At 36.8% G+C, this 72,089-nt stretch overlaps 2 protein-coding genes across 5 annotated transcripts; one reads left to right on the forward strand and one right to left on the reverse strand.

Annotated features, from left to right (window-relative positions):
- Positions 1-19,744: 19,744 nt before the first annotated feature.
- On the reverse strand, positions 19,745-24,383 carry LOC149842997 (uncharacterized). Its single transcript, XM_090000803.1, has 4 exons — positions 24,234-24,383; positions 20,438-20,605; positions 20,041-20,190; positions 19,745-19,941 (listed from the first exon to the last, which is right to left on the reverse strand). Exons 1-4 carry the CDS (start codon positions 24,381-24,383, stop codon positions 19,885-19,887), a joined length of 525 nt encoding a protein of 174 aa, XP_089856929.1. The 3' UTR covers positions 19,745-19,884.
- Positions 24,384-41,156: 16,773 nt separating this feature from the next.
- On the forward strand, positions 41,157-56,117 carry FTA (farnesyltransferase A). 4 transcript variants are annotated; one of them, XM_090001664.1, is made up of 7 exons: positions 41,157-41,315; positions 43,333-43,568; positions 51,007-51,116; positions 51,317-51,437; positions 51,659-51,754; positions 55,456-55,546; positions 55,723-56,117. In XM_090001664.1, the coding sequence occupies exons 2-7, from the start codon at positions 43,338-43,340 to the stop codon at positions 55,869-55,871; spliced, it is 798 nt and encodes a 265-aa protein (XP_089857790.1). In that variant the 5' UTR covers positions 41,157-41,315; positions 43,333-43,337; the 3' UTR covers positions 55,872-56,117. The 4 variants fall into 4 exon arrangements, with proteins under 4 accessions (XP_089857790.1, XP_089857789.1, XP_089857787.1 ...); XM_090001663.1 differs by having other exon boundaries at positions 43,261-43,568; positions 55,456-56,117; XM_090001661.1 differs by having other exon boundaries at positions 43,320-43,568; positions 55,456-56,117.
- The last annotated feature ends 15,972 nt before the right edge of the window (positions 56,118-72,089 follow it).

A 72,089-nucleotide genomic window follows, 5' to 3' on the forward strand; every position in this document is an offset into this window, starting at 1 on the left:
CCGGCCTGGGTCGACCCCCTGCCTTGTCCGGCCAGGGGTCAACCCCCTACCTTGTCCGGCTGGGGGTCAACTCCCTGCCGTGTCCGGCAGGGGGTCAACCCCTTTTGATGTCCGGCAGGGGGTCGACCCCCTGCCGTGTCCGGCCGGGGGTCAACCCCCTGCCTTGTCCGAGGGTCAATAAAGTGTTTCAAAATGGTGCATTCTCTCTGAAATGTTTTAACAATTTGCCAAAATCCTCTTATTCTCGACTTTTTAAAGATATTTTTGTTCTGCAATTAAATATAGTATGATTATCGTAAATTATTTTTGTGAACATTACACAAAATATGTAAACCTTCTTTAATTAAGCACTCTTGACGTATGCTCGAAAATATGGTATGACCTTCCCAAATAGTTTTTTGCATCACCCAAAATGTGTTAACATATACTCCAAAACGTATGTCCACCAATATGGTATGATCGTCGCAAATCATTTTTGTGAATGTCGTTCAAAATGTGAACCTTTTTTAAATAAACACTCTTGAGGTACGACTGTAAATATGGTACGATTGTCGCAAATCATGTTTGTGAATGTCATCAAAAATCTGCAAACCTCTTTTAACTATATTTCTCATCGTATGTATGCAAATATGATATGATTGTCGCAAATCATTTTTGCAAATTTCACCTAAAATATGTGAATCTCTTTTAACTAGTTTTTTCAACGTACGTTCGCAAATATAATACGACAGTCGCAAATCATGTTTATGAATGTTTTCAAAATCTATGAACCTCCTGTAACTAAATAGTTACCTTTATAAATCATTTGTTTAGAGTGAGATACCATTTTTTTCATGGTATTTGATTCACCTCCTGTAACTAAATAGTTACCTTTATAAATCATTTGTTTAGAGTGAGTTTTTTTTCATGGTGACTTCATTTTAAAACATCATTTTTTTTGTGCAGATTTCTCAACGGAACTCGCTTGTGCCCCGCCACCCGTGGTAAGTAAGTGACAAAAACAATGCAAATTGGGTAAATACCCGTGGTGAGTAAGTGATGCAAGCGCATCACATGTTATTTAATTTATTGAATGTAACACTTTATTGTTCACACACTCACTTAGTTGTTGATATCTAGGACTGCTTTGTTGGAGTTCGGAGATCATGCTGAGCATGATTTTAATGTATGAATATGGAAGTGTTCTTATTTTTGGAGTACGGAGTCCATGCTAGGCATGGTAGTAGTTAGTGGGATATTGAAGTGTGTTTGTTGCAGGTACATGTTTGAGATTTGTTTGATATGAATTATTTCGATGTATTGTAATGTTTGATGTGATTGTATCCATGCTTACATGTAGTTACTTTCAATTTGATTATGTCTACCATGTGAAATTGTATACTGAAAGCATGCTTCAAATGAATGTATCGTGTCATGAATAGTTTGCACATGAAAATATTAAGTTATCAATGCATGCATCATAATTCTTGTGATTGTATGACATCATATATTGCATGATAAATTTGATATTTTCTTCATCATAGCATTCTGATGGTTCTCTTTTAACTAGTTAGGATACTATTCGCAACATCATACGACAAAATGACTGCAAACCGTGAATGGATGTACCGTAGGATAGTGGACAATGAGTTATCGCATGAATATATGGATGGTGTTGACAGTTTTATTGAATTTGCAATGGCAAGTGTCAGTACAGTAGATCCCACAGGTCGGATTAGGTGTCCCTGCAAGATTTGTAAGAATAATCGATTTGTAGAACCTCATGGCGTTAGACATCACCTATACAGGAAGGGTTTTGTGAGTGATTATCAGAACTGGATGTTTCATGGAGAAGAATTTAAAAACGATTTTGATGCACGGGTGAATGTGGTGCACGATAATCCATATACGAATTTGATATTTGATGCCGCAGGAACAGAACTGGGTTCTGCTATGAGTTCTAGTGATGTAAGAACTGCCATAGATGAAGAATCACCAAACGATGCAGCTAGTAGATTTTATGATTTACTTAGAGATGCTGATGAGCCACTTTGGAACGGTTGTGAGAGTCACACTATCTTGTCTGCAGTTCTTCAACTAATGAATTTGAAGTCCGAGTATAATTTGAGTCAATCATGTTTTGATTGTTTGTGCATGATTGTGAAGAGTATGTTGCCTAAAGATGAGAAATTGCCACAAAATTTCTATCGTGCGAAAGTTATGGTCAACGCTCTAGGTATGGGTTACAAAAAGATTGATGTTTGTCCAAATCACTGCATGTTGTATTTCAAGGACCAGGAAAACGACATATCATGCCTGTCATGTGGGCATCCTCGGTTCAAGCCAAAGACAAGAGGCAATGGTAGCACAAGATCAAAGGAAGTTTCATACAAGTCGCTCCGCTACTTTCCTATCACTCCTAGATTGCAGCGATTGTATATGTCTTCAAGGACAGCTAAACACATGAGATGGCATGCAAATAAAGTTCGACACGATGAAAACAAGATCACGCATCCTGTTGACGCTGAAGCTTGGAAGCACTTTGATCGTACTCATCAGAACTTCGCAATGGAAGTGCGAAATGTTAGACTCGGTCTATGTACAGATGGATTTAATCCATTTGGGGGTAGATCAACCCCATACTCATGCTGGCCAGTATTTGTAACTCCATACAACCTTCCACCAAGCTTGTGTATGAAACGTCCAAATCTTTTCTTGTCTTTATTGATCCCTGGTCCGACCTCACCTGGCCAAAATCTTGATGTATATCTAAGGTCATTGATTGATGAATTAAAAGTACTGTGGGATGACGGTGTTACCACGTATGATGCCCACAAAAAACAAAATTTCAACATGAAGGCCGCTATTCTATGGACAATCAGTGACTTCCCTGCATATGGTATGTTATCTGGTTGGAGCACACATGCGTGGTTGGCTTGTTTGTACTGCATGGAGGATTCTAAAGCTTTTAGATTGAGGCATGGAAGGAAGCCTTGCTGGTTTGAGTGCCATCGTCGATTTCTACCCAGCGATCATCCGTTCCGACGTCAAAAGAATGCATTTAAAGCAGGCACAACTGAAACGAAAGGTCCATCCTCAAGATTGTCCAGCATAGAGATTCTAAGAAGATTGCGATACTTTCCAGATGTATTAACAGATGCCCGCAGTCCTACACCCTTCCGTGGATTTGGGAAGGATCACAATTGGACGAAAAAATCTATTTTTTGGGAACTACCGTATTGGCCGACCCTATTGATACGACATAATTTGGATGTGATGCATGTAGAGAAAAATGTGTTTGATAATGTGTTCAATACAGTAATGAATATTAAAGGAAAAACGAAGGATAATCCGAAGGCCCGTATAGATTTAAAATTAATATGTAAAAGACCAGAATTGGAACTCAAAGAGTATAATGGCAAAGTACTGAAACCAAAGGCGAAGTACGTGCTCGGACCTGATCAAATAAAACATGTATGTCAATGGTTGAGACAACTGAGATTTCCAGATGGATATGTCTCTAACATTGCTCGGGCTGTGAAGATTGATGATGGACAGTTATATGGGTTGAAGAGCCATGATTGTCATATCTTTATGCAACGATTGATACCCCTAGCATTCCATGATATGTTAGACAAACCTATATGGGGGGTATTGTCTGAGTTGAGCGGATTTTTCAGAACATTGTGCGCATCGGAGGTCGTTGTATCAGATGTAAAGAATCTTGAGGACTCTGTCATCACCACTGTTTGTCTGTTAGAAAAGATATTTCCGCCAGCATTTTTCGATGTTATGGAATATTTGATCATACATCTGCCATATGAACTAAGGGTTGGTGGCCCTGTGCAATATCGATGGATGTACCCATTTGAAAGGTATATGTTTTTTTATATTTGTCTCTTTAATGACAGATATTTAAAATTTGAAATGTATATTCTTGTCAGATGCATGTTCGACCTAAAAAAAAAGGTTCGTAATAAAGCAAGAGTAGAAGGCTCTATTTGTGAGGCGTACACTTTAGAAGAGATTTCAAATTTCTCATCTATGTACTTCGAACCTCATATTCCAACACGTTACACATGCCCACCCTGTAACGATGATGGAGAACAAGTAACTGTAGCTGACAAGCTGTCGATATTTCAACCACTTGGGCATGCATTTGGTAGTTGTCGATCAAGGCTATTGACAGATCGAGAGCAAGATGCAGCACACATCTATATTCTTTTTAATTGCTCAGCGATCGACCCATACATCGAGTAAGTATATGTATATGCTACTCAATTATAAATCCTTTTATGTTCTATATGTGGATACATGGCTCGGTAATATAAGTATTTGTGGTTTGCAGACGATTTGATCTGGAGTTGCAAAGCGAAGTTTCACATCTCACTGATGCAGAAGTACAAAAAGAACGTGAAACTAATTTTGTGGAGTGGTTGAAACAGTTGGTAAAGAAGCTAACATAAATTTTGTACTTATAAACAACACTAAGTTACTTAATTGATTGTGATCACAATCATTGTTTATGTCTGTGCGTAGGTTCGTCATGGTGATGTTAAAGATCAAGGAATATGTGATTTAGAAAATGGTCCGACCAAAGTTGTGCAATGCTACAACGGGTATATCGTAAATGGTTATTGATTCCATACAAAAGACTATGGTATAAACAAATCAACGATAAATAGTGGCGTGTGTGTCAAGGGTAGCAGCTATGGTGAAAATGAACATGATTACTACGGTGTTATAGAGGAAATAATGGAGTTGACTTACTTAGGCATGAATAACAGGGTTACGATATTCAAGTGTTATTGGTTTGATCCAACTGCAACAAGACTCGACAAAGCTTTAGGCATTGTGGAAGTGAATCATAAATCCAGGTTTGGAACATATGAACCATTCATATTAGCCTCGCAAGCTCAACAAGTTTATTATACTTCATATCCGAGTATAAAAAAGTCAGATAAAAATGAATGGTGGGTAGTTTGCAAGGTGAAATCCAAACTATACCCCGAGTATGATCAGTTACAGAAAGATGAGTTAGCTGAAGACAGTGATTACTATCAATCAGATGATGTCTATGACTTCGCTTATGGTCACGATGTTGCGCATGATATGCATGTCATATCTCCATTGGCCGATGAAACATTCATAGAGGAATGTGATCCAAATGATGTACCAAGTGGATGGGCAAACATTGAAGAAGAAGAAAGTCAAACTAGTGACGAGGAAGAATTCTCAAACTAGTGAGCAAAATCTTATACTACAAACCTCTATTTAAATGCATTATAATACTTGATGTGAGTTGTATTGCAATACTTGGTGTGAATGATTAAAAAATTTATTTGAATATATTGTAATACTTGATACGAATGATTCGAATGCATTGTAATACTTGATGTGAATGATTTCAATTATCTGAATGTATTATAATTTATGCAACGAATGATTTGAATTAGTGCAATACTTGATGTGAATGATTTGAATTATTTGAATGCATTGCAATGCTTGATGTGAATGACTTGAATGCATTGTAATACTTGATGTGAATTATTTGAATGTATTATATGACATATGTTATTTGTTAGAATATGGTTCATGGAGGTTATAGTGGTCGCTCATCCAGTAGTAGCCAGGCTCAGCCTTCATCTTCACGGGCTCCTGTGATAGGTATATCATATAACTAATTGGATGCTTGATTAGTTCAAATGCGCATTCTGAGAATTTCTAATGTATTTTTTTACAGATGATGTTGCGCCTGTACACGACCCACCTACACCAGTTGATCACACAAGTCAAGAGCCAACACAAGAAACAGGGTCTTCTCAGGCTGGCACAAGAAGACTCATTTGAATAGTGTATATCGATAATCGACCGTAAGTATTTTGTTTTCAATTATTGCATATCTTTTAAATATTTTATATTGATATTTACTATGTAACAATTCATGTGCAGCACAAGGTTTGAGCCACAAGAAGTAGTACGAGAGATTAGGAATTCACTTCTTCAACATCTACCAGGACCAGTTGCTCAATGAAAAGAGTACCCAAAGGAGGTGTTAGACAGATTGTGCTCCTCATTCATGGTATACAGTTGTTCCTCATAGTTAATGTGTTTCATAGTTAATGTGTTTCATAGTTAATTTATTTAAGCAATGTCTACAGAATGACTGAAAATATTTGTAGGCTTCAAATCGCTTCGCAACTACGGTGGAAGAAAATGATGCAAGGAAGGTGTGGCAGAACGTGGCTGCCAATCGATTTGCAGACATGCTGCACACTATGAAGACTGCAGCAAAAAAAGCATCTGGCGTAGTAGATGATCCATTACTGTGGAAGGGCCATGGTCCTATTACTATCAGGAGAGATTACTGGGATGAAATGTGCGATAAGTGGGCGGGAGATGCATTTAGAAATCGCTCTGCGAAGGCTGCACAAAATCGATCGAAGATGCCCGAAGCCCATCTACACACAGGTGGATCTAAGACATTTGGGAGCCACTTAAAGAAAATGGTAACTCATCAATATATAATATTAATTTTATAAGTATTGTTGCAAACTTGTGTACTAAATCTTTTGTCATTTAACTTCGCAGGAAGCAGAAAAAGGAGGCAGTGTACCATATAAAGATGTGTTTGTAGAAACACATAAACAGAAGACCACGGGAGTCTTCGTATCAGAGAAGGCGAGAACGACAACGGTATGTATTAATTCTATTAATAATCATTACAATATATATATGCAAGTTATCATAATGTTATCATTAATTATTAATGAATACTTTAAACATTATTTTGTAGGAGGCATATGAGCAACAGATGGTAGAGTGATATGGCGATGACGCTACTCAACATCCATCATTTGATCCTACAGCATGGGTGACTGCAGCAGGTGAACCCAAAAAAGGTCGCGTGTTCGGGTTTGGGAGTAATATGAACACTTCACCAGTTATTGGTTCTTCCAGTTACGGCTCACCAACTTCTTGCGCCGACATAAGCTCCAAGCAGCCGACTATTCTTTCCAGTGATGATGTACGCGAGATCATTAATGAATCACTGAATAACTACTTCCAATACACCGTCGCCCCCTTTCTCCGAAATGAGATCAAGGCCGTTGTTCAGGATAGGGGATCTTCGATTCCAGGTCCCTCTCAGGTATAATCACATATTCAGTTTTTTGTCTGTCTTAAAACACATATGAGCATAATTGAATCACATATATAACTTTTTGCCTGCCTAAAAACACATATGAGCATGTTATAATCACATATTCATTTTTTTGACTGTCTTAGAGCACATATGAGCATGCTATAATAACATATAGAGTTTTTTTATTGCATTAGAGCACATATGAGCATGCTATAATCACATATAAAGTTTTTTTGCCTGCCTAAGAACACATATGAGCATGATAGAATCACATATAAAGTTTTTTTGACTGCATTAGAACACATATGAGCATGCTATAATCACATATTCAGTTTTTTGACTGCCTAAGAACACATATGAGCATATTATAATCACATATTCAGTTTTTTGATTGTCTTAGCACACATATGAGCATGCTATAATAACATATAGAGTTTTTTTACTGCCTTAGAACACATATGAACATGTTATATATCATTTATGATAGAATCACATATAAATTTTTTTGCTTTGCCTGCCTTAGAGCACATATGAGCATGCTATATTCACATATTCAATTTTTTTACTGCCTTAGCACACATACGAGCATGATCGAATCACATATATAGTTTTTTGCCTGCCTTAAAGCACATCTGAGCATGGTAGAATCACATATAGAGTTTTTCTAGATGCCTTAGAACACATATGAACATGCTATAATCATATATTCAATTTTTTGACTGCCTTAGCACACATATGAGCATGATAGAATCATATATATATATATATATATATATATATATATATATATATATATATATATATATATATATATATATAACTTTTTGTCTGCCTTAGAGCACATATGAGCATGATAGAATCACATATAGAGTTTTTTTATTGCCTTAGATCACACATGAGCACATGATAGAATCACATATAGTGTGTAATTTATTTCATTATATTTTGTTTATCAATACTGACTGTTCTTTTCTTGTGTAGGCTGCTAGCGATAATCAGCGTAGTGGAGCTGAAGGAACAGATAAAGACAATGAACAAGAAGACGCACAAAATCTTGACGATGATTAGAGGACTGTGTTGAAGAAGTTCTATTTTTTTTATGTTTCATAATTGTAATTGTTGAATTGTAAATAATTAAACTTCTTAATTTTAAGGTGGAACGATTAATTGTTGTAGATTCTTGTTATATGAAATTTTTTGTGTGGTTTGTTTTTTATTTACAGGAAATATAAATTGTACAGGAAATAGAAATTGCTCGGTATTTAATTTTCAAATAAATTTTTTTTATTTTTTTTCGTGTTTGCGACGGATTAGCGACGGAACCATCCGTCGCTATTTATATTAATCTAGCGACGGCATAGCGACGGAAGTAAATCCGTCGCCATGCCGTGGTCGCCGTTTAGTACCGGCGGATTGGCGACGGAATATAGCGCTCGTTATTCCGTCGCAATTAGCGACGGACCTGGCGACGGAATAATTCCGTCGCCAGTTAGCGTCGAAATATTCGCGATGTAAGCATATTGTCGCCTCGTTGTCGCTAATCCGTCGCTAACCATGTTAGCGACGGATTAGCGACGGAATGTGGTCGTCGCTAATCTACTGCTTTGTTGTAGTGTTTTTTTACTGGATAATGGGCTACCCGGGGGCAGATAAACATTTTCAGCCCTCACTCCTATGTAAGGAGTGAGTAACTTTTGATAGGTAATTGAACTGAAAATATCAGGAAAAAAAAAACTGAAGAAAGTCGTAAAAGCTCTAACCCCCTTCTCTCGCTGCATCTACAGGGATGAAATTTCAAGGCTCTACACATCCATCACCCCACTGAAGGAAATAGCAGCATGGTTCGAGATCGATCTGGCTCCATACACGCACATAGATCATGGTGTTCATGCAAAAAACACAGGAGATAGCAAAAATCTATTCAACTTATGCTTGGTGGTGAGCACTTACTGGACCAAGTGAAGACATTCCCAGGCAAAGGAACATTAGTCAATTCCCATTTATCTCCACATACCCTTGTTATTGGCAATGACATTGTTGGCATCTTCCAAATTCAAGATAGCATTGAAGACCCCACCATGATAAATAGACAACCTCCGCTAATGAGCCTAACTCATTTCCAAAACGTCTCCTTAAACAGGTGGTGACAGGCCCATAAACCCATGTCACACAAAAAAGGTGAGGAGATCGAAGGGTCATTGACGCATATAGTAATAGAAGATTGACCCAGTATGATATTTTTTTTTTTTTTGAAAGGCAAGCTGGACCCCTACCAGTTACACACTATACCATTGGGCTTTGAACCTGCAACGCCCCAGCACAAGGTAACGTGCAGTAATTGCTCCTACCAGACAAGCGAAGCCCCTGTTAGTCCCAGTATTGATATTTAATCCGGCCATAGCACCATCAGTCCTCGAGACAGCAAGAAAAGAATAAGCATCTTTCTAAATCCCATTGTCCAAATTGAGATTAATTAGCTCCAACTTGGTGTCGGAGATGCAAAATATATGAAACTTCTCCTGTCTAATATAATTTGCTGTAACCATAGGCGGGGAGTGCGTCACCTTGTGTTGGGACGTTGCAAGTTTGAATCTCTCAATGGTATGGTTGTATACAGTAGCGGATCCACGATGTTGCTTAAACGGGGGCAAAAAAAACATTTATAATAAAATAAAATATAAAAAAGGCAATATAAATTTTTTATATTTTGCTTAAAGGGGGATAAATAATTTTTATAATAAAATAAAACATAAAATTAAAATATAAAGGAAGCAATATAAATTTTTATATTTTGCTTAAAGGAGGGCAAAAAAATTTTATAGTAAAACTAAAATATAAAAAGTGGCAATAAAAATTTTTATATTTTTCTTAAAGGGAACAAAAAAAAATATAATATATAGGCTTAAAGATAAGCTTAAATATATAAAATTAATAATATAGTTTGCTTAAATATTTTCAAAACTTTAGGAGGGGCTCGAGCCCCTCCTCGCCCCCTGGATCCGCCCCTAGTTGTATAACTGGTAGGGGTTTGCCTAACCCCAGCTTTCTCTGTCAAAAAAAGAAAAAATATATATAATTTGCTAGAAAATTGTGTTTATCCCTAGACCCGAGGCCCCTAATTCCACGTTCCAAAACCTCTCATCCAGACCTCAATGTGTTTAGACAATTTGATTACTGGAATACATATCAACATTGCTTGACATTAGATGTGGAGTTATTGTTATAATACACATATCACTACCTATGTTCATGAATACCATTTTGTGAATAACACCCTTAACCCTTTGTTAGCGTGGATCCTTTTTTTTTTTACAGGCAAGCTGGGGTTAGGCAGACCCCCACCAGTTATACAACCATACCATTGGGTTTTGAACTTGCAAAACGTCCCAACACAAGGTGACGTGCACTGCTCGGACGGGACAACCGAAGCCCCGGTTGGTTTTATTAGAGTGGATCCTATGCACATATTGAATCATATCTATGTTTTAGTTTGTGCTTTGTCAGGACTGTTCCCGTCTTGTAATGCCCCATCTTGAATCTATGATATTTACTTGGAATATTTTCCCTCCTAAATGCTAGTCGGTCAGTTTCCAACTTGTTATATACACTATCCAAACTTCAAATTTGTATCCATCAGTTGGTATTTAATTCTTCCACTTTTTCTCAATTCCTTCAAGTCAGTTCCATCTGTCAATGAAATTGGATTGAGCTGGATTTGCAGCAAAATCAACTGCATTAGTGTCTTTAATTGCTGCATGTTATGGCCAAAAGTGAAAACAATCAAATCATTTTATAACAGTATTCTTGTGTCGAGTAATCATCTTAAGATGGGGTTAGGAAGCACAAGCTAATCAAGAAAATCAGGACAAGTTGGATACTGAGAATGGTAATTTTCTTGAAAGAAGTATTTTTCCGGTGATTGAGTGCCTCCAAAACCCATGTAGAAGCAACCAACCATGAACATGCATTCTTTCCTTTGTAAAACCTAACAAAAACTCTCCAATTCACTCAATTGGAATAGTGAGACTCTCTATATTCGAGAACCAAAAACGCCCATATAATCCAAAACCACCAAATTACCAAAATTGTCTTCATAGATAATGATAGTGGGAACTCAGGTCAACGGGTTGGGTTTGCTTCGAACCCACATGAAACCATACTTGGACCAGATTTCCGGGTATGGTATATGTAACACCTCAATTTTTATAACAAAAAAAATGGTGATTTTTTTTTTTGAAATACTTTTAAATATTTTGATAAATAACAACGAAAAAACTCACTGGGTCTAAAAGTTGATGTGCTATTTCCTGTATTCATGCATAACCATACAATTGTGAAAATTTAAAAGAAATAACTTTCAACATGCATAAAATAAATCAAAGTTCACAACCATTCATAATTAATTGCATTATCCTTTAAAATAAAAATTAAATAAATAATCAAAGTCTAAAATCTTCGAATATATAAGAAAGGTAGGCTCAGTCCCCATCGCAACCTCCCACCTTGGCACGTAAGTATCCACTTACTTCCTGAAAAATATTAAACCATATAGGGTCAGACAAAACATGCCTCAAGAGGATAGATTATACTAAACTTGAAAAAAGAAATTATGAAACAATAATCGCGTCTAATTTTTCATAAGATAATCAATCAAAACTAAGGAATTACGCATACATTCTAATTAAACAAATAAGCACATTAACATCAAATAAAACAAATATGCATGAACAATTAAAATGCATGTACTTATCATATGCAGAAGCCCTTCGATGCATGAATCGATTATTATCTTTAATTATATTTTCTTTCTTAAATGATGTATGCTATGCCTAACTAATGCACATAGATATTAGGTTTTACTTCTTAGCCCTGTTGAAATGATACAGGCTTGAAAACCTTGATCAGGGTTATGGCACAGGGATATTTTCATATATAAGGGTTGTTTTGACCTAGCTAGGTACCTTTCACCAAGGACAGGATAAGGGACGATAATTCGAGAGAGATTTACAACACCTTTAATCTCAATGCATCAGTTTTTCACTCATAAGTATTTTATCATCTACACTGCAATCTATTGCAAAGATTTTTCCATAAAATCGTGGGAGTGGAGGAGCAATCTTTTGTGCTCGACCCACGAAGTTTTGTATCACTTGCCACTCTCCCAGTGATATTGCATTTTTTACTTGATTATTTAATGTCTTACAAGAAATCATAATTGAATCCATCAAAAGGATTCGGCCCCTTTTAGGGCAATGGATGCACTTACAAAGCAATGAAACATTCATTTATTCATTCATTTTTTTAAACATAAACATGTGCATATGCATAAATAAAAATCGCATTCATTTTCATGCCTTGACTAACACACATGCATGTACATGGGTAATGCGATAAAGAAACACGCCTTCCATGCATCCACATAATTGCAACATCATCATCATCATTGTCAACATCATCATCATAACATGTTCAAACATGCAGCCATAACCAATATTTGAAATTTAACATTTACACTTTGCATATTGGACCATTCGGTCCCTTAATTAACGCTTATTATTTAGTTTTTTAAATATTCACTCATGCCATAAAGTAAGCACATCATATATTGCATAAAATAAGACATGTATATGCATACATGTTTTGCATACTAATCATAAGAAAAATTTTATGAAACATAGGCAACTATGCACATATCGGGGTTGGTCCTTAGACCGACTTCAAATTGCGAAACTCTCAACTCTATACGACTATTACAGAGTTAACACAAATTTTTAAATTTAGTAAATAGAGCTAAAAATTTTGCAGACCATAGAAAATTTTGTCAGTTTTCCATAGCCACAAACATTTCATAAAAATTCTTTTGTATGAGGAAGTTACGAACATTTTATCGCAGACATATCATTTTCTATTCTGAATATCACAAAGTCATTCTCATTCTACGAAAAGAGCCCAAAATTTTTCAGTAGCTAGAAAAAAAATTAGCTTTCCAACGCTACAAATCTTTCATCAAAACTCTTTCGGATGAGAGAGTTATATATGAGCATTTTACTGGTCGGGTGTCTGGCCGAAAAACAATAATATCGGTCTATACATTTGAGTTAGACCAAATCGGGTCACCCGAATCTATACAACTGTATTTTTTCTCATAATTTATTCTAGAAAATTAAATAAAATACAGTCATTCATTCCTCATAATCTACCGCAGACAATTTTATTTTTCTTCAGCCTTTTTGGCCAAAAAAATAGACTCATCTTACACATGCCATATTCTCCCATAAATTAAATTGGTAAAATACACAATTAATTAGCTAAATCATGAAATTTAGATAAAATTAAAAAATAGAAAAATCTACAAAAATCACAGAATATCCACATGAACATATTCTACCAACAACAATAAAAAAAGTACATGGTCTAAGTCACGAAATTCATAATTTTCCTAAATTACCGAAATCTTTTCTAAAGAACCCGATTTGACTAAAATTGTGACATCTCAAAATTTTGACTATGAAAATTCGTTAAATTTTTACAGAATATCTAAAATATCATATACTACTTACCCAAATCAAAATTTACATGAAAATGTTAGCTTAAATTATGTATTATAAAAATTTACAATTTTATTTTCTGAGAAACTGATTTTTAGGGAAAAACGTGTTTTCAAAATAGTTTTCTCTTGAAAATCCATTTTTTTTTCATCTTTCGATAGCCCTAAGTCAAACCCACGTATGAGAGGGTTTGCTTGGGGTCTATACTTAAAAAAAATCAGTAGAATTTGTGTTACGAATTCTATTTCGCAAGATAATTATAAATCAACCTACCTTTTTCATCAAAAATCATAGGAGTGAAAACCGTGCGAGCACCGAGTAGACTCGAACCGAATACCTCCTTCGAAGTGGCTGAAATACTTAGATGAACTCCCTCTAATGAAGTTTTAGATCTCCTCAAATGAATGGAAGGAAGAGGGAACACAATGGGGAGAAAAGAGAAGAAGAGGAGAAAATAAGAGAATAGAGTGAGATAAGAGAGGGAGAGAGAGAGAGAGAGAAAATATAAAAAATCCAAAAAATAAGGGTGGGGTCGTGAGCCCTTTCCCAGCCCTTATATGGATTGGCCAACCCTCCTTAATAATTTTCTTTTCCCTCTTTTTTTTGTTTCCTTTTTCATTTTTTTTGTTCTTATATTTCATTACATATATGTTTTTTTTTTTAGGTTTTATTTCTTATAACTTAACTAGATTTAGGTTGAGGCCTAAGTATAGTCATTCATTTAATGTACATCATATGACATGTAGCTAAGCAAAGAGGGTCCACGTTGGCCGGACGTCCCCCTTTGTTTGGCTACTAACTAAAAAGGTTCCAATAAAGTCAATACTCTTGCTTGCATAGCAAGGTATTTAATGTAGGTTACTGTTTATGTTATTTGCACTTGCTATAATTCAAAAGGGATTTCAAGTCCACGTCCATAGTTCCACGTACATTAGAGTTCAAGGATTCAACTATAGGATTGACGGCACTAGGCTTTCAACAAAAAAATATCAAGGTAGATGCCAACCTCGAAACATGTATTATTTTTCAACTAGAAAAAAAAATAACTTTTATATTAAACTTTAGCTCTTTAAAAAATGCATATACCACCATCGATATTTGATTACAAGCCGACATATTCTGGTATGTAACATTGAACCAGTAGAATAACTATAGTCCTTTTTTTTTAACGTGTAAGCCCCATTTTACAAGAGTTGATTAAGGTAAATTTTTTTTTCTAATATCCGAATAATAAAGAAGTAAAAGAATCACATAACCACATGCTCGATGAGAGTAGCATACTTGAACTACTTATCCCAGTGGTTCATATGATCAAAAGCATACCAACTATAGCATACACATAATGCACGAGCTCACAGGAACTCAATCGAGTTGACCACCCTCTGTATGAAATCAGCTTGTCAAGCATAACCAGCTCTAAATTGGATTTAATTTTGCTTGTTAGGTCAAATGTACAATCCCCAAGCAAGCTCGTGATGGCCAAAACCACACCATCATACAAATGGCTTTTTGTTTTTAAGCTCTATGGGAGGCTGTTTTGCTTAGCATACTTAGCTTAGCTCACGGTTTAATCAGCTCTGAGTTATGCTTGGTAAGGTCAAACATCACACTAAGTTTGCTTAGTCAAGTGAGGTAATTGCCAAATCAATGAAGGAACTCATGAATGAGGGATTAGGTAGTTACCTAGTGAAAGATAATACAAAGTCAAACAAAAGGCATCTAGAAAATAAAAGTTGAGCAGGAACCCGATGGCCTTACCGAATCTTACTATGACCCAAAGCATAAAACGTGTGATAGAGATCCTCATGAAATCCATAAGGTTTTTAGGTTTCCAAATAGGAATTTGGCTTTGTATCTAGACAAAATCTTGCACCAACTTCATATATATATATATATATATATATATATATATATATATATATATATATATATATATATATATATATATATATATGGAAACTCTATCAACGTGAATGGTAATGAGAGAGATTGTTTCCCCGTATATGCAGGTTCAAATCAGGACCACCCACGACAACTTTGTGTGAATTAAAATTTTGCAATAGAGGATCATTCTAGGAACTACATAGTTTTTAACAAAAGGAGTTGATTGACCATGGGCCCACCACTCAAACCTATTGTGCAACTATATTAGCTTGTCATATGTTGTAGGTCCTAAAGAATAGCAAGATGCCAATAAGGAATTAGATCAACAAATGAAACAAGAAGGAATATCATGCTTGGGCGGGCTCTTGTTTGGTTTTGAATTCTTAATTCAATTTAAAAATATGAATTTTACCAAAAATGTGATTCGAATTTTCAAATTCACCTTAAATTCTAAATGTCATTTAAGCCTAAATTAACTTTAAATCTTAATAAAATTCAAATTCAAATCTTAATAAATCCAAATATGAACTTAAATGAAACAACATTAAATAAATTTGAATTAGACTTAAGTGTAAATAGATTTCATCCATAATTTTTTTTGAACTTTCATTTATGTAAATTATTTATGTTTCTTAAAGGTTAATTCAAATTCTTCAGAAATAATTTCTGAAAAATTCAAAACTCAATGGAGTCGATGAGACCCTAGGGCATGTAGGGGTTCTTTTTCAACATTTTTAATATCTTCTAAACCCTACAAGCCCTCCAGTGCATTTCTTGGATAGAACTTGAGAATTGTAATTAAAATTCAAATTCTTAGGTATTACATCTAAATTCAAATTTATTCTAAATTCAAATTAATACTTGATATAATTAAATTTCTAACTTAATTTCAAATAATGTTTTAGCCTTAATTTATTATTATTTCTCGTAAACTATCAAAAAGTTACGGGTTTTACATCATTTCCTCTTTAAAGACATTTCGTCCTTGAAATTGAACAGAGGCTATTCATCGGCGAGATTCTTGATGATTTATTATTATTATTTATAAATTTAATAATTATAAAAATTTTCATGGGTATTACAGTATTGGGTCCAGATCAATGTTTAATCGGGTCCACTATAAGAAAAACTATACCCGAAACCAATAAGAACTACATGAACCAAACCCGGACCATACCCAATAAAACCATATCTTTTATCATTTTTACATTGAAAATTTGTGGGTTTTAATCGGAACTCAGGTGGGGTGTGGGTCTGGTATAAATTTTCATAAACTATACCCAGGTTCATGTATTAATTGAACCATCAGGTCTGGTGTGGGTCCGGACCCGTGTTAATCGGGTTTTCTATTTTATCACCATACCCAAATCTTATAGGGTTTGGTTTGGGTCGATTCCGGGTAAACCCGACCCGTTGAACTAGTGGTGACTCGAGAAAAGGAAGATTGGAAACAAAAATACCCCGTTGGCAGAATTAAGCCCAGCTTCCCCTATTGGTACTTGGCTCATGTACCTAAAATGGATCGAGTTTGGTCATATGAATACTAATAAATTTGTCCGGCATACACACTTGTGAAAATCTGCAAAAGGCAGACCAAGTCATATGGTACAGTGTTGCCAGTATCGTTGTGAATTGGCTGATTCATATCGTATCAGCCAAAAATTCATCAGCATTAGGTATTGGGGCAATTTTTTTAATATTTTAAAAAAGGATTAAAACCCGTTATTTAATAGTTTATAGTATTTTAATATTATTTTTTTATTTTATTGACACATGTCATCATCCACTTTGGCCGATTTAGCTCGATTCGGTTAAGAATTGGAATCGGCCTGTTATCTGATGAAAATCGATTCAGATATCGATTCTGGCAACATTAATATGGTATATAACCGATTCGTTCAGAATCGGTTTTTAAACAGAATAATTTTTAGAAAAAACTATAAAATGGGCTTGAATTAAGTCAAAGGATTTTGAATTGGTTTATTAAAAATGATTAAAATTATAAAAATCTCAAAAAATAAAAAGTGAAGAAGATATCAGACCCCGTACCAGATTGACTTTTCAAAAATTTAGATGTTTTTCAAAACTCTAACCTTGCAGATGTGTTCTTCGTGCTTGTTTTCATAGGAACTGGGTCTTGGATCATTTGATTCTGATTCCTGGTAGGTTTTTATAAGATTCCGAAATCAAGGGTTTACAAATTTTTAAAACTTTGAGGCTCCAAAAATCAGTTTTTCATCCAAAATGCATGATCCAATAGTCGATTCCTATGATAACTATAACTGTGATATATATATATATATATATATATATATATATATATATCACAGTTATGACAAAAAATTAAAAAAGACAAAATAAAAGCGATTCAGTCCCATTTCAATTAAATAGATTAGTTCAAACTTAAAACCTCAGGACTCATGCACGGGCCACCACTCGCAGAGTTCACAAGCGAAATGCAACTCATGGCTGATGATCGGTTATCTGATCTCCACACGAGAACATCTATTTATTGCACATGGGTGACATCAGCTTTGGGTATCTTTTCACTTAAATGGTAAATATAGGCAGAGATACCAGTTCTCAATATCATGATGTTGGGAGAAACCATGTTTTCAGATTTTGTACATCATGTTTGATAGCAGTACTGTGCCATAAATTTGACAACATATTGCCAATCAATTCTTCATGACATGTTGGCCTTTAGTTCCCATAAAAACCTGTCTGGAGACAGGATGGTCCAAGGACGTTTGCACACAAAAAATGTCCAGTTTCTGCCCACTGTTCGAGTCTCCTTGGATGCCATTCATCACGGAAACGAGCGGTATCCAAAACCCGTCTAAAAGGCCCGTATTTGCCAAGATGGACCTCACAAAAATTTTGTTTCTGATGCCACTCTCGCCACATCAATGACGCAGAAATGAGTGGCTGAAAATTGTCTAAAACATGATGCATGTGGGGGTAGGTTCAGGGTAGGGGTTCCAACGGGTAGACCCAGGTAAAACCAGAACTGGCCCCAATTTTTGGGTATGGTATGAGGTCTGGACCTGGGTCTAATCAGACTCATTATAAGAGAAACCATACAGGACCCAATAAAAACTAAATAAAGTAGACCCAGGCCATACCCAGTAAAATACTATTTTTTACCATTTTTAGATTGAAAAATTGGAGGTCTTCTTCATCAGGTCCGGGCAGGGTCTGATATAAAATTTCACAAATTCATGTATTAATCGGACCTTTAGGTTCAGACCCAGGTCTTCTTATTTATCACACCATACCTGGACCCTATAGGGTTTGGTAAGGGTCGGGTAGGTTTGGCTGAACCCGACCCGTTGACACCCCTAGTTCTGGGTGATAATGAACTGCACCCTGGTAAGGGTCGGATAGGTTTGGACTCGAGGAATGCTTGGGTTGTTGGTAAACATCACATAGCATGATCATGATGGATCTGGATCTAAGTTTTGGACCTATTAACTTATACATATATAGAACCTATAGGAAGACAAAAAATCATTGTCATGTATGTGCCTTTACGAGCCAGGGCAGGCTCAAAACCGCATAAAAATAACGCACTTAACCCAGTTGGCCACCACATCCTCACCAAGTCGACCCTCTCCTACCCAAATTATAAAACCAGATCATATATTGACCCTTCACACACTTTGTAGAAAAGAAAAGGTTCCTTTTCCATTAAACATTAACTCCAGAAGGAGGGAGATGAGATCATTGTCCAGACTCCAAACCACGTCGTGCAATCGGAGGGGCACCCTCCATCTCAAAACCATTACTTTTCCCCTCTCTTTTGCCCAAAGCCATTCGAGTCTCTCACGCTTTCTCTCTTTTTAACACAAGTCATATTTCTCTTCTTTTGAAAACGACCGCATGGGCTTCGAACTCGATTCTCAAAAAGTAAAAGCAAACAATGATACCATACCAACATGCCCTGAGGGGTTAACGTAGTGGAGGTGGGGGGCCTCGCAGTCAAAGTTTGATTTTTCATGGACATCGCCCTCTACGCAAGTCAAGATGTAGTATAGGGACATGGGGCAGGGACTGCACGGCCAAGTCTTTATTCCGGGTGCGGTTTCTTCGATTTATAAATCCGAAAAAAAAAAAAACAATGAGAGAGGATGACAAAAAAGCCATGGCCTTCCTCGTTTCAACCATATACACACATTGTTAGATGATGATGGCATTGCACTCATACCATCGTCCATCACAAGATAGCAAAAAAACGAGAGAGAGAGAGAGAGAGGTGAAGCAAGCAAACTCGACTTATACACCATCAACATACGATGGTACGGCCATACGTATATATGTACACCTCTTTCAGGAGCATATGTGGCGGCGTCGGAACATCGACGAGAAGAAGCTGAGGAGCTTGAGCTGCAAGTGCAACATGACTATTATCATGAGCATCCCATCATCATTCATGCATCCACGCGTGCAAGAGAAAAATGAGAGAGAGAGAGAGAGGGTCCGTACCCGGCGACGATTTTTCCGGAGCAAGTCGGGGGGTATCTTGTAAAGGTCCTCGTCAACGGCCTTGGGAGCTCTCGTGGGCACCGGCGGAGGGCTCGCCGGCACCACCACGACGTCACGCACCCGACCCTGCTTCCTCGTCTCCTTCACGTTCTACAACAAAGAGCATCAAATCACCATCCTATATAATTATAGAAGAGGATCTTTCTCGATCTGGTTAACTAGATCGAACTAAATATGCCCACTACTCAAAACTGATCCCAGACATGTCTTAGCGCAGAGGTCTGGTCTGGGGTTCGAACCCCAGCTATATCATCAATGATTCCGGCGAAAAAGGAGAAAACGAAAAGGGGAAACTAGTTTGGTTCTGACGCAAAAGGAGCCGGGTAAGATGCGGGACCTTGATCCGGTAGATGGTGGCGGGGGTGTCGAAGTCCCACATGGGCTCATCGGAGGGAAGTTTTAGTTGGAGCCCAGCCTGCCGAGCCGACTCGAAGCACTGAGTGATGGGAACACCACTGCACACGTCCCAGTTGCCGAATGCCGGAAAAGGATACATGTTTGCATCCTGCACACAGATGCAGTATATTAGCCTCACAAAACACAAGAGAGAGTGTGGTGGGGGGTCTTGTTGGTTACCTCCATCAGAGAAGAAGGAAGAAGGGAACGTACTCGAAGGTTTGGAGGGGAGGGAAAAGGAGGGGAGCTAGGTTGGTTTATAGGGGAGGGAAAAGGAAGGAACGTAAGAGAGAGCAACAGTGATTGCAGACGACTCCGAGTCGTCAATAGGGATATATGATGATATTAAAGAAAGAGAAAGGCGGAGGGGCCTTCTTTTTCTCTCTCTCCGTGTATGACCTTTGGTCTCGCTTTTATCTTGGTAGGCGTGACGCGAACGGTGCGCGCAATCACGGAGCCACCCGGCGAGGTTCTGTGCTGGCCTTGACCAAGTTGCCCTTGCAGCCCCGAACCGGGTCGGTCTAGATGGCTGGTTGTTTGGAGTTTTGCACCAGCCCATTCAATCCGATTGGAGAGAGTTTCGTCGTTTTCAGTAAAGAGAAAATGACTAGAATGCCACTGCCCGTACACTGAAATGACCCTATGACCGAACCCCGCGGCGCCCGCCTGCAGCGGGTTACTGCCAAATTTTCAAACTCGATGTCAACCGTTTTGGGAAAGTCTTTCACCCATTTAGGTGTGTGAACGGGACGGGTTTGGTTGGAACTCTGGTGGAATCAGACTTGGACCCCATTTTTGGGTATAGTATCGGATCCGGATTCGAGTTTAATCCGGTTCACTATAAGAAAAATCATATCCGGATCTGATAAGAACTACATGAACCAGATCCGGACCATACCCTGTAAAATCATTTTTTTTTATCATTTTTACATTAAAAATTTAAGGGTCTTAATCGGAACTCTGGTCAGGTCTGGGTCTCATATTAAATTTCACAAACTATACCCGGGTTCATGTATTAGTCGGACCTTTGAGTCTGAACCCAGGTCTTAATTGGATCTTCTTATTTATCACCATACCCGAACCCGATACAGGTCCGGGTAAACCCAACCTATTGATAGCCGCCGATTCCCATTTCTGCAGGGTATCGTTAGATCGCTTCACACATTGGTGTGTGGACTGTGGACTCGCTTTTCATGGAAGGAGGTTCTGTGCAGGTTTTCACTTGCAGTTGGAGCCCCTTTTTGTGCAGCACAAGCACAGTCCATGACCTCTAATTAGGGGAGGATTCAAAATCCATGGATATCAAATTTTATTTTTTTTATGGTTAAGCTGGGGTTAGGCATACCCCTACCAGTTCTCCAACTATATACCATTGGGTTTTGAACCTGCAATTAATATACTGAAAAACGGTCCTTTTTTTTTAATCTTTTGGGCCAAAGACGGTGGATTTTGCATTGGAAAGAAAGATTCAAATCCATGACAAATTGAGGGATTGAGGGCGCTTTTGAATATTGTACACACGCTATTCAATCTCGGATCTGGTGTGAGGTCCATGAAAGATCTTTTTTTCTTTTTTCTTTTTTGAGAAGAAAGGCAAATGTGTACATGCCAGATCTCACATTCACTAATATGATGGATCTCAGATTTCAATCTGAGATCCCTAATTGCCAGTATGGATCGTAGTTTTGTTGCCCAATCTACGGGGGTCGGGTTAGGCATATACAATCTAAGATCCCTACATATCATGGCTGTGAAAGAATACCTTGGTTGAGAAACTGAGGGGGCGTTTGCCTGTCACAGAAAATCTGGAATTTCTGCAGAAACGCATAGACGGGCATGCATTTTTGCCGAGACCACAATGCCAAAACAAACATGTTATCGTGGAAACTTCTTTCGGTGCTTAGGGCTGGTAAATGAGCCGAACTAATGGAACAAGGCATGTTCAGGCTCAGCTTGTTCACCAGTGGATTGAGCTCGTGGCTTGGCTTATTCATTTTTAGCCGCCTCGTCCTTCAATTAGACAAGCAAAACATGAGCTGGCTTGTGTAAAAACATTCTATGCTACTTATAAATAGAATATATATTGCACTTAAAAAATATATATATTATATATTTCACCTAATAGTTCATATTATATATATATATATATATATATTTTCACTCATCCTTTTCTTTTTATATTTATTTTGTGCATTATTTTTCTTATAATTCACTTAGAATGTTATATATATATATATGTATTAGCTATATGATGTCTCCTCGACTCGTTTGAGCTAAATGAGCTGCTCGTGGCTTGGCTCATAAGCTATACGAATCGATCATGACCTAACCAAGCTGTGTCATGAGCTGCCACGGCCTGTTTTACCCGGACCTGATCCGAAACAAACCCTATACGGTCCGGGTATGATGATAAATAATAAGACCTGGGTCCGGACCCGAAGGTCCGATTAATACATGGACAAGGGTATAGTTTGTAAAATTTTATACCAGACCCGGGTCCGACCCGAGTTCAGATTAAGACTCGCAAATTTTCAATGTAAAATGATAAAAAATATATGGTTTACCGGATATGGTTTTTATTACAGTGAACCCGATTAGAGCCGGGTTCGGACCCGATACCATACCCAAAAACCAGGTCCAACTCTGGTTCCACCTGAGTCCTAACCAAACCCAACCCAACCCGTTGACACCCTTACTTATAGCCATACATTTCTCCCAACCTGGATCTAAATCCACGAGTTCAGAATTCGAGTTGCATACACATTCAAATTAATATACTAAATTGATGTGGAGACGTTTCTGTCATTTCTGCACAGATACTTTCGTCCTTTAGACTTAAAAAGAAGCATAACGTGACTAGCGTCATCATTCGTGTGAATCGACATAGCAAAAACGGATCGAATATTGTCTAAATCGTGGTTGATTCAAACCCGAGATCAAAATTCAGAGCGGAAAGTCCGGACTGAACCTAAAGCAGAAAAAGGATTGACGAACCAGTTTTGAGACAGGATTCAAATTTCAGGTGTAAAAATAGATTTGAATTCGAATCCGATCCAAAAAGCTTTTAAAATTAAATATCCTGAAGTAATAATGGATCAGACTCGGATCCAATTTCAGACAGAACCTTTTTGCAATAGTGTCTGGAGATGCATCATGTAGTGACCGATCTAGCGATATTTATGAAAAAATCTCGCAAAAATATCGTGAGAATTTACCTGAAAGTAAAAAAAAGGTAATTTCGCGTTAGTTTTTCGTCAAAAACATAAATATCAGGTTTTAAATGCGATATTTTATGTTTTTATCAGCTATTTACCGTGGAAATCCGTGTGGATTTTATTTTTAATTATTTTTTAATAAAAAATATATTTTAAAATTTGAATATATTTTTTATTGCCGAGATTTTCCCAAAAGATACCGGATTAAAAAAAAAAAACAAATTTGCGCGAGTTTTGGCAGCCGATATTTTTCCGTTTTTAACTTTTGACACGATGTGACGCATCAATAAAATGTAAATCTAGGGGTGAAAAAGTCATAAGGTCCGCGCGTAAAAACCGAGAGCTCGAGTTGATGCAGCGGAAAAAAAGGGAGTAAAAGGACAAAAGTAACGAGACAAGCTGCCCTTTTGGGAGACCTGTCACCAACCTTCTCATTATGACGACACTGTCCTTTAACCTGGCCAAGGACAACCACCCCCGATCCTACGGCCCTGCGTAATGAAGGCACCGTCCCTAGGGCACGCTCTTCTCTAGGGACTGCAACCCTTCACGTTGTAGGGTAGGTGATTGAAGACGACCCTCTTTTCCATTTTTTAACTCCGGCGTTCCCAAACAGAACCTTGCCAGCTTATCAGTGTAAGAGTCAAGACGTACAGATTCAGTTGAGCCCATCTCTTGGGTCTCAACTAGGTCACCATTTTAGGGTAGTCGGATGGGTCCCACCGAACACCCTAGGGCGTTTGAAATTCTCAGACTAACACTAATAGGTCAATGGGTCACATTGCTCCATGTCAGTGTGACAAATATGGGTGATATTTTGAAAAAAATCGCGAAAACTAAGAAATTACCTAGCCTTTTTTGCCGATATGAAGAAATTGTTTTTTCTAATTTTAATTCTTTTAATCTTATTAATTAATTTATTTTTCTTTGTAAAAATTAATTACAATTTAGTTTTTTATTTTTTAATTCAAAATTTTGCATTTTTATTTTCTAAAAAATACGAGAGCTGATATTTATGGAGAAACTGGTTTGATACTGACAGAATTGGAAGCGGACAGTTTGTGTCTAGATTGACCCGAGACTTGACCCTTCTTAAGAATGAGCAATTGGCCATTTTTAAGAATATTTCTAAGCATTGACTATCCACTTATTGAAATGTCCCAATAATATTAACTCACTGATGACCAGAAATAAGGTTTTGCTATATTCTCAGATCCTTGCCCTTGACTTACTGAGGATTTTCTATCATTGGATAATTGATCATGCTTGTTTGTAATTGAAAATCCAACACTTCTTTCAAGGATCGACAAAACTTGGCTAACTTCATTTCTCATGTCCAAATTATGAAATTCCACTAGAGAGGGGGTGAATAGTGAAATACGATGCAAGTTGATATAATAAAAAATAAAGCAATAAGACACAACACAATAAACACAAGATTTATACTGGTTCGGTCAAAACCCTGACCTACATCCAGTCCCCAAGCAAACCACTGGAGCTTTCCACTATAACATCCGAGTCACCGGATAAATAGTACAACACCCTCTTTCTCAAAGGTCTTCTTCTCTTAACAGAGAAGGGGCACACCCTCTTCCACAGCGGTCTTCTTCTCTCAACAGAGAAGGACAACACTCTCTTACACAGAGGTCTTCTTCTCTCAACAGAGAAGGGCAACACCCTCTTTCTCAGAGGTCTACTTCTTTCAATAAAGAAAGAATACATTGAATAACAGAAAGTTACAATACTTTCTATAGAACCTTCAGAATGATATGAATGCACGAATAAAGGATTCTCAGAATATTCTGTTTATCACTCAGAAGATACTCTATGTCAAAGAGTTATTTTTGACTTTTTCTCTTTCTTTTTCTAGGCTCTCTTTCAAATATCGAATAGGTATTTTTCTCGTTGTAAGCTCACTTGTCTATTCCGTTCTCTTCTGTCTTGAATAGTTCATTTCAGTGTGTTTTTATAGCTTAAAAAAATAGTCGTTGGCTTTTTGAAATCGTAGTCTTTTTGAGATGTGAAATGTCATGTCATTTCAAAAAACATCTTTAGAGAAATTCGAGAAAGTCTTCTATCCATAAAAGTAAAATATATGGTACACTAGTCGTTGTAATATTTTAGGTAATATATATTTTATGTAAATAGTCTATTTCTTACAATAGTACATTGAACGTTGAATTGTAGGTTGTCATGTGGTTTTGTCTTTATCCTAATTAATGATTTGTGGTACATAGGTACTTCTTTACTTTAAATGAGTGTAAGTACAATAAATGCTTTGAGATATTTATTTGTACATAGTTATGTCAAGAGTTTTCTTTATGTTGTGTTTTTCAAAGTCTACAGAGAGAATGAAGACTACAAGTAAGTCGACATTCTTGAGAAGGATATTTAACAAGGATTCTTTACAGAAGGTATTTAATGTTATACAAAGAGAATGATGACTTCAAGTAAGTCGACATTCTATGAGTTTGTAAAAAGGTAACTAGAGTCTTTTCAAAACCAATATTATATTTGTTTTTTTTGTGTAGCCGATTTCATGTTTTGTCTTTTTTCTATATTTGAAATCATTTCTTTAAAGAAGGTAACTAGAGTCTTTTCAAAACCAATATTATATTTGTTTTCTTTGTGTAGCCGATTTCATGTTTTGTCTTTTTCCTATATTTGAAATCCTTTCTTTAAAGAAGGTAACTAGAGTCTTTTCAAAACCAATATTATATTTGTTTTCTTTGTGTAGCTGATTTCATGTTTTGTCTTTTTCCTATATTTGAAATCATTTCATTTCATGTTGTCTTGTATATGATATAAGGTACAATTATTACATTTTGAAATCATGTCAAAATACATTTTTCATAAAGGGTTGTAAGAAGGTACAATTATTTGTTTTCAAAAAGGAGCTTTTTGAAACTATCGTATACTTTTATGAAATAGCTTTTATGAGTGAGTATGTAATATGCAATATGCATCCTTCTGAAGGTTCTGTTACATATGACTCTAAAGAAAAAAAATCTTCAACTTGTGGAAGCCGATCTCTTTAGATGGTCTTTAGGAGTGTATGGCCCATCAAGCTTTTTCTTCAAAGTAGTATGATTGCATCATAGTTGTACTTGAACAAGAGGTCTCCATCCTTTTTGAGTGAGATATCCTTGCATCAAATACTCGTTAGATATATGGCAAAACATATCCAGTCATTATATAACATTTTTCAAGAAGACATATTATCATATCATATGAAATCAAATAAGACAGTGTATCATATTATGTGACATCAAAACAGAGTTTCTCAACATTCTCCCCCTTTTTGATGATGACAAAATATGCTCCCCCTTCAAAAAGACATTATGCATAGAAATAATACTTATAATAATATTGAAAAAAATGTTAAATATGAGTATTTTTCTCCAATAATGGAGACAGGATTTCTCCCCCTTTGTCATGGACAAAAAGGAAGGGATCAGAGTAAGAGAGGTATTACAGACCAAAAAATAATGTAAAGTTATTACAGACCGAATAAACAAATGAGTTTATTCCAAAGTTGGAGAGAAATGAAGTGAACGGTTGGCTTGATCCGGCCGGAGGGTCTATAGAGTTTGCTGCAACAAGGCTTGACGGCAAAGTATGTGATCCTGAGAACGCTGGACATCCATCAGTGCAGAGAAGTAATCAAAGTTGGATGTTGGATCTTCTTCATCAGAGCCGGGCAGATGCAGGGACCTGAGATTGAAGGAAGTAGCATCGAGGACCTGAGAGGGATAGAGGATAACTTCGTTTTGAAGGGGTACTTTGAAGTATTTTAGAATGGGAGTTATAAAACACCCGAAAAGAAGAGGCTGGAATTTTCGATAACGAATAAAAGGGTCGAAAAGAATGTTGGACCAGTTTATCAGAGTAGAAGAAAAAATTGCGTAGAGAAGGAGAGAGATTTTTCTTGGTACTAATCCCTTGCGTGGAGGCTTGGGATAGATGTTGTGGAGAAGAATCTGGGCAAGCAGTTGAGCATGAGGTTGGAGATTCCTCATGTGCCAGGAAAGTTTTAAGCAGTTGGTGCAGAGAAGAATTTTTCGAAGTACCGACCGTTCGAGTGGTACTATGTTGTCTAGATTTATGCCGGTGGAAGAAAGGTTAAGAATTTTGCCTAATGAGGAAGCATGAAAGAACATCAGGCGTCCGCGTACTTTGGTGGTGATGGTAGTTTGCTCATGATCAGAGGAAAATTTTGTGTAGAAGAGTCGGACGAGTTTGGGATAGTAAGCAGCTTGGGATGAAGATCCTAGTAAGTGTTTAAGTTCGGAGAGAGATCTTTCTAGGTCAAATAATACGAAGTCGTCGTAGTTAACCAATTTACCTTCATGAATTGGTCGAGAGCAAAGGGAGTTGTAGAAGTGAAATAGATCGGGATACCTTAGGTCGGCGGCAGTGATTGCAGTGTTTGAGGAGGAAGCCATGGCAAGAGCTTAGAAAGAACGAGCAAAAGAGAAAGACTTGGAAAGGAGTAAGAGTTTGTAAGAGAATAGAGAAAATCGTGGGAATGAGATATGAATCAATCTAATAAATAGAAGAAGAAAAATAATGGTGATAAGAAATGAATGACATTGGAAGTGAAGGATTTTTAGATTTTAGTGGAAAGAGGAAATGCGTGAGTTGTAAAATAAGAGACTTGTGAATGACAAATCAAATCAATTTTGGAAGAAAGTGTATTATATTAGTATAGATAGTAAGAAGGACATAGTTTCGAAATAATTTTTCTGTATATGTAACAAATTTACTATGAGCAATCTTGTTGGATAGTGAGAAGAGTCATGAATTGAGTATGGAGTGTCATATTAAACGTAAGAGAAAGAATGATTCAAGAGTTTTTTAAAGATTTTCGTGAAGATCATGAAGAATAGAGAGTGAATAATGGCCTAATAAGAACAAACAACTTTTTCAAGGATTTACTTTATGTGAAAGCATTTCAAAATCGTGAAGAGGGAGTTTGGAATAAGACAAACATGAGAGTATGAGGAAATGCAATAATTTCTTATTTAAGAAGTGTATATTTTGATATACGTGAAAGGAGTGTGAATAGATATAAAGGAGGGTGATACGGATATGTGAAGAAATGAGAGTGGTCATAAAGGACACCAATCACTTAAAGTTGGATAGATGTATGACATAAAGTGGAGTGAAGGACAAGGTTTTAATGAATCTCGATTGGAGAGAGATATAAAATATATGAGAGAGTCATGGTCACGGATGAAAATGAACTTCGTATAATGTAGAGAGAGAGAGAGATAAAAAGGTGATACAAATCGTACTTATGAGTGGAGTACAAGTTTTTGAAAAGAGAATTTTACAACACTTTTTCGTAAAAGATGTAAAGCATGAAGAGATGATAATAGATTGTTCTTAGGCTATGATATAATAGATGATATAGTAAAAAATTATACGTAAAAACATAGCAACTAGATCTTTAGAAGAAGGTAAAAAGAACAAAAAAAAATAATCATTCGATTTTGACTAAAATTTGAAAAGCAAGATTTCTCATAAACTAATATGTTATCATGTTGAAGGTGAATTAACTTATCGTAAGAGAAGTTTTCACAAAAGGACAAAAATAATAAAGGAGTTATGAGATGAGTGATGTGAACAATGTCATGATAGCTTTTAATATAATTAGTTCTTATGGATATGAGTGAAAGGAGATAGGACAAGGAGTCATTATGGATGTGTACTTGAAAGATGACAAGTTGAAAGACATAAAGAATGTGTCTTATAAGAGTTTAGAGTATACGTGAATATGGAAACCTAGTTTGACTAACAAAAATCGATAAAAAGAAAAAAGCTTTTAAAATAAGATTTTAACAAAACTTATAAGAAGTATTATAATAAGTGTGATTAATTTATAAGTTACTTAGTTTGCATATTCCTAGTTCTCTTCTAATTCGTGTAAAGTCTTCATGTTTCAATGGTTTAGTGAATATGTCTGCTAACTGTTGATTAGTGGGTATGAATTCGAGTTTAATTATGTTGTTTAAGACTTGTTCTCTTAAGAAGTGGTGTCTTATTTGAATGTGCTTAGTTCGTGGGTGTAAAATAGGATTCTTAGATAAGTTTATAGCACTAGTATTATCACAGAAAATAGTTGTATTTTCAAAATTTAAACCAAAATCTTTTAAGGTTTGTTTCATCCAGATAACTTGTGTACAGGCTAGGCTAGCAGTAATGTATTCGGCTTCAGTAGTAGATAAGGATACACAGTTTTGTTTCTTACTGAACCATGATACAAGTGAGTGCCCTAGCATATGACATGTTCTACTTGTGCTTTTTCTGTCAGATTTACTTCCAGCAAAGTCAGCATCGCTGTATGAGATTAAATCAAATGTAGAGGATTTTGAATAGAATAATCCAAAATCAACTATGTCTTTTAAATATCTCATTATTCTTTTTACAGCTTTAAGATGTGATTCTTTTGGATTTGACTGAAATCTAGCACACAAGCAAACACTGAACATAATATCTGGACGGCTAGCAGTTAAATATAGTAGTGATCCTATCATACCTCGGTATACCTTTGTATCCACAGACTTACCATCTTCATCTTTGTCCAAAACAATAGTAGTTCTCATAGGAGTGGTTTTTGAAGCAGTTGAGTTCATGTTGAACCTCTTCAGAAGTTCACGAGCATACTTAGATTGATTGATGAAAACTCCATCCTTGGTTTGCTTAATATGCAGTCCAAGAAAGTAGTTGAGTTCTCCCATCATACTCATTTCGAATTCCTTCTGCATGGACTTAGAAAATTCTTCACAGAGAGTGCTGTTAGTAGATCCAAAGATGATATCGTCTACATATATTTGAACAATTAGGGTATGATTATTCACTATTTTCACAAATAATGTCGAGTCTGCTTTGCCTACAGAAAAATCTGTTTTTAATAGAAAGGTTTTGAGTCTGTCATACCAAGCACGATGTGCTTGTTTTAGGCCATATAAAGCACGTTTTAGTTTGAAAACATGATCTGGATATTGTTCATTTTCAAATCCTGGAGGTTGTTTTACATAAACTTCTTCATTTATAAAACCATTTAAAAAGGCACTTTTAACATCCATTTGATATAATTTGAAATCCATATAGCTTGCATATACTAAAAACATTCTAATAGATTCAAGTCTAGCAACAGGAGCAAATGTTTCATCAAAATCAATACCTTCCTCCTGGTTGTAACCTTGAGCTACTAGTCTGACCTTGTTTCTTATAACATTACCTGTTTCATCTAGCTTGTTTCTGAAGATCCATCTTGTCCCAATGATCGGATGATCCTTTGGTCTTGGTACAAGATTCCAAACTTCATTCCTTTGGAATTGATTCAGTTCTTCAGTCATGGCTAGCATCCAAAACTCATCGATGATGGCTTCATCAATATTCTTTGGTTCAAGTTGAGAAATGAATGCCATATTTGCAATCCGTTCTAGCTGAGCTCTAGTCTGAACCCCCTTTGTCAGTTCTCCCAAAATCTGCTTTTGAGGATGATCTTTGATATCGACAAATGTTCTTTGATGATCATCTTCATTAGACTTAGCTGTGTTATCTAAAAATAAATCTGTACTTTCAACATCATCATCGTTAGTTTGCTTATGAACAGATTGATTAATAGATTCACAGAAACTAACATGCATAGATTCTTCAATAGACTTAGAACTCTTATTGAAAACCCTGTATGCTTTACTATGACTTGAATATCCTAAAAATATGCCTTTAATAGATTTAGCATCAAATTTATCTAGGCTATCTTTTGTGTTTAGGATAAAGCATTTACAACCAAAGACTTTGAAATAGTCTATTCTTGGAGTTCTGTCATAGAATAGTTCATAGGGAGTTTTATTTAATAAGGGTCTAATGAGAACTCTATTTGTTATGTAACATGCAGTATTAACAGCTTCTGCTCAAAAAGATTTAGCAAGATTATTGTGTTGGAGCATAGTGCTAGCAGATTCATGAAGGGTTCTATTCTTTCTTTCTACTACACCATTTTGAGGTGCAGCTCTAGGAAAGGCAAAGTTATGAGAAATACCATGCAAGTTACAAAAATTTTCAAAAAGTTCATTTTCAAATTCTCCTTCATGGTCACTACGGATTTTAACAATAGAACAAGATTTTTCATTTTGTAATTTTTTATATAAAATTTCAAATTGACAAAACGTATCACTTTTGTTTTTCAAAAATATTACCCAAGTAAATCTTGAGTAGTCATCTACAATGACAAAAACGTATTTATTGTGATTATGACTAGCTACTCTAGAAGGACCAAAGAGATCCAGGTGGAGAAGCTCTAGAGGTCTTTTGCTTGAAATGATATTTTTTTATTTAAAAGATGATTTAGACAGTTTTTCTAATTGACATGCATCACAAAAATAATCCTTTTTAAAAGATATCTTGGGTGACCCACGTACTAACTTATCTTTAGCTAATTTAGACATGTACTTAGAATTGACATGACCCATTCTCATGTGCCATAAATGTTGAGAGTCATTATTAGCTATGAGGCAATGTTCTGTGATGTTTTCTAGGTATAGTTCATATATATTATTTTTTCTTATACCTTTTAAAATAATATTTTTGTTGGTGTCTGCTATAAGACAAGCATTATGATTAAAGCTAACATTATAACCTGTATCACACATTTGACTAATACTTAGAAGGTTATGTTTTAAGCATTTAACCAGGAGAACGTCTTTGATAAGAGGTTTATCTATATTTCCAATATTACTAATACCTATTATCAAACCTTTATTGTTATCTCCAAAGGTGACAGTTCCTCCTTCTTTTTTATGAATAACAGCAAAGAGGTCTGAATGTCCAGTCATGTGTTTTGAACATCCACTGTCTAGTATCCATCTGTTCTTCTTGTTTGGAGCCTGCAAAACATTAAGTAAAATTTCTTTTTGGTACCCAGTCGGGTCCCTTTTTGTTAGAATTTGGAACCCATATCCATTTAGATTTGGGTTTGTCTACAGCCTTGGAGGAGTTCAAGAAGTTAAAATTATAATGCTCCTTTTTAGGTTCAGAAGAACTTTTCACAAATGTGGTCTTTTGATTCATACAAGAAGGCTTGTTGAAATGAGAGTAGCCAATACCATTCTTGTAAAAAGACACTTTTTGAGAGGATAGGAGTTTATCCAAGTTCTCTTTTCCTTTAGTAAACTTGAAAACCGTTTTCATAAGGTTCTCAGTTTTACTTTTTAATTCTGAAATTTCTACTTGCAGATTTTTAGTCTTGGAGCTGGTAGAAGAGATTTCAGAAGTAATACAAAGATTTTTCTTTTGTAACTCAGAGTTTTCAATACTGAGTTTTTTATTTTTCAAAATGAGCTCTAAATTCTCAGATTTCAAATGTTTATTTTTTAGAATCGTTTTCCTTGATTCTTCAAAAAGTTCCTGAAAAGCATTTTGAAGTTCTTCAAAGGAGAAATCAAGAGATTCACTTACAGAGCTTTCTGCCATGAAGCACATGTTGGCGATTTCTGCTTCATCATCATTTGACTCTTCACTGGTGGATGGTTCTGAATCATCCCATTGAGCATGCAGAGCCTTTTTCTTGAAGAACCTTTTCTTTGGTTCCTTAGTCTTGGATTTTCTTTTGAGAAGAGGACAGTCACGTCTCAGGTGACCTGGCTTATTACACTGGTAGCACATAGAATCTTTTTTTGGGTCTTTTCTTTCTTTGTGCTTATTTGGAAGCCGGTTTCTTCTTATAAAGCGCTGGAATTTTCTGGTAAGTAGCGCAATCTTAGTTTCTTTTTCTAAGTCATCATCCTCAGAAAGGGCTGGAAAGGCTAGAGTTTTCTTCAAAGGTTGTTCTTCTTCCCTTCTTTCCTTCATATGGACTTCATAGGCCATAAGATTGCCTATTAAATCGTCCAGAGTAAGTTTGGACAAATTTTGAGCTTCTTCAATAGCAGTAGTCTTTTTCTCTCAATCAGTTGTGAGAGATCTCAAGATTTTCTTCACCTTTTCTGTCTGAGAGTGAGTTACACCCAGAGATTTCAGATCGTTGATGATGTTGGTGAATCTGGTGTATATCTCTGTGATGGGTTCATCTTTGTTCATTTTGAACAACTCATATTTTCTGACAAGAGATGAGATTTTGGCTTCTTTCACTTTGTTGGTTCCTTCATGAATGACCTCCAAAGAATGTCAAATATCATATGCAGATTCACATATAGATATTCTATTGAATTCATTATGATCGATAGCACAATATAAGGCATTCATAGCCTTTGTATTTAGGTTTGCCATTTTCTTTTCTTTATCAGACCATAAGTTATAGTCTGCGGAAGGAGATGTGTATGGATGCTCACCAATTTTCCATACAGCAAAATCTATGGATTTGAGAAATATAGTCATTCTGCACTTTCAGTATCCATAGTTGGAGCCGTTGAAGAAAGGAGGACGAGATGCGTGTTGACCTTCAATATCACGAGCATAAGAGGTAGATGCCATATGTGTTGGAAGACTTGTTATGTCGAAACCAGCAAACCTGCTCTGATACCAAATGAAATTCCACTAGAGGGGGGGGGGGTGAATAGTGAAATACGATGCAAATTGATATAATAAAAAATAAAGCAATAAGACACAACACAATAAACACAGGATTTATACTGGTTCGGTCAAAACCCTGACCTACATCTAGTCCCCAAGCAAACCACTTGAGCTTTCCACTATAACATCCGAGTCACCGGATAAATAGTACAACACCCTCTTTCTCAGAGGTCTTCTTCTCTCAACAGAGAAGGGGCACACCCTCTTCCACAGAGGTCTTCTTCTCTCAACAGAGAAGGACGACACCCTCTTACACAGAGGTCTTCTTCTCTCAACAGAGAAGGGCAACACCCTCTTTCTCAGAGGTCTACTTCTTTCAATAAAGAAGAAATACAGTGAATAACAGAAAGTTACAATACTTCCTATAGAACCTTCAGGATGATATGAATGCACGAATGAAGGATTCTCAGAATGTTCTGTTTATCACTAAGAAGATACTCTATGTCAAAGAGTTATTTTTGACTTTTTCTCTTTCTTTTCTCTTTTTTTTTTCTAGGCTCTCTTTCAAATATCGAATATGTATTTTTCTCGTTGTAAGCTCACTTGTCTATTCCGTTCCCTTCTGTCTTGAATAGTTCATTTCAGTGTGTTTTTATAGCTTAAAAAAATAGTCGTTGGCTTTTTGAAATCGTAGCCTTTTTGAGATGTGAAATGTCATGTCATTTCAAAAAACATCTTTAGAGAAATTCGAGAAAGTCTTCTATCCATAAAAGTAAAATATAGGGTACACTAGTCGTTGTAATATTTTAGGTAATATATATTTTATGTAAAAAGTCTATTTCTTACAATAGTACATTGAACGTTGGATTGTAGGTTGTTATGTGGTTTTGTCTTTATCCTAATTAATGATTTGTGGTACATAGGTACTTCTTTACTTTAAATGAGTGTAAGTACAATAAATGCTTTAAGATATTTATTTGTACATAGTTATGTCAAGAGTTTTCTTTATGTTGTGTTTTTCAAAGTCTACAGAGAGAATGAAGACTACAAGTAAGTCGACATTCTTGAGAAGGATATTTAACAAGGATTCTTTACAGAAGGTATTTAATGTTATACAAAGAGAATGATGACTTCAAGTAAGTCGACATTCTATGAGTTTGTAAAAAGGTAACTAGAGTCTTTTCAAAACCAATATTATATTTGTTTTTTTTGTGTAGCCGATTTCATGTTTTATCTTTTTCCTATATTTGAAATCATTTCTTTAAAGAAGATAACTAGAGTCTTTTCAAAACCAATATTATATTTGTTTTCTTTGTGTAGCCGATTTCATGTTTTGTCTTTTTTCTATATTTGAAATTCTTTCTTTAAAGAAGGTAACTAGAGTCTTTTCAAAACCAATATTATATTTGTTTTCTTTGTGTAGCCGATTTCATGTTTTGTCTTTTTCATATATTTGAAATCATTTCTTTTCATGTTGTCTTATATATGATATAAGGTACAATTATTACATTTTGAAATCATGTCAAAATACCTTTTTCATAAAGGGTTGTAAGAAGGTACAATTATTTGTTTTCAAAAAGGAGCTTTTTGAAACTATCGTATACTTTTATGAAATAGCTTTTATGAGTGAGTATGTAATATGCAATATGCATCCTTCTGAAGGTTCTGTTACATATGACTCTAAAGAAAAAAAATCTTCAACTTGTGGAAGCCGATCTCTTTAGATGGTCTTTAGGAGTGTATGGCCCATCAAGCTTTTTCTTCAAAGTAGTATGATTGCATCATAGTTGTACTTGAACAAGAGGTCTCCATCCTTTTTGAGTGAGATATCCTTGCATCAAATACTCGTTAGATATATGGCAAAACATATCCAGTCATTATATAACATTTTTCAAGAAGACATATTATCATATCATATGAAATCAAATAAGACAGTGTATCATATTATGTGACATCAAAACAGAGTTTCTCAACAAATTAGATTGTACTGCAGCTGCTGAGTTTGTTACGGCCTGTATTGACCCTGTGATTTTTTTATCAAGTTTTGAGATGACTCAAATTGGTTTTGATCACATCCTAAACCTTTTGATCCAACAATATTGATTTGGTTCTTGGATTTAAATTTTTTTGATCCATTGCTTTTTCTAAAGCTAATCTTGGGGATCATACCTTTGTAAAGGTGACCTCTCTTGATCCCCCATCTCAATCTAACTAGCCTGGTCAGCTAACTTGGTGAAGCAAGCGCTTAATATCTTTGAGTGCTAAAACTCATTTCAAAGGTTATGCAAAATTTTTTAAGATGAGTGTCAAGGCATGTGGTTTTGTTATGGGATTTGTTGTCTTATTGCACACTGATCTCCGTTTTCTAATGAAATCATGTATACTTTGGTTTTTCTTTGGTTTAAGTCATATAAATGACATACTAGGAAGTGCATTTATGTTGTATCTAAACCCTTCTAGGAATAAATTTGTAATATCATTGAACTTTTTGGATCCGCAGAGTGGACAGCCAAACAATGGCATCACCCTTGATTTGGGAATCCACTAAACATACCTAAATTTTTTGAAAAGTGACAGCAAGCAAACTGTATCCAAGTAACTAGTTTTGGATCTCGGATTACAGTGATAACAATCCGTGAAATGAACTTGCCCCCAAAATTTTCAACCTAGCGACTGCACCTACCTATGGGGCAAAAGAGAAAGGTATTGGATACACACAAATCCAACTTCCTAAAGCTTTGATAGAATAATGGCATGTCAACACTGTGGATATATAGAATATATCACCCAAAAATGCTTCTAAAAAAATTAATAAAGTTTCGAAAATGGATTTTTAAAATGTGGGAGATCGGCCTGTAAATTGATCGTCTTTCCTTCCCAAGTAGGTTATGAATAGAACCTCCACTTTGTTTCTTTGTTCTTTGCATATTCGATGCTCCGGACCTCTTTTCGAACTCTTGGAGTTATGAAACGAGACCTCGGTGGTGTAGTACTCGAGAAAAATGAAAAACCCAAAGAAAGTAGAATACATTAGATAAAACAAACTTGAGACATTAAATAAAAAAAAATAAAAATAAGTGAAATAATGAAAGTGGCAGCTCACCATGGGCTTAGGTAGTCTACCTAGGGGTGAATCCCATAGAGTTTGTGCAAAGCCGAGGCTCTATGGGCCTCATCCAACATGGTGGATCTAATGGGCTAAGGTTATGGATTTAGAACTAAGTTAAGTGGGTTAAGTAGGTTCAGACAGAGTGTAAGCACCTAGGCTAAGTCAAACGTCAATGCAACAAAATTCCTCTAATTTGGTTTTAGATACTCGAATGCCCTGTTTATAGATTTTGGGCAGGCTTAGACGCTTAGAAAGTGAATTTGGTAAGCATAGGTCATGCAAATCTATGATTATGAAAGGTTTGTTGGGTGATTTCCTCCTTCCTCAAACAAAGTAGGTTATGAATAACTTTCGCTGTGTTTAGCATAGCTCTTAAAAATACAACCCATTTTCATGTGAGTTTTGTTTTGTTGGGCATAAAATATATCAAAATTAACAAATTTAATTTCAACTTTTATTTTAGGCTCAAGACCCAAAAACATAAATTTTTAGGTGAAAACAATGCCTTAAGTGAGGTTCTGCTTGACTATTTTAACTATAAATCCCTCCCAGTTGTCATATTTGGGTAAAATTTGTTTCTTTTTAAAGCTAAAAACCCTCCAAATGTTTGACCTTTTTTGGTAGAAATGCTAAAAATGTCAGTTTGTAGGTCAAAACCACGTTGAAAGTCAATTCTGCCCTATTTTAGATATGAAAAAACTTATTTAAATCCAATTTACCCGTAATCCAAATAAATCAAAATTGAGGTGTCTACAAATCTCTTGGATGGTTATGGGGTCGGTGATTTTGGGGTGGGGTCCTTTGAATTATAAAAAAAATAACGAGTCTAGGGCTCTTGGATTGAAAGGGGCTCTCTTACCTCAAGTTCCAATCCCCGTGAGGACACCACCTTCCCAGAGGCAAAGCAGGAGGCTCCGTGGGGGTACTCATGGAGGTTTTGGCAAAGGGATGGAGGTCCCAAACATGATTTGGTTTTTGTAATCAATGAGGAAAAACAATAGGCTTCATTTATTTAAATAATCTATTGTACCGATTCGCGTGCATTACATCATTACATATATTGTTTTTTTTTTTTTTTAAGGAAAAGAAGGAAGTCACATCTTGTTTCTATTGCTTTTCGATGACCACAAATAGTATCATTATTTTTTCAGGAATTAGCTGTGAGGCATTCAGATAAGACCTGGCCTGGAGTTTGATAAAACATGAGATTACATGCATGTAATATTTTAACTAAAAATATGTCAACAAATATGCAAGTCGATCACCATGTCTTAATACAACATTATTTTGTAAAAAGGAGGAGGAAACTAGATAGAAAAAAATTATAGACTTATTCCAAGTAAAATATTCAAAATCTTCAGAAGAGAAGAGAGAATGATCTAAGATTATAAAATATAACTGCAGTAGGTAATTAAGAAGGTTAATGCAATTCGTCTTTTAATTACCTGATATTTCATCAGGTGCAGCCTTTTCTGACATTTTTTTATGGAGACAATACTTTTGATGACAATATTAAAGAAGGACCACCAGTTATAATCTGATGTTAAATTCTGTTAGTTAACCTTATTATTGGTCATTGTCATGGAAAAGTACAGTCTGTATATATGAAGAATTTCGGAGAAGGTGGAACAAATATATCAGGTATAATTAAAAGCGAGTGTTTCATAGGAAATCACCATTGATTTTTACCGGACTCGGAATTAAAAGAAAGGATAATTTCTGTGTCTGTCATTACCAAGCAATTAAGTAGGTGTGGAATTCAAGCGCCAATTTTTCATTTCCATACAGTAGGAGAAATGCACATAGTAATCTTGGAAAATTTGATTTTTATTGGCATTGGAAAGTGTCCTTTCATGCTCCCCAAGATCAACAATTGTTATTCCTGCGTATGTGTTTTATGTATGCACGTCTAGTTGGGGAATTTAAACAATAACGTTGCCATTGATTTTGAAAACAAAAAAAAAAAAATTGTAATGAAAACAATGCTTTTCCTTCAACTCTCTATAAATAGACTCTACTCCCATTGGTAAGAATCTTCATCAAGGTTGAACCATGGGTAGGGATCTTCCTCTAATGGCTCTGCTGCTGGTAATGATTGTGGCAATGGAATTTGTTGGCATTGCAAGCGCGCAAGTTCCATAACAACAGTGTATGAGGGACCAAACCCTCCTCTCTTAAGTGCGGTTGCCATACCATTAAGCACCCACCCTGGTGGTGGATATTACCACCTTCCTTGGTACAAGTATCATTTCTAGAGAAAGCCTGCAGTGTTTATACCCACTTCCATACTGTAGAGGAAAAATGTTATTAAACCTCATTGTAGCGTAGAAGGATAATACCATGGCAAATAATGAGAGTGAAAATCACGACTAGTTGTCGAGGACAGGGATCCCATCATTGGAAATAGGATGGGTTTCGTCGTACATTCAATCCAAGCCACTCATCTAGCCGTTGATTGGATTGTATGAATGATGGGAACCCATCTTATTTCAAATGATGGGAGCCGTACCCATGTCATCGGAAGACTAAAACCAAGTGTTTCAACCTGCTTTTAATTGGTAACCGTTAAATAAGGGTGGCCATCTGACCGGGCCGTTGGGTTCTTAGTGGGATCGGGTTTGAAGAGAAACCCATGACCCCGGCCTATTGGCCCAACGGGCCAATGTGAAGCGCCCGTTCCTGCCCAAGCTCATTTATACATTATTTTTTAATAAAAATAAGTACATTAATTCTTAAAAAAACAAAAAAATAATTTAAGTAAAAAACATAAATTTTAAAATAACACAAAACATCTAAAAGTCTTTTTTAATATTTCCAAAATAAGAGATATAACAACTTGAAATAGAAATACTAATTTGTTCCAAAAGAAATTGACTGTTTTTGCCATCAGACGAGGACCATTTTAACAAAAATTTTGAATCACGCATGGGTCTCTATTAATTACAAAAGCTTTCAAATTAAATAATATGACTGTTCTGCCCTCATGAAAGACTAGTATGTAAATTAATGATGGGGTTTTCCTTCAATTTTGTAACAAAATTGGGCAAAACAAAAACAATTTTGCAAAACCCATTGAAAAACCGATCTGTTGGAATGTGACCATCGTTTGAATCCATATATGAAATTTGGGTAACAACAACAAAAAAACCATTTCGTACTCGGATTTGGAAGGTGTTCTGAACCCTTTGCTGTGCTGTGTTGTCATGAAAGAAAAACTCTGATGACCATCAAGTGAGTAAAGATTTTAAAACAACAAGCCTTGATTACCACAAGATGAAATCACAGGAGGAGCCATTTCTGGATCATAGAGACCATTTCTTAAAGTAGTTATTGAAACATAAAATTGAAAAACAAAAAGGCTTTTGGAAACTCTATCATCCCACCATTTTATTAGTGCCCGGCCAAGAGAGAGAGAGAGAGAGAGATGCTGAAAAACGCTGAAGGTTAGGGAATGTTAACGAGCTAGAGTTGGACCCTGATCCAGGTCCAGGTTCATTCAAGACCAAATGATCGACTTTCCTAATGTGTTCAGAGTCTTGATATATGATGACCACATTTGTGCTTAGAAATAGGGGGTTTTAGAGGCATTGTGACAAATATTGCGAGAAAAATGAATTTCTCGTTAAAAAATTAAGATATATTCGGTAACAGATAAAAACAGTGTTTGTTTTTTGCGAGATTTTTTATTTATCGTGAAATTAACTTTTTTGACAAAATACCACGTTATTTTCGCGAGAAATAGAAAATCTCACGAAAATAACAGAATACCTTTCCTTTCCTTTTTGTTTTTTTCACCCACCCTGAATGGACGCCCCCAAACCCCCACCTTTCCCCGTCGCCCTTTACCTCTTGCTCGTTTCCTCTGCCTCTCTCGAACCCTAGCACGCACCATTCAGAGGTTTTGGCCGGTGAATAGGAATCGGCTGTGGACCAGCGGGCGGTCAATCGGTGTCTGAGGCGTCGGAAACTGTCCGGTAAGTCCAAATCTGCCTCTCTCTCTCTCTCTCTCTCTCTCTGGGTGGCGGTGGACTGATCTGGTGGAGGTTTTGGTGGTGGGATGGAGGTCTGGAGCAAGGAGTGGATTTGGAGGTTGGAGCTGCCAGTGGTGGAGATCTGGGCCATGGAGGAGGATTTTTTTTTTGAGGTCTGGGTGGTGGAGCAGAGGTTGGTTGTGGGTTTGGTGTAGGAGCAAGTGTTGGAATTGGAATTGGTGGAGGAGGTGGAGGTGGGTTTGACGGTGAAGGTGGAGGCGGAAAAAAAAATAGACACTTTGGCCGCTCTTTTAGATGGCCAAAACATCGTGATATTCTCACTTATAATGAAAATATCGTGATTTTTAAATTTATTCTGCTATTTCTCTAAAAAAATCTGTTGCTTTGTATTTTTTTTTTATAAAATAACTTCTTTATATTTTAGTTCCTAACTTTAATTCAATTATATTTTTACTGATATTCTCTTTTATCAAAATGTCAAAAATGTGCTATTGAAAAAAAATGTGAAAATTGAAAATTTTAATTTCTCGTGAGAATTTAGCTGCCACTGTTTCCCCGTTTTAGACTTATCACTGTGCATATGTATAAATAAACTCACTTCTTCTTCCTTGAAAACAATGTGTGTAGCATATGAGAAATGAAATAGCAGGTTTAATTCTAAGTTTTTTTTTTTGTCACTAATAACATGCGTTGCTACCTCTATCTACCCTACTCTAAATATAATGTATGTTTTTTTGGTATTATACTTTTAATTAAATACTTCAATAAATGGATTGTTCATTAGGAAATTATTCCTGTAGCATAAGATGACCTTTATGGGACTTGTTTAAATTCCGTTTTTCACATTTCATTGTGAAGCTGCTTTCTTGCATTCCCCTAAGAATTTGTGCTATGTAAGGCATGTAGTATTTAGGTGGGTGATTAATCCATTAAGCATGACTTAGTTTTGGTTATGCTCTCAATTTTCATAAGTTTTTTACAAGTTCCAATGTGTTACATAGTTGGCATATTGATAATTGTACAAAATGAAGTAGCTATTTTATAAGAAAATAAAGCTTGCCGTTGCATCTTAATGATGTAGTTGATAGTTCATAGTTCATACTTATAGATATGATTATTTGGAATTCAAAGTGGATTTTATTTTTTTCATGTAAATTTTAATTGTATAATTAGTTTCTTTTATTTGTTAATTTTTTTTGAGAAATTATTTGGTTTTTTATATTTTTCCGATAAAAACTCGAGAAAAATAAAAAAATTTGAAAATCTCACGAGAATTTCATAGTCGAGAAATTGTAGTTTTACACTTTTGTCACTATGGTTACATAACAAATTTTCATACGAAATAATTTTCACATGATGCTGGTTTTGTTGAGAAAAAAGGAAGAGTGAAACAAACATGCCCTGAGAGGGCATTTGTTACACGCCCCTGCAGAAAAACAAGTTTGCACCAAACACCCTCTCCCGCAAAACATTGCTTCACTCTGATTTCATGCGATTGTGAAGCATGAAAGACGGGGGCCCACCATACACTTCTCATGGGTGTTAATTTCACTGCCAATGGGGCCTCTTTCTCATGTTTTCGGGGTGAAACAAACATCCCTGGGGGTGTTTTTTCGAAAGGGTCCCCCTTTCTTATGAAAGAGGGGCTCTTTCCAATGGGGGCTGAAACGAATGCCCCCCTGGGGAAGTAGGTGTGGACCTACAAATTAGATGGCCGTCCCCCGTTTTCATACAAAATCGGCGTTGCACCACCCCCGGAGAACTACTTCCCCCGTGGCCTTGTGGGGTTGCCTTTGTGGCAAAAGGCAATTCCCACGCATAATCATGTAAAACAAATGCCCCTACAGCAAAGTCTATTTCCTTCTACCTAGAAAGTTGTAAACCTTCTCGGTGGAATTCAATACTCTCTCTCTCAAATTGTCTCCAGATTTCTCAACTCTGAAGGAACCCATTGGTTTGTTTCCCTTTCTCTCATCTATTCGCCAGTTTGATCTCACAGAGAGGATGGATTCAGATGAAGAGGTGAGAGTCCCAATCAGCCAAAGGAAGGAGTGGAGCGACGTGAAGCCCCTCCCTCAGGACGATGGCCCCAACCCCGTCGTCCCCATCGACTACTCCCCTGAGTTCCAGGAGACCATGGACTACTTCCGAGCCGTCTACGCTGCCGACGAGCGCAGCCCCCGCGCGCTCGAACTCACCGCCGAGGCCATCGAATTGAATGCCGGCAACTACACCGTGAGCTCTGCCCTCTACATTCTTTTGATTCCTTTTTCTTTTCTTTTTTTCCCTTGGTGGTGATTGAGACTGTTTAATTCTGAAGGTACCCATCTGGAGTTCTGATCTAATACTTTCTCTTCCTCTTGTTTGTCTGATGGATTCATGATAATTAAGCTATTATGTGTATTTGGGTTTACTATATTCTGGTTTTCTGTTTTTTGGGTCCTTTTCCTTTTTCTTAGTTAAAAGCTTTTCCTTTTTTGATAGGTTAGCTGGGTTTAGGCAGGCCCTCTAAATATGTGACCATGGTACTAACTATATTAACTATATCACGTCTAGATGATTCAAAACTTTGGCCATTTTTCTATTTTTTTATTTATGGAAATTAATAGAGAGAAAGAGGTGGTTACACATTTTTCATTCTATTTTTCTTATTTGTTTATTATGACAATTAAGAGAGAGGAGAGGTGGTTACACATTTTTCATTCTATTTTTCTTATTTGTTTATTATGACAATTAAGAGAGAGGAGAGGTGGTTAGACGTTTTTGAGGTTGATGAAACAAATTACAATATGCCATGTAAGTAACAATTTTTTTTTCGAGAACTCTATGGAGAAGGGGCAAACAAAGTTTTAATTTCACTATCACGACACATGGTGAGAACATCATTTTAAGAAAAGTAACAAAGCCTGTATTTTTGACACCTAGTGCCCTTTTATAATATTTAGGAAAGGATGCAAGAAGAGATATGATCTCCTTGCCTTATTTTCCCATTAGCTATCATAGCAGCAGAAGTAGATTTTACACGCATCTAAAAAGTTCTTAAGAATTTTCTAAAAAGTTTATCGCTGGCTTTGGCAAGGTCTGATTTCTAAATGACATGTTTTTGGTGCTTTTACATAGCGAGTCACAAACTCATGTATCTTGAATGCTTTGATATCTTAAAAATATCTTTGGTTGTCTAAAATAATTCTTTGCAATATTTGTCTTATGTGAAATTTGTGATAGTTAATGTCTTTTATTTCTAAAGGTGTCCATTTAGGGCGTTGATATGATAAATTGATTTTAATGATGTTCTCAATGTTTTTAGAGATGTGCACAACATTATGGGCATTTGGGAGTAGGGACTGCTAAAGAGTAACTTTTTCTTTTCTTGGTGGTAGGATGTTAATTTTGAAAACATCCTGTTTGGGCATTGGTGTACTGCATCTATTTACATTTTGTTAGTCATGAATTTATAATGTTGTTTTCGTTTTTCAGTACTGGGGATTCCAAAAGTTGGGTGCTTTCCCCCACTTGTTATTGCATGGGGCCATGGGCTATGTTTTTGTGAAGGGTTTATTATGTCTACAATGCGTTGTTATAGACTCTCTCTCTCTCATCAATTTTTGTTGGATAATGGTTGGCTTCTTAGTGTATAGACATAAATAATTTATTAGATAGCCAGTTCTCAAGAAAAAAGCACTGGTGATTGGTGCAAGTCACTATGAAACTAAAAGAACACAAACACACACGAAAACACTCAATATAACGTGGTTCGACAATATCAATGGCTACGTCCATGGGAAAACAGCTCTCGCTTCAGGTCACCTGAGAGCCTTGCTGTTATTCTATTTATAACAGAGAAGCTCCTCAATGAGAGGAGTCCGAGATACACAATTTTCATATTTAGAATCCTCATTACAAAAGGTTTTACATTCCTCAACTATCTTGGACTCTTGATCAGCCTTATCGTGGAGAGTTCTGGAAACTCGATCAGTGTTGGACTCTTGAGAGAGTCTTCTGGAAGGCTGTTCAGCATTGGACTCTTGAGAGAGTCTTCTGGAAGGTCAATCGATATTGGGCTCTTGAGAGAGTCCATTGTGTCCAATGTATCCAACTAAAACCTGTGCTCTAATATCCCCCCTCAAGTTCAATGGGATAGGAAGCACATTGAGCTTGTGACAAAGGTTCTGATGACGTGGTGAAGGAAGAGGCTTAGTGGGTACATCGGCAAGCTGGTCCTTCGTGGAAATATAGTGAACATGTAACGCTCTTTTGGCAATCTTCTCTCTAACAAAATGCAGATCAATTTCAATATGTTTGCTGCAATTATGAAACATTGGATGAGCCTCTAAATAAGAGGCCCCAACACTATCACACCAGAGGATAGGAATATGTGCACACAACACACCCAACTCTTGTAAAAGATATTGGAGTGAAGTCACTTCAGCCGTGGCATTAGCAATGGCTCTCTATTCTGATTTAGTATTGGACCGGGAGACGACATACTGTTTCTTGGAGCTCCATGAAATTAGGCTGGACCCCAAAAAGATGGCCAATCTGCTGGTTGACCGACGATCATTGGGACATCCTGCCCAATCAGCATCTGAGTATGCTGAAAGAATTGGGTTAGAGGACTATTTTAGGAGAAAACCATAATGGATAGTCCCCTTCAGATATTGGAGGATGCGTTTTACTGCTGCCCAATGAGTGTTGGTCGGTACATGCATGAACTAATGACAAATGAGATATCTAGCTGGGTGAGAGTGGCATATTGCAAGGCCCCCACTATGCTTCTACACAAAGTAGGGTAACTGGATTTTGACCCTGAACTAGCTGACAATGGAGGAGATAGAGCCATAGACTTGGAGACAGGCTTTGCCCTTTGCATGGACATCTTCATTAGAAGATCTAAAATATATTTTTTCTGAGATAATACAAGGCCATGCTAACTTAAGTTTGCTTTGAGGCCCAGAAAGAAATGAAGAGGACCAAGATCTTTAACCGCAAACACATCACTAAGTTTGTCAATTAACTGCTGTACTAGCTGAGAAGAGCTACCCATGACTATGATATCATCGACATTGATTAAAACATAGACAACCCCTTGAGTTTTCTTGCGCATGCGTCTGTACTGGCTTCAATAAAACCAAGAGTTTGAAGACATGAACTCAATTGAGCGAACCAGGCTCTAGGAGCATGCTTGAGACCGTACAGGGCTCTTTGAAGTTTGCACACACATCTTCAAACAAATAAACATGCAAAAAGGCATTTTGCACATCCAATTGATGAATAGTCCACCCATAATTAACAATCAGGGAGAGAATCAACCTAATAATGGCAGGCTTGACCACCGGGCTGAACATTTTAAAAAATAATCTAAACCCTCTTATTGATTGTATCCTTTGGCAACTAATCGTGCCTTGTAATGTTCTAGGATTCCGTCAGCTCGTCTTTTGATTTTAAAAATCCACTTGCAACCAACAACATGCAACCAATAACATGTGGAGCTTTATTAATAGGTACTAGGGTCCATCTCTTATTTTTGAGAAGAATATCATATTCTTTTTGCATAACATCACATTACTTGCTGTCTTGGAAGGTTTTCTTAAAAGAAACAGGTTCTTGGTCTCGAAGGAGTGCAGTTAGAAGGACAGTGGGAATAAGATATTTTGTTACTTGAAAAACATTGGTTTTCAAAGTCTCTTCTTGAAACCGAGTGTCCATATGGTGAGTTTTGGTTGGTGGATCATGATTGATGGGTATAGTTTCAAGGATTTGGTTATTGGGTATTTGGTCCACGAGAGGGAGTCAGATGAAGGAGACGTTGGGCATGGTTCTTCAAGAGATGAGGAACTTTGTGTCCTATTGGCCTCTAACGAAACTATCTTAGAGGTAGTCAGAGGAGAGAAGATGATAACAAGGCTTTCTACTTTGGATGTTTTGGGCATAGATTGAACTGTGCTCTTAAATGAAAAACTGTTTTCATAAAAAACAACACGACGAGAGGTATACATTTTTCCAGAGGATAGGCTAAGACAATAGTACCCATGATGTCGTGGAGCATAACCCATAAACACACATTTTTCAAATTTAAAATCCAGTTTATTTCTCCTATAGGGGTGCAAGCAAGGGTAACAGACACATCCAAACATTCTTAAGAAATTAGAATCAGGATCATCATTGAAAAGTTTCTTCATAGGAGAAACACCATTAACAACTTTAGAGGGAATGCAATTAATTAGATAAATCGTTGTACTAAAAGCAAACGTCCAATATTTAGATGGAATACCAGCTTGTGCCATCATGGACAAGCCTATGTCAACAATGTGCTGATGTTTGCGTTCACCAGCCCCATTTTGTTCATGAGTGTGGGGACACGAAATTCTGTGTTCAATACCACACTCACCTAAATATTTAGAAAGAGCTTGATATTCTCCTCCCCAATGAGAATGAAGATACTTTATTTTTCTCCTTACAAGACTTTCAGCAAGCATCTTAAATTCTTTGAAAACATCTGTAACTTTAGTTTTTTGCTTAAGAAGTTAAAGTTAGGTAAATTTAGAATACTCATCTATGAATGCAACATAGTTCTATCACCATTATTTTCGGTCACTTAGGCAAGCCCCCACACATCAGACGCACATTAGAAGAATATTCGAGAGGTAAATTGTGACATTTTCCTTTCAAACATGCGTCACACACATTATTATCAACCAAATTTTCATATGGAAAATCAAATTTATTTAGCATATGTTGCACCACTCGCAAAGCAGGGTGTTCTTATGCCATTGTCCAATGGACGTCCTCTTACCAACGTAAACCTCCTTGGTGGCGCTCCCAATATGAAACCAGTAAAAAGACCTTCCTTGTTCCTTGTAGGAGTCACTTTCTTGTGCGATGATACTTCACACAATACAGATTAGCAATAAGACATCATTATCCTTGCAAAATCTTTGAACTGATAACAAATTTTTAGTAATACTTGGCACATGCAAAATATCCTTCATAAGTAAATTATGATGAAAATTAAAGGAACCAATATGATTGATTTTCAAATATGAACCATCACCAATCTTTACCGAATCGGGACCTTGATATTCGCTATGAATTGACAGATTGTTGGTGTCGTTGGTAACATGATGGGTAGCTCCTGTGTCTGTGTACCATACTTCATCACTATAAGCAGACGTATTTGAGTGGGGCACAACATGCAGGGCAATGAGAGAAGATGAGGACAGTTGACCTTGTGTCATATTTGAGATCTGGTAACACTAACGGGTTGTGTGACCAGGTTTGTCACAATACTGACATACAACCCTAGACCGGTCACCCTGATTGTTATTGAATCTATCACCTGACCTGGCACAACCTTTATTGTTTCCATGACCACCTCTACCACGACCTGATTGTTTGACATAAAAGTTTGCAGTCGGGACATAGGTGTTAATCTTGACATCATCGAAATCTTTGATCCGAGACTTCATGAACTAACAATAGGCTATGCAGCTCATCTAAGGTGATGGGCTCTTTCTGGGTTTCTATGGATGTCTTAAATGACATGTACCCACTTGTGAGTCCTCTCAATATTTGAAGAATCATATCTTCTTCATCCACGGGCTTAGAAGGAACTGCTAGTTGGTGTGCAAGGGCTCTGGCTTACTGGAAATACTCATCTATAGTCCAACTTCCTTTCTTAAGGTCATGCAACTGTGATTTGAGTTGCATAATATGAGATCTGGTTTGGGCAACATACGGTCTTTTCAGGGCAGACCACACGACATGCCCATATTGCAACCCAACTATTTGGGTGTGAATGGGCTCAACCAATGACGATATAATCTAACTTAAGATGAGTTGGTCATGTTTCAACCATTCAATATAAGCAGGATTCAGTTCTACTAAATCTCCAAGAAATTTTGGTGGTGCGGGCTTGCTGCCATCAACTATTTGGGTGTGAATGGGCTCAACCAATGACGATATGATCTAACTTAAGATGAGTTGGTCATGTTTCAACCATTCAATATAAGCAGGATTCAGTTCTATTGAATCTCCAAGAAATTTTGGTGGTGCGGGCTTGCTGCCATCAACGTACCTCATAAGGCCATACGTGTGCAATATCAGAATAAATTGATACTCCCAGAGAAGATAATTCTTTGAGGTCAATTTGATGGACAGATAATGATGCACATTACTCGGCATAGAAGAATTCAAACTGGAAATCATACCAGATGTAGAGGAAGACGAACCTAACATTGAACTTGAGTGCTCCATCACGATCAACTAGATGATGTAGATTTATGGTGGTTCTGATACCATAAAAGAACACAAACACAAACGAAGACACTCAATATAACGTGGTTTGGCAATATCAATGCCTGCGTCCATGGAAAAATGACTCTCACTTCAGGTCACCTGAGTGCCTTGCTGTTATTCTATTTATAACAGAGAAGCTCCTCATTACAAAAGGTTTTACATACCTCAACTATCTTGGACTCTTGATCGACCTTATCGTGGAGAGTTCTCGAAACTCGATCAATGTGGACTCTTGATCGACCTTATCGTGGAGAGTTCTAGAAACTCGATCAATGTTGGACTCTTGAGAGAGTCTTTTGGAAGGCTGTTCCACATTGGACTCTTGAGAGAGTCTTCTGGAAGGTCGATCGGTGTTGGGCTCTTGAGAGTGTCCAACTGGACCTTGAGAGAGTCCACCGTGTCCAACATATCCAGCGTGAGCCTGTGTTCTAACAAAAACACCGTTCTACTAATTTTCCAGTGCAAGTTACTATGAAACACCATTCTACTAATTTTCTCTAATTATAGTGCTTGGTTTGATTTTGTGCTTTCCCTTATCTTTTTTGTCCAATGCAGAGTTACCGGAGGCTTCTTAGATAAGTGGGAAGCCCACTTCCCTGAAACTCGCTTCGGAAGCGTGATACTCCTCGCTTCCGAAACTTCATGAGAATTTTGATTCTCTCATGCTTCTCCTATGCTTTCCATACACTTCATCTTCTTCTTATATGTTCTCTCAATCTACTTTTCATGATTTTTATGTGTTCTCTCTCACGCTTCTCTTAATTTCATGTGTTTTCTCTAAATTGGCAGTCATCATTTTTAGATTTTGTTAAAATTTTAATTCTTACACTAAAATATCATGAAATTTAAGAATAATCACATTATTTTAGTTTTTATTTGCATTCTATTTTAATTTCTATTCAATTCTTATATTGTTTTTTATTCCTCGCTTCCCGCTTCCTATACATTTTAAAATGCATCGCTTCTCGCTTCCGCTTCCCGTATCGTTTCCCGCTTCCGCTTCCTAGTATGGCAACCTTGGTCCAAAGACACATTCAGCAAGATGTTTCGTTCTCTTGTAAACTGGAGGGATGTAAATGGTGTCCAACATTTTTGGCCTCTGCAGATTAGGTGACTACACAAATCATGGTATACAAATACAATATTAGTGAAATTAGTTGTGTGAGCTATCATGGTTTTCAGTGGACCTGATCTGTAAACATGGGTCATTCATCGTGTAGCTTTTGTTTAAACTGTTTATGGCTTATAAGATGGGTAAATTAGTTATAGTAACTACTGTTATTTTTAATCAGGTTGATGCATATTTGTTGCTTCTTGATTGTTAAATGCTTATTTTGACACCATATTAATAAAAGATACATCTTTCTTTTTACCATAGATCTGGCATTTTAGGCGTCATATACTTGAGGCACTCAATATTAACTTGCATGATGAATTGGGCTTCATTGAACATATTGCAGAAAGTACCTCAAAGAACTACCAGATCTGGTGAGTTCACTATTGGTGTTCTGCATGTTTTCTATTGCTCACTGTTATTTTTAGCACTTTTAGTCATTAATATAAAATTGCCTTTCATATCTTGGCGGGTATTCTGCTGCCTCTTTTTGTTGCTGCTTGAGCAAAAAAAAAAACACATAGCTTTCTATTTGTGCTGCAAGGAACATTGATCTGAATAATAAATCTTCCAGGCATCACCGCCGTTGGGCTGCTGAGAAACTTGGAACTGAAGCAACCAAAAAGGAACTAGAATTTACTAAGAGGATACTATCCAGTGATGCTAAGAACTATCATGCCTGGTCTCACAGGCAGGTAAGGTGTTCACTTTTTGAATTTCTTATGATTCTGTTACTCTGTTGGTCTCTTGTTGAAGAACTGAGGCTGAATGTTTTTAATGCGAAACTTGATTGATTGTGTCTTTTCTTGTCCCATTTGGTTTTTTTTTTTCGAATTATCATTCAGTTGTTTTAGTCCTAATTCTTGATGTTTCTGTGTTTAAGATATTTCTTGAAATGAAATTGTCTTTCATGCAGTGGGTTCTCCAAGCATTAGGTGGGTGGGAAAATGAACTTGAGTATTGTTATCAACTGCTTGAAGATGATGTGTTCAATAATTCTGCTTGGAATCAGGTAATGAGCCATGAATTTATGCATGCTTACCAAATAATTAGTTGTATTTGCTGTCTAATTTTGGCCTTTTCGCACACACACACACACACACACACACACACACAAGTTAAGGCATGTTTTGATCATGACTGACGGTTTCACCTTCTTCTCATAGAAACAACTCAATGATAATATAATTCCCAAGTCCTTCCCCTTTTCATCCATTACTCTTTTAAAGGATGTCTAGTTTTAACCATATCTGAGGTTAATAAAAGATATGTGCCAGCACCTTATGATTTCAGGTTCTTTGCTATCATATTTGCATTTGAAAATTTCTTGTCTGTCTTTTATGCCTGTAGCATATTTTTTCTCTTTATTATTGCTGTGATAGAGTTTATCCTTAAGGTCAGTTAATCTGAAAAGCTCCCTTAGGTCTGTAGCATATTTTATCTCTTTATTGTTGTTGTGCTTGGTCGTGTCCTTACAATCAGATAGTCCATTGATTAGGTGCTTGTTTGATATTGTTTTCCTTATTTCACATGTGTAAGTGCTCCTTTGGATGAGAAACAGTGACTTTCATAGGAAACTTGCATGTTGCTTTTTGAAATTCTCCCTCTTCCACTGGACATTTTCCTAATTTCCCATGCCCATGTGCGTGCGCGCGAGCACACACATTTTGCTAGTCTATTACAGGCATGCAATTCCGAGTTAATTCTACTCTTTTTGTGGACATCATTTTGCATTGGTAAGTTGCAAACAATGTCTTGCCAATTTCTTCGCTTCCATCTTCAATTTATCAATATATGGTACACTATGCAACTTTATCCACACAGTTTGTGTGTGTATTGACATGGAGTAAATTTTGAAATGGCAACTCCATCTACTACTAATTCAAAATGTTGCTACTTGCAGTCTTCTCAGTATTCTTGTGATAATTTTGGATCATCATTTTCAGTTATTGGCTTGCTTTGATATGTTTCATATCCCTTACAGTGTTTTGTATTAGTCTAGGAAGAAATGCCAAATCAATGTGATAGCTAGCTCACTGTTATCACACTCAGCCAAGCACTTCTTTGAGCAACTAGGGGTCTCTCCCTTATTTTTAGTGTGTGGCAAAAGTAAATCTGAGAATGTAAGAAACCTTGCTGCCTCTGCACAACAACTCTTCAACTAGTGGTTGTCGAAGATCTTAATAAGATGATTTCAGCCACTGAAAATGAAGAAGAATGAGCCAATTAGCTAGTGTGGTACTTCACCATGGACTTTCTAGTGTCAACCCTTTCTTAAACAAAAATGCCTTATTTCTAAATTAGGTTTTATCATTCTCATATTAAAAGATGAATTCTATTAGAGAAATTGTTGTAGGAAGTATCCACATCATTCCTAGCGGGTTTTGTCCAAGTAGCTTTGATGTCCCTTATGCACATGTCCTTTCTAGTCTAGTAATGTGTTGATAGGGGAATGGCCAAGCCTTATGTTGTCTACCAAAGAAATAAAGAAGGCAAATTGTCAAGCATGTTCATTTGTTTGTTCAGTAATAGATCCATATGTTTGTTATCTTTCGTTAATATTAAGACTAAGAAAAACCCATCTTAACTAGAGTAATGTGGGGCATAGGGATTTTACAATATGAGGTTTAAAGGATAGTAGAGCAAACACATAACATATGAAGCGCAAGTCTAGTGAAAGGGCTAGTAAGAAAGATGTAGTGAAGATAGAAGAGCTTGTTTGCTAGGCACAAACAGACCTGTTCAAATGTAAGCTGGATAGGATCTCTTCACTAGGATCCCTGTGTGGTGATTTTTTTTAAAAATTAATTGCCTTCTATTTTATTTTCTGCCTCTTTGTATTTGACTGTCCACACTTATGCTTTAATGAAAGTTCTTGACATTCCACAGTCATGCTTCAATGGAAGTTCATCTTTCCTCTTTAGAGAAAAAGGATGCTTATTGAAAAAAATGCATGTATTGTAATAATCTATTAAATTTTTTTGATATGCTGGCTCTATTATACAAGACAGTACGTTTCGTAAAGACATCACTTAATAGGATTGGTGCTGAATGGATGAAGTAGGGATAAGTTAATGTGGCTTATTATGCCCTCTGATTGAGGAGCTATTTTTGCAACACAAAACAGTAGTGAGACCAATCCTCCTATATGGAGTTGATTATAACAAAATTACAAGACACTGAGGAAATAAAAAAAGTGCATACAGCTGAGATACATATATATGGAGTCAAAGATATGATTGGTTGACATTTATGAGTTGTGTCAATTTTAAGTAATAATTTTCTAAGATGGTTTGAGCATGTTAAACAAAAATTTGTCACGACAACAAATACAAAAGTTAATGTGAATTAGTTGAGCTAGGAAAAGAGAGTTTTCAATGAAAACTTGAAAGGGAACTGTGTGTATGCATATAAAATATTGTGGGTGTCATCATTTTTAACTCTAGGGTAAGAATGAGTGAAGAAAATATCTCATAAAGCTGGCCATGCATAGTAGGGATAAGGTTTTATGATTATCATGATGATTGACTTTTTTTTTTTGTACTTTGAGTGTTGGTAATGTATTAGGTTCTGTGACGTGATATGTTTGACAGTTTTCCTTATTTGTATATATTTGTTATTGGGATTTGTATGCATGTTCTTCAGGGTTCATACCATTCTAGTGATTTCTTGTTCCATACACTTCCTTGGACACAGTATTGGTATGTGTATTGGGTTGAGACATTGCATAAACTTCTGTGACATGATATGTTCAACGATTTTCCTTATTTGTATATTTGTTATTGGGATAATATGCATGTTCTTGAGGATCCAATGTCATTTAGTGATTTTTGTTCTATTACACAAAGTCCTTAATGATATTAATTTACCTTCCTGTTCACAAAAGGCATTCCCTTAACATAAGAAAGCAATTTGATGTTACTATTTAAATTCTTTTCTATTATTCTGTTAGTTTTGTTTACATGCTCTTCACCATTTTTCCTCATTTTTGGTTCGTTTACTCTTATTTAATGGTAATGTATTAGGTTCTGTGACATGATATGTTTGACAGTTTTCCTTATTTGTATATATTTGTTATTGGGATTTGTATGCATCTTCTTGAGGTTCATGTCATTCTAGTGATTTCTTGTTCCATACACTTGATCCTTAGACACAGTATTGGTATGTGTATTGGGTTGAGTCATTGCATAAACTTCTGTGACATGATATGTTCAACGATTTTCCTTATTTGTATATTTGTTATTGGGATAATATGCATGTTCTTGAGGATCCAATGTCTTTTAGTGATTTTTGTTCTATTACACAGTGTCTTTAAGGATATTAATTTACCTTCCTGTTCACAAAAGGCATTCACTTAACATAAGAAAGCAATTTGGTGCCACCATTTCAATTCCTTTCTATTATGCTGTTAGTTTTGTTTATATGCTCTTCACCATTTCCCCTCATTTTTGCTTCATTTACTCTTATTTAATGGTGATGCACTTAGACACAGTGAGCCAACTCTCAACTCAGGTTGTAGGATTCCTCTCAGGCCGAGTCTAAATCGCAGAATAACAAGATTCAGATGATTAGGTTTTTGTTATCCATGTTTGTGTAAGGTTGTCACTACTTAATGTATATCTGGTTTGACAGTCATTACGAGCTATTTCCATGCTTTTGCAATTTGCATACTACGTGATATTCCCAGTTTAACAACTTGATTGTATGCTACAGAGATATTTTGTCATAACAAGATCTCCGCTATTGGGTGGTCTGCAAGCAATGAGAGGGTCTGAAGTAACATACACAGCTAATGCTATTAGAGGTAACCCTGAAAATGAGAGCCCTTGGAGATACTTAAGAGGTTTATACAAGGGCGACACAGAGTCTTTAATAAAGGATTCATATGTTTCTCAACTATGTCTTGAGATCTTGAGAAGAAACATTCACTATGTTTTTGCCCTGAGTCTGCTTCTTGATCTTCTCTGCTATGGTTTTCAGCCATCACCAGAGTTTGCAAGTTTGATAGAATCAGAGGGTGGTTCAAGTCAGACTACCAACCTAGCCATATCTATCTGTTCTATTTTAGAGCGAGTGGATCTGATGAGGTCAAATTATTGGTTTTGGCGAAAAGGCCATCTTCCTCCTGAGGTCTGCTGAGTCTCTTCATATATTGCTAATCATGTGTGTGGGTGGTATGTACACTGAGAGATTTGCAAGTTCTCAGATCTAATTACGGTGGGTACAGGGTTAGATCACTGTGAGGCTTGCTGCCAGAGCTGTATGGCTAGCCATTGCATCTGGTTGCGATTTCTTCATGATGGATGCTTCAGATTCTCTGGTTGATGGCATGTAGTCATTGACTGTTGATTAAAGGTAGATGAGATTGAGTTAGATTGATCAGTGCTAAATGTTGTACCATCTAAAACACAGTGCTGGATACATTTTGCTGGTGTTTTTGTTCTCGACATTTTCAAGATTTTCTGATTATCACATGAAGGGGAACTGTTATTTTCAGTAGCCTATACATGGGGTACTTGTGTGCTATTGGCCATTGTAAATGCATAAAGCCTCATCCAGCATTATTGAATTACAGCGCCTTCTCTAAAGGTTATCTTAATTGGATGCATTGGGTCGAACCCATATCTTTGTGACAATAGCTGATTAGCTTGCCAAACCAGTTCCCGTTCTTTTCCAGTTCCCTCACCTTTTATCTCCGACACACAAGGATGCAGTCGGGAGAAAGCAGCATCCCTTACCCAGACCTGACAGGTAAAACCGGGGTAGTTTCATTTCTCTCGGCTGACTTGGGCCTTGAGGGGGGCGTTTGAATTGACAGCATCCGGGGGGTGCTTGGGCCCATGTGTAGCTGCTCCCATGCAAACGTGGGACAGCACAGATGATACTGGCAGCGTTCCTTGGATGGTGTTTCACCTTATCGTGATGTTCTGCCCCTCCCTATGGAACATTGTGGGATGGACAAAATTTGACAAAAAAAGTGTAGTCGAGGGGTTATACCCTGACCCTCCTCTCCTTTCCCCCCTTCCTCTCTCGTCTCCCTCCTCTCCTCTCCAACAACTGTCACCAGCCTGGTGGTGAGCACATGGCGGTGACGAGCTCCGGTGGTAAACTCTTTCTCTCATGGTTCAAGTTAGGGTTAGGTTTGCAAAACCCTTAAAATAGGATTTACGGTTATTTTTTTCAAGTATACTTAGGTTTTAGGGAACTCCGCCTGTGTAGTTATACACTGCCGGTCCCAAGCCCGGATAAAGGAGGAGGGTTGCGGTAGGCCTGTGACAGCCAACATAAAAACTTTGTCATATCCTATGAAAATGAACCAATATGAGAATTTCGTTGGGGCGTTCCCTACTGAGCGACGCGCTGTACTCTCTAGGCCCGGAGGCAGTGATAAATGTGCAAGGGTTGCTAGGTCGTCGTCCAGAAGCGACGCGTCACACCGGCGCCCGGGTGTGGTGTCAAATAGGCAAGGGTTCCCTCACTTTGTTGGACGGGTGGGGGTAAAGAAGTTAGTCCAAGACCATAAAATTAGGTTAGCCACTTGGAACATAGGGTCTTTAACTGGTAAGTTGGTAGAGTTAGTAGATGTTATGTGTAGGAGAAAGATTGATATTTTATGTCTTCAAGAGACCAAATGGGTAGGTGAGAAAGCTAAAGTGATAGAACCTTGGGGATATAAGATTTGGTATACAGGAATAAATAGGAATAGGAATGGAGTAGGGATTGTTATGAGTCGTCAGTTTATAGATAATGTAGTTGAGGTCCGTAGGAAGGGTGATAAAATTTTACTTATTAAATTAGTATTAGGTACGGATATTATTAATATTATTAGTGTTTATGCACCTCAAGTAGGTTTAGATGATTCCATTAAGCATCAATTTTGGGAAGATTTAGATGGAGTAGTACAAGAGACATCTTATGGAGAAAAGCTTTTCATCGGCGGTGACCTTAATGGACATGTAGGCATTAGTAGGGATGGATTTGAGAATATCCATGGAGGCTATGGTATAGGAGAAAGAAATGAAAGTGGAGAAAGGATTTTAGATTTTTGTTTGTCCTATGATATGATCTTAGCAAACACTTGGTTTAGGAAGAGGGAGTCTCACCTAGTAACATTTAAAAGTGGGGTTAATACGAGTCAGATAGATTTTTTCCTACTTAGAAAGAGAGATAGGGGTTGTTGCATCGATTGTAAGGTTATACCAGGAGAAAGTGTAGCTACACAACATAGAGTCTTAATTTTAGATCTTAGAATTAGACAATGCCGCAAAAGGGATAGACATAGGATAGATCCTAGAATTAAGTGGTGGGCACTAAAAGGAGCTAAACAAGGAATGTTTGTAGAGCAGGTAGTTAAGGAAGTTGATTGGTGTCTCGAGGAGGATTCAGAATCAATGTGGAATAAGATAGCGGGTGGTATGAGAAAAGTAGCTAAGGAGGTATTGGGTGAGTCTAAAGGCGGTGCACCACTAGGTAAGGATACATCATGGTGGAACGAGGATGTCAAATTAGCTATTAAGGTTAAAAGAGAGTGTTATAGAAATCTAAGTAAGAGTCGTGATAATGAGAATTTGGAGAAGTATATGATAGCAAAGAAGGAAGCTAAAAAAGTTGTTCGAAACGCGAGGGCTAAGGTATATAAGGAGGTTTATGACAAGTTGGATACCAAAGAAGGCGAGAAGGATATTTATAGGCTTGCAAAGATGAGAGATAGGAAATCGAAGGATTTGAGTATGGTTAGATGTATCAAAGATGAAACGCAAAGGGTTTTAGTCAAAGATGAGGAGATTAAGGAGAGATGGAAAGATTATTTTGATAAGCTATTTAATGATAGTCATGCTCAAGATCTTGGAGACTTCTCCATTCCTTTTCATGAGATAAATCGTGACTTCATGCGCAAGATTCAAAAGAAAGAAATTGCAAAGGCTTTGAAGAAAATGAAATCAAGAAGGGCAGTTGGCCCAGATGGTATACCTATCGAGGCTTGGAAATGCTTGGGAGAGAAAGGTTTAGAATGGTTGACAAATCTTTTTAACTTGATTTGGCGAACAAATAAGATGCCTAATGAGTGGAGGAAGAGTACTTTGGTGCCTTTATATAAGAATAAGGGTGATATACAAGATTGCACAAACTATCGTGGTATAAAACTCATGAGTCATACTATGAAACTTTGGGAGAGGGTGATTGAGTCTAGGTTGAGGAAGGTTGTCATGATATCGGAGAATCAATTTGGTTTTATGCGTGGAAGATCAACTATGGAAGCTATACATCTTCTTAGACAACTTATTGAAAGATATAGAGAGAGGAACAAAGATTTGCATATGGTTTTTATTGATTTAGAGAAGGCATACGATAGAGTACCTAGGGACGTTCTCTGGTGGACAATGATGAAGAAAGGTGTTTCTCTCAAGTACATTAGTATAATTAAAGATATGTATGAAGGAGTAGTAACCAATGTCCGCACTTGTGGAGGGGTGACAACCAATTTCCCGATATCGGTTGGGTTACATCAAGGATCTGCTTTAAGCCCTTTCCTATTTGCAATAGTGATGGATGAGCTTACGAGATCAATTCAAGAAAATGTACCGTGGTGTATGTTGTTTGCTGATGATATTGTTTTGATTGATGAGTCTAGAGCTGGGGTTAATGCTAAGTTAGAATTATGGAGACAGACATTGGAAGCTAGAGGTTTTAAGTTGAGTAAGAGTAAGACTGAATATATGGAATGTCGGTTTAGTAAGCAACGAAGTAGTGATGGGAGTGTAGTGAAGCTTGGTGAGCAAGATATACCGGTGAATGATTATTTCAAATATTTGGGATCCATCATTCAAAAGTATGGAGAAATTGATGGAGATGTAAATCATAGGATAAAGGTTGGGTGGATGAAATGGAAAAGTGCTACTGGAGTGCTGTGCGATCGTAGAATGCCATTGCGGTTGAAGGGAAAGTTTTATAGGACGACTATTAGACCCGCTTTACTATATGGTACGGAATGTTGGGCTGCCAAGAGACATCATATTCAAAAAATGAGTGTAGCTGAGATGCGGATGCTTAGATGGATGTGTGAAAATACAATAAAAGATAAGATTCGGAACGAAGAGATACGTAAGAAGGTAGGTGTTGCACCCATTGAAAATAAGATGCGAGAGAATCGTTTACGGTGGTTTGGACATATTCGGCGAAGGCCTAATGATGCTCCAGTTAGAAGGTTGGAGAAATGGGAAAATATATTAGTTAAAAGAGGTCGGGGTAGGCCTAGGAAGACTTGGATGGAGATGATAGGAAAGGATATGAATGCTTTGAACCTCACCGAGGACATGGCGTTGGATAGAAATGATTGGAGGAAAAGGATTCATGTGGAAGACCCAAAATGAATTTCTTTTTTGGTTCATATCGCTGACCCCAATTGTTTTGGGATGAAGGCGTAGTTGTTGTTGTTGTATACTTAGGTTTTAGGGGGTTTTGCATTTTAATTATCACTTTTGTAATTTATTGAGTGAATGCATAATAAATTTATTTTTTTTGGTATATTTAAAATTTAATATTTTTTGTATTTTGATCTTTTTTTTTTGTAATTTATTGAGTAAATTCATGTTAAATCTGATTTTTTTTAATAGTATATTAGGGGTTTTGCATTTTAATCTTTTTTCTTTTTCAATTTATAGAGTGAGGGCATGTTAAATTTAAATTTCTTTCTTTTTAGGCTTCTAATATGATTTTTTTTATGTTTAAAATAAGAATTGTTTTTTATCAAAATACAAAGTTTTAAAAATTTTTGTCTAAGTTATCCCTAACGAAGAATCAAACATGAGACTCATGGACATGTTCTAACATGATTGATGCAAATACTATACAAGGATGTTTCAGCCCACCAGGTTGACACCTTTGTCTCTTGATGTAAATACTTGTTTGATCTTTCATAGTGTATATAAATGGCTTTTGGCCTAAGATCTTTCGTGAACAACAATTGTTACAATTGTCTCTTTCTTTAATCTTTTGGCGTAATCAACTTATGAATATGAGTTACTTTCTCTCTTTGTTGCTCTCTCTACTGCTCTCTTTGAGATTGTGCGTGCTTTGTTGCGATTGTACACTCATGTGCGGGGTTTGAGTTGCTTCCTTGACTCGGAAGGCTGACCTGGTTAGAATCACCCGGTGCCGCACGAGGTGCTGCACGAAGCTTCCAAATAAGCCTGTGACAACTGGTACTGAAGCTCACTCGAGAACTGGGGAGAAAGAAAGAGAAGTATTTGCTGAAACCCTCGTGAGTTGAGTTTGATAATGGACTCAGAGTTGAGAGAACTCCTTGAAAAAGTCCATAAAGAAAAAAAGGCAGAAAAGAAAAAATCTATCATGGAGTCGACAGAAATGTCTCGCTTGGAAGAAACAGTTGGCCCTATAGAAAAATGGGTGACTAAAGTCGAGAAAAGAATGACGAAATTGACATGTAACATTCATGCCTGTGCTCATGCTGTTGAAAGAGCACAAGATGACTTCGAAAAGTTAGATGGCGATGTGAGGGCTGAGACGGAAGAACTAAGGGCTACAATCCAAGAGTTATCAGAAGATCAATTGGGTATGCAGGAGGCTGAAATGCGGGAACTTCGGGAACGATACAGAGACCTAGAAAAGTTGTGGGGAAACGAGATTGATGGTGTGGCTAATGCCAAAAATCTTGAAAACAACCCACAAGGGAGAAACATAATGATGTTTCATCGTGATCGCTCCAAGTTGAAACCAGTTGAGCCGACAAAATTTAAAGGTAAAAGAGATGCTAGGATAATGGAAAATTGGATGTGGGATGTGGAACATTTTTTAGATCAAGCAAAGATTGACATCGATGCTGATCGAATACCTACGGCGACTAGGTACTTGATTGAGGGCGTTACCGTATGGTGGAAAACACAATATCGAAGCATGAAACATGGTGGAGTTATGATTGAATCGTGGGACAACTTTAAAAATGAAATGAGGGGATATTTCCTTTCACACAATGCTGAGGAGGTTGCTCGTGACAAGCTGATGACCCTAAAGCATACAGGAAGCATTCAGGAATATGTGGCGGCGTTTTCATCGGTGATGCTCGATATAGAAGACATGTCGGAAATGGATCACATTTACTTCTTTAAAAGATGCCTACATTTTTGGGCTCAACAGGAGTTGACTTGTATGAAACCGACAGATCTTGTAAGTGCAATGGCGACAGCTGAACAAATAGTTGAGTTTCCTAATCGTGGGGGACCTCAAGGAAGGCCGTTCCATAGAGATGATCAGGGTAATGCTGCAGGAGGCCAAGGGGGAAACTAATATCGACCACCTCCTCGAAACCAGAGAAATCAACCCCAAGCACGACATGATGGGCTTTTGGGAAATAGACCAGTACATCCAAATCTTCGATGTTGGTACTGCATCAGAAATCACTGTGTGGGATTGCCCCAACCCAAACCAAGAAAATATGGGACAAAGGGCGGCCAACGCTACCGAGATAGAAGAGGCACCCGCAAAAGAAGATGTCAAAATGGGGGCCTTACAGGGGGTGAACGCATTAGAGGGGTCTACCTCTGCAGTGTCTGTGGTAAAGAAAGAATTAATGTACTTGGTGATGACTATCAATGGGAGGGCTACTAATGCAATGGTTGATACGAGAGCCACACATAACTTCATGTCTCAAGACGAAACCCGGAGCTTGGGCTTACAATGAGATCGAAAAGCTAGTCGTATGAAGGTCGTGAACTCAACTGCGCAACCCATCTTGGGAGTATCCAGGAACGTACAAGTTGGGACCGGACAATGGGCTGGTAGAACAAACTTTTCTATTGCTTTGTTGGACGATTTCAAAGTAATCTTGGGGATGGAGTTTCTACGGGCGAGTAAGGTCGTGCCTATGTCCCAGCTGGACGTTATTAGCTTTATGAGTGAAGAGTTCCGTTGCATGATCCCTCCCTTAACGTCGAAAACGCCGAATGTCTGCATGGTTTCTGCTTTGCAAATTAAAAGGGGCCTCCAACGAGGCGATCAAACATTTTTAGTGGCGATGCAAGAAGAAACAAAGGGAAAACCTCCTCAAGATATACCGTCACCTATTGTTACGATATTAGAAGAGATCCAAAAAATAATGCTCCAAGAGTTGCCAATAAACTTGCCGCCGCGAAGAGAAGTGGATCATGAGATATAATTGGTGTTAGGTGCAAGACCGCCCGTAATGGTACCATACAGAATGGCCTTGCCCAAACTAATAGAGCTTAGAAGACAACTGGATGATATGTTGGTTGCTGGTATTATCTATTTCAGGCTAAGCATGATGGGTCCAAGAGACTGTGCGTGGATTATAGGGCATTTAATAAACTATTTGTCAAGAACAAATATCCCTTGCCCCTAATTGTCGATTTGTTTGACTAGTTAGGGAAAGCTTGAGTTTTCTCAAAATTAGATCTGCGATCGGGATATTGGCAGGTCAGAATTGCGAAAGGAGATGAGGCCAAGAATATATGTGTTACATGATATGGTGCTTTCGAGTTTTTGGTGATGTTGTTTGGGCTAACGAATGCACCTGTGACTTTCTCTACATTAATGAACAAGATATTTTACCCTTATCTTGATCATTTTGTGGTCATGTATTTTGATGATATCATTGTTTATAGTCAAAGTATGGAGGAACACGCCCAACATCTGCACACGGTGTTTCAGATTCTAAAAGACAACAAACTATAGGTAAAAAGAGATAAGTGCATTTTCAGCTAAGAGGAGATAAGTTTCTTGGGCCATGTGGTTAAAAAAGGCTGTCTAAGGATGGATAGTCAGAAGGTAAGAGCTATTCAGGATTGGGGAATCCCAACCAAGGTCCTTGAGCTACAGTTCTTTTTGGGCCTAGCAAACTACTATCGTCGTTTTATTGAGGGATATTCAACCATTGCAGCGCCTCTAACCGAGTTGTTGAAAAAGGACAGAAGTTGGGATTGTCAAGAAGAGTGTCAAAGAGCATTCAAGACTCTTAATGGTTCCATGGTCAAAGAACCAGTCTTGCAACTACTGAACCAAGAAAAACCGTTTGAAGTATATACAGATGCGTCAGATTTTATCATTGGAGGTGTACTGATGCAAGAGGGTCATCCTATCGCCTTTGAGAGTCGAAAGCTGAATAACGCTGAACGAGGGTACACAGTACATAAAAGAGAAATGACCGCCATCATACATTGTTTACGTGCGTGGAGGCATTACCTATTAAGGTCAACGTTTGTTGTTTACACTGATAATGTTGCTACGAGCTATTTTCAAACATAGAAAAAGTTTAACCCCAAACAAGGTCGGTGACAAGAGTTCTTAGCCGAATTTGATATGATTTTGGAGTACAAACCCGAAAGGACTAATGTAGTGGCAGGTGCATTGAGCAAGAAGGCCAGACTGATGGCCTTGATTGAAGATAAAAATGGGGGTACTGGACCTTGAAGCGACCTTCTCGACAGAATCTGAGAGGGCTTGCGAGAAGACCCTATGACACAACATCTTTTCTCTCTGGTGAAAGAAAGAAATACGAGACAATTTTGGAAACAAGAAGGATTGCTGATAACAACCGAAAATCGAGTATATGTGCTCCGATGGAGATCTTTGTGTTGAGAGATATTGAAGGAGTGCCACGACTCTCCCTGGGCAGGACATCCATGACAAGAAAGGACCTTTGCATTGATGGAACGAGTTTATTACTGACCTCAAATGTGTGATGATGTAGATGCCTACATACCCACTTGTTTGATCTGTCAACACGATAAGGCCATGAATCAGAAGACTGTGGGGCTATTGGAACCCCTCCCTATCCCAAGTCAACCTTGGGAGAGCATTTTCATGGATTTTATCACCAGCTTGCCAAAAATTGAAGGATGCAGTATTATTTTTGTTGTAGTTGATAGATTCTCAAAATATACAACCTTTGCGCCTTGCCCTAATAAATGTCCAACTGAAGATACGACTCGACTCTTTGTGAAGCATATTGTGAAGTATTGGGGCATTCCTGAGAGCATTATCAGTGATCTGGATGCCCAGTTTACAGGTAAATTTTGGAGAGAAGTCTTTCGGTTGCTGGGGTCAGAATTGCATTTTTCTACTAGTTTTCACTCACAGACAGACGGCCAGACTAAACATATTAATGGGGTGCTGGAAGAATACTTGAGGCACTTTGTAAGTGCGAATCAGAAAAATTGGATGGATCTATTGGATATCGCTCAGTTCTGCTATAATCTTCAAAATAGTGAATCATCGAAACATAGTCTATTCGAGATTGTGACATGACAACAACCCCAGACACCACACTCTATTGCTGCCCAAGGTCGGGGAAAGGCGCCCTTTGCTTATAACTTTGTTAAGAACTGGCATGATTAGACGAAACTAGCAAAGGCATTTCTACACAAAGCTGCTAAACAAATGAAGAAATAGGCAGACCAAGACCGTCGGGCCACCGAGTTTCGAGTCGGAGATAAAATGTTGGTCAAACTATACCCTGAGAGAATGACTATCTTTCGGGAACACTATCAAGGACTCATTCAGAAATATGATTGACCCTTTTCTGTTATCCAGAGGATTGGCAAGTTAGCATATAAGCTAGACCTTCCTACAAATTTTCAGGTCCACTCTGTCTTTCACGTGTGTAATCTAAAGCCCTTCAATGAAGATGAAGAGGATTTCAGCCATAGTCTACCTCAGCGGGCCCCCATTCCTTAGCGAGCTCCAACATCAGCAACAACATCGATTTTCAGAGAAATTGAATTCATCATGGACCACGTTAACAACTATCTAGGAGACATGAAGAAGTATCTCGTGAAATGGAAAGGATTACCAGAGAGTGATGCCAGCTGAGAGACTCCAAGAAATATTCATCAGTTTCAGCAAGCCATTGAAGACTACCAACAACAGATAGCGCCGAGGACGACGCTGGTTTAGGCGGGGGAGAATGTTTCAGCCCGCCATGTTGACACCTTTGTCTCTTGATGTAAATACCTTTTTGATCCTTCATAGTGTACATAAATGACTTTTGGCCTAAGATTCCCCGCGAACAACAATTGTTACGGGTCTTTCCCCCTCTTACTCTTTTGGTGTAATCTTGCAACTTATGAATATGAGTTACTTTATCTCTATCTCTATGTTGCTCTCTCTACTGCTCTCTTTGAGATTGTTTATGCTCTGTTGCGATTGTATACCCTTGTGCAGGGTATTTGAGTTGCTTTCTTGACTCGGAAGGTTGACCTGATTGGAATCACCAGGTGCCGCGTGGTGCTTCCAATTAAAGCCATGACACAAGGTCACTTTGTAACTATCCTGAATAGGGTTAAGATGGTAATAATCAAAACATGGTGTCCTTGTCCAGCGCAAATCAAATGTCCCCCCAAAGGTTCTGTTCTGATATGACTTGACCAAACAAATTTGTATATAGTGGAGAATGGAGATCATGGTCGACCCCAGATGTGCTCTTTGTAGTGCAGAGATTGTATTATGAGATAATTATAGAGTTCCTTAATGGCACAAAACGAATCCTAAACAAACTCAGTGTCAAATTTGATAGTTGGACCAGTTCCAGCTGCACTGTCTAAACCAATGTTGTCGATAGTGTATCGGCCCCTGAATCGTTTTGAAAAGGATTCAGGTGAATCGGCCAATTTTGAACTAGAGAATGACTTGTTATAAAATTATTAAATAATATTTAAAATATTTTTACTGTTTTTTTAAACTTCAAAAAATAAGCTGAATCAGCCTTTTACCGTATTGATTTCTCGCTGATGATTTGCACTAACATCGTCTTAACCAACTGATCTTGCAGTGAACCCCGTAGGGGTATTTGGACAAGGGGTGGGCAACAGGCCAGGCAGCTCGATGGGCCAAGCCGACCCGGCCGGCTATGTGCCAGGTTTGGGCCAAGGTATTAGGCCCAGGTCCGTTAGGTACCAAACCGAAACCCAGCCTGTTATATATGTGAGTCTGAATTATTTATTAATTTTTAATAATTAAAAAATTAACTATTGCATAGTAACTTGGTAACTATTACTATTTACTTAATTAGTTACATTAAATTTATGAAAACTAGAAAGACAATTAATTGGGTGCATGAAAAGTTGAAAACTTGTTAATTATTATTATTATTTATAAATGAATTTAAGCAAGGCCGAGTCAGACCTGTCCCGTTTCACATTGGGGGGCCAAGGGGCCAGGCCATGAGCTGCTCTTCAAACCCGAACTTGTTAAGAACCGAGCCAAAACCCAGCAGGGCCACACTTAAAGCCCCGTGGACCGAGCTCTAAACGGGCATGTGCCCAATGCCCACTCCTAATTTGGACTATTAAAAACAGGGAAATGAAGGGAGATTTTTAAATGGCATTTGACTTTTAGCATAATTAAAAAGCACACGTAAGGATTAAAATTTTCAGAGAGACCAAATTTTTGTTTATGCAGGCCAAAGACGAGCTTGTTTAGAATTAACTGCATTTATTACTAGCCGATTTTGGATTAGTATGAAGGTTTTACCATTTTATCGTCCAACGATTTGAATGTACTCTTGATCCTATATGCCAGCTTGGGTTTTTGAGGCTCAGGTGGATTTTGATTCGACATCCGCACCTTCAAAATTTATTTTTTATTTTTTTAATGCATTGATATTTTGATCATCATCCCCGTACCACAACAAATTTGGTTCACATATAGAAAAAAAATTGGAAGTTTAAAAGAAAGGAGAAATTAATAAAATTTTGAAGGTTAAATTGGAGATGTGTTGACATTATATGCAGCATAGACATGCAACAACCTGCCTGACAGCCATCCATCTTGGCATTTCTGGAGATAGGTGTGGTTTCCATTTTGAATATTGTTGATACGTTGCTAGGAACAGGTACGGGTATGAGGTACTAGTACAGGTACAGTTACGTGATTGCTTAAAAAGTTTCAAGTAGGTTTTTATTTGAAACAAATATGTTAGGATGCCATAAAATAGTGATACATGTTTCTAATAAACATTAATACTGTTTCTAAACGAATTGTACGAGTTTAACAAAAAAGTTGATACAAAGTATATATTTTTACAAAGATAACTATAAAGTAAAACTATTAAACATAATAAGTAAATCAGTTAATTATTATATAATAAATTCTTTCATGAATTATAATATTAAAAATAAAAATAATGTCTTTATAAAATAAATTTTTTGTTTGTATTAAAAAGAACTATTAGAGACGAACATGCTCATTTATAATGTTATAAAAATTTGTTTCTCAAGTAATTGGGATGAGTTTCTTACACATTTGATACTTCTTTCTATAGTTTAAAAAATAAGTTTGGTGCTAGTATATGGTACTGGTATGCCTAATACTGATGGAGCGATGATCCAATAGCGTGCAAATGAAGATGCAAAGAATGTAGATTATGTAGATGACCTGGGGATATGCTTCTTCAGGTTTGCTTTTGTTTTTGCTCATTCTTCTGAGTAAGTCCTCTCACTTTAAATAAGGAAGAAAGGGTGCTAGGGATTTTCACCCTCTTGGGTAGCCGATAACCCAACGTAAGTGAGACTTGTCGATTTTCTAAGAGAAAATCGGCAACCGTTTCACAACTCTGAGCTTACCCAAAATGAAGCACGCTTTATTTGGATAAGGCCCTATTTTGGGCAGTTTCACACGTTAGAGAGAGAGTGGGCCCACCTCTCTCCGCAATGCGTGAGACCCTCCATGAAAACATGACCATGAAGGTCACGTATGACCAACATCTCCTACTTGGCCATGTGAAACTAATCATGATGCAGGATTTTACCTTCCACTATTGGGGTATTTCACTTGCATCAACATTCTTGAAATAAGTTATATTTTTTAGTTTCTTTTCCAGCTATATGCCTTCATTAGATATATTTTAATCTCATACGTGATACATGTTTTGAGAACATTTCCTCTGATATGCTCTTTGTCAAAGGATCAACAATCATATCAGATGTAGGTAGGTAATTGACTTTGATTTCATTTTTTTCAATCATATCATGAATATAATGGTACTTTACCATTATATGTTTACTTTTAGAATTATCTGCTCCACTCTTCATAAGAGAGATGACAGTCTGATTATCACAATAAATTTAGATGGGCCCGTTGGTTATATCCTGCTTTAAATCATTAAAGAATTGGCTTATCCAAACAGTAAATGTAGCAGCTGCATTGTATGCAATATATTATGCTTCCTGAGTATGCCGAGCTACACAACCTTGTTTCTTACATGACCAGGAAACTCCTCCTCCTTCGAGGAGAAAAACATATCCAGAAGTGAATTTACTATCATCTTTATTGCCTGCAAAGTCAGCATCAGAATACCTAATTAATTCTAAAGTATCAGCTTGAAAACATAATCTCAAATTTATAGTCTCTTTTAAATATCAAAATATTCTTTCTACTGCTTGCCAGTGAGGCCAACTAAGATTACTTTGATAGCGACTACCGAGACCAACAACAAAGCTGATATCAGGCCTTGTGCATAGCATACATAAAGCTTCCAACAACTTGTGCATAAGGGACATTCAATTGTCTATCAGCATGACTATCATTCTTACTTAATTTGACACCTTTTACTATAGGTGTTTTAACATACTTGCAATCACTCATTTTAAATTTCTTGAGTATATGATTTAGATACCTTTCTTGACTCAAGCTTAAAAGTTTGTAGTTTCTAACTCGAGTGATTTTAATTCCAAGAACATAGGATGCTTCTCCCATGTCTTTAATTTCGAACTGAGAGTTCAACTATGAATTGGTTTTGACAATAATTTCGTTGTCGTTTTCAGTCAAAAGAATGTCATCTACATAAAGTGAGAGAATGACAAATTTACTCTCACTTTTTCATACATAAACAGAGTGGTCAAATTTATTTGCCACAAACCCTAATGATGTAATTGCCTTATGAAACTTTAAGTACCACTAACGTGGTGATTACTTGAGTCTGTATAGGGATTTTTTCAACCTATATACTTTATCTTCTTTGTCTTTTATTATATAGCCTTCAAGTTGATTCGTGAATATGGTTTCTTTAAGCTCACCATTAAGAAAATCAGTTTTAACATCTATTTGACCTAAATCTAGGTTGTAGTGAGCTATAATAGCGAGTATTATTCTAATCGCGACCGATTTTATAATTGGTGAATATGTGTGAATATAATCTAATCATTTTTTTTAAGAAAAACCCTTAGCAAGTAATCTTGCTTTAAATTTATCAATATTATCATCAGACTTGAATTTCTTCTTTAAAATCTATTTACATTTAATGGCTTTCCTTTTCTCAGGTAAACAGTCAATTCCTAGACATAATTTTTCTCAATGGACTCAATTTTTTTGTCCATGGCATTTATCGAGTCTGTTGAATCTCATGAGTTTATTGTCTTATCATATGACAAGTTATCTTCTATGTCATCTATATCTAAAGTATAACACAATTCCTCCGACAGATAGACATAATAATTATCTAAGTAAGACGGAGGAGCTCTAGAACTCTTGTGCCCAATCTAAGAATGATTAGAAGAAGATGAAGAGATTGCAAGGGGTTCGTCATTACTTAAATATTCTTATAATCATCAGAGTCATAATACACATCAAGAAGATCATCTCTGCTTATTTGAGGAATGATTTCTTTTATGTTTTGTTTTTCTAAGAAGATAACATCTCTATTTTCAATTAAACCCTTATCTGGGTAGTAAAATCTATAACCTATCCTTTGGGATATTCAATAAAGATATGTCTTATAGATCTGGTATCAGGTTTATTTCTAAATTGCTTTATAACATTTATATGAGCTACTGAACCCCATCTACGAAGATGACTTAGAATAGGTTTTCTTTCTGTCCATGATTCATAAGGTGTAGGGACAATAGCTTTACAAGAAACCCTATTTAAAACATATGTTACTGTATGTATTGCTTCTCCCTAAAATACTTTAGGTAATGAATCATTAGATAACATACAATTAACCATATTGAGGAGGGTCCTATTAAATCTTTTAGCCACACAGTTTTATTGAGGTGTGCTAGGAGTTGTAGTTTGCTGTCTGATCTCATTGGTCGTGCAATATTCAAAAGATTCATTTGAGGTGTATTCTCCTTCCCGATCAGACCGTAAAACTTTAATTTTACTATCAAGTTAGTTTTTGACCTCTTGACGATATTCTTTAAATTTGTCAAATGCTTCATACTTATGAGTTATAAGATATACATAACCGTTTCTAAAAAATCATTAATAAAAGATATAGAATATTGCATTCCCTTATGAGTTGGAGTCCTGGAGGGACCACATATGTCAGTATGTATGATTTTTAATAATTCAGATGCTTTAACTACATTATATGAGAAAGGTTTCCTTGTTATTTTTCTATAAATACATGATTCATATTTATGAAATGAAGATTCATTAAAGTTTGATATTAGATTTAATTCAATAAGTTTCTTTATTTTCTTTAAGTTAATGTGTATAAGTCTTTGATACCAGACATTTACATCCATAATAAAGACAATGTCAATATAAGCAGAAATCAAAAGAATTTTATTCATATCAAAATCATCAATTTTAAACAATCTATGATGTTTATCAAAAACCCCATCAAACAGGATTCAATCATGTTTCCCCATAGTAACTTTCTTTGGTAGAAATCTAACTTCAAAACCTTTGACAATCAGAGACGGGATAGATACTAAATTATGTCTCATGGATGACACAAATTGGACATTAGATAACAATACATTGTTTATAGAAGTTTCAATACAATAAGTTCCGACACCCATAACATCAGAGTAGGTGTTGTTACTCATGTACACCTGATGTTCACCAGGCTTATACTCGACCATGTCCACCATCCTTTCCTTCATCATTGCTATATGATGTGTTGCCCCAGAGTCCACCCACCATCTAGAGAGTGCCTGGTCCGCATAAGATCATTCCAATATCACACAAATTATATCTTGACTCTCCTTTTGTTGGCGATTTTTGTTGTTCCTTTCATTGTTGTTTGTCCGAGTCCAGCAATCTTTCTTGAAGTGTCCAGGTTTTTCACACTTAAAGCACTTGACCTGGAAGGCGATTGCATGCGGCTTGCGAAATGTTGAACCTTTCCTTTTATCAAAATTGTCATTACCTTTAAAAAATTTCTTCTTAAAAGGTAGACGTCTAGTAGGGCTATAACTGTGATTGAAAGCATCCTTCACGAAATGTAATTCACCTTTTCTATCTTATTGCATATGTTGCTGCTCAATTTTCAATTGAGCTGAAAGCGCTTTCAGGGTTAGATTTTATGAATTCAGTCTAACAGCAGTTTGCACCATCTTCCATGAAGATGGGAGACAATGCAAAATACT

This window comes from Nuphar pumila, chromosome 3 (genome assembly GCF_984573655.1).
Source record: "Nuphar pumila chromosome 3, dmNupPumi1.hap1.1, whole genome shotgun sequence".
NCBI lineage: Eukaryota > Viridiplantae > Streptophyta > Magnoliopsida > Nymphaeales > Nymphaeaceae > Nuphar > Nuphar pumila.

Bases quoted from the DNA above. Each gene is read 5' to 3' on its own strand.
- FTA (XM_090001663.1), top strand. From the start codon at position 43,338: ATGGATTCAGATGAAGAGGTGAGAGTCCCAATCAGCCAAAGGAAGGAG. The intron at 51,117-51,316 runs GTGAGTTCACTA...TAAATCTTCCAG, and splicing joins TCAAAGAACTACCAGATCTG to GCATCACCGCCGTTGGGCTG. The intron at 51,755-55,455 runs GTAATGAGCCAT...TGTATGCTACAG, and splicing joins ATAATTCTGCTTGGAATCAG to AGATATTTTGTCATAACAAG.
- LOC149842997 (XM_090000803.1), bottom strand. From the start codon at position 24,383: ATGGGCTCAACTGAATCTGTACGTCTTGACTCTTACACTGATAAGCTG. The intron at 20,606-24,233 runs GTGCCCTAGGGA...ATCTGTGTGCAG, and splicing joins TGCAGTCCCTAGAGAAGAGC to GATGCAAACATGTATCCTTT. The intron at 20,191-20,437 runs GTCCCGCATCTT...TCTTTGTTGTAG, and splicing joins CCACCATCTACCGGATCAAG to AACGTGAAGGAGACGAGGAA.